The sequence below is a fragment of the Coffea arabica genome, chromosome 4c (assembly GCF_036785885.1).
Source record: "Coffea arabica cultivar ET-39 chromosome 4c, Coffea Arabica ET-39 HiFi, whole genome shotgun sequence".
Taxonomy (NCBI): domain Eukaryota; kingdom Viridiplantae; phylum Streptophyta; class Magnoliopsida; order Gentianales; family Rubiaceae; genus Coffea; species Coffea arabica.
Genome location: NC_092316.1, coordinates 46,125,475 through 46,197,563, shown reverse-complemented (window position 1 = coordinate 46,197,563; position 72,089 = coordinate 46,125,475). Strand labels below are relative to the sequence as shown.

Genomic DNA, 72,089 nt, shown 5'->3' with positions numbered 1-72,089 from the left:
GAAAAATATCCAATAAATCAGAAATTGGACCAACTTATCTCAAACCCATGAAATACTCCACAAAATAATACACATGGCCACTACAAACCACTAATTAACCAATATTAGAACCAAAGGAAACTTGTTTATTCAACTCACCTCAAATTCAAGAGAGCTATCAACCTAGAGCTTCCCTTCAAAAACCCATCCATCACAAGCTTTAATCCACCATAGCAAAAAATCGAAGCCGAAGATGAATAGTGCATGACCCGTCGGAATCCGGCCGGATTCCTGGCCGGATACCAGGCAGAGAGTTGCCAATTTTTTTTTTATTTTCGTGATTTTGACTTGTTTACGCGCAATGGAATGTTCCGGAACGTAATAGATCGACGTAAACTGAACCGTTAGTCCTGGCGAGAGCTGGGCAGGCAGTCCGCTAACCTCTTTGGTTCGCCTTAGGGGAAGGTTGTGGCGACCCCACTTCCCCCTGAGGCGAACCAAAGGGTTGGCGGGCCGTCTGCCCAACTCTCGCCAGGACTCACGCAAGCATTCTATCCCAAATCCTTTCAAAGGATAACTTAATTTATTACAAAAACAAGTTTTCTCGAATGGAATCATCCTTAAAGCCAAATTATCTTCAAAGATAGCGATGATAAAATCGCCAGTCGAGGCCCTTAAACGTCCTACGTGCTACTTATCAAAGTACAAAGTCATCGCAAACCGTATAGATAAAATTCATAAATCCATAATACAACTTACAAGCCAAGTAATCGAATTAAGGTTACACATTTTCCAACTTCAAGTGGCAATCCAAAGGAAAAGTGCATTATCTCAAATAACACATTACAACCCATATATTAAGTTATAATATTCAAATACAATCTAAAAAGGAAAACATAAGTAAGCTTCCAGCTTTCAGTTTCCAGAACCTGTTAAGGAAAACAATAAACGTGGGGTGAGCTAAAGCTCAGTGGTGCCCCAAAACATGCAGTCACATAAATCAAACAGCGGTTAATAATTTAAATCAAATTGAAACGGTTAGGAAAGCGTGTAACAGCACAAGGTAGGATACAAGGGCTCTCAGGAGCCATTTTCCACGCTTGATCAGATACCATCGTAGTTGACCCTCCGTCAACTTTCCCTACTTAATTTCCATGTAGATACACTTATTTTAATCCTAACCCGTCACCATTCATACCTCTGCTTTGGGCCCAAACTTCATCTACCGACGCAGTATACTCGAGATATACCCGTAATAAATTTGTCGAGGGATTCACCCAACGACGTAATTGTAGTTTGATTCATGCGTCGAGGGATTCACCCAACAACGTAACTACATTTAGATTGCAGTCAGATTCACGCGTCGAGGGATTCACCCATCAACGTAACTGCGTTTATGTTTAAGAATTTAGTTGTAGTAGTCAGATTCACGCATCGAGGGATTCACCCAACGATGTAACTACTTTTAGATTGCAGTCAGATTCACGCGTCGAGGGATTCACCCATCAACGTAACTGCGTTTATGTTTAAGAATTTAGTTGTAGTAGTCAGATTCACGCATCGAGGGATTCACCCAACGATGTAACTACTTTTAGATTCATAGTAGTCAGATTCATGCGTCGAGGGATTCACCCAACAACGTAACTACATTTAGATTCATAGAAAATATTTCACACACATCACCACTCGAACGGCTAGTGCGATAAAGTACACACTGCTCACTTCGATGGATCAAAATCATTTATTGCATGTTGACAATTATCACATAGCGGATTGATAAAGCGCTTAACCACGTAACATAGAACAAGCAGGGACACTCACCCAGAGTGAAGTCCAAATATCGGATTGGAAACCAAATTCTGCGTCCTCGTAAAATCCTAACATATCAGAATTGAAGCCATAAGTTTTCTATTGGAACTTTTGGCTTGCACATGTAGAGTTTATCTAGCGTGTAGCTAGTTTACTTTTTCTCAAAATATTCTACTTGGAATCGAGCTTGTGAGATCAGTACCATATCTCTCATCGTTCTCCTGAAATACTTTTCCTTAAAGAAAAATACTACTATTATTTTCTTAAAATAAGTCGGCAAGCTATTTAATATCGAGGCTAAGAGTATACCTTGAGAAAAAGTTCCTTTGAGTGGCGGTGCTTGCAAAATTTATTGCTAAGGCTTCAGGATAAGGTTTCTTATACAATTGTTGCTAAAGCTGCTTGTTAAAAGGAAATAAGGTCTTTCTTGCCGAGCGAGTTTTCTATGCATATAGCGAAGGTGATCAAGACTCACCTTTTAAACTTTTCCTTAGTTACAACTAGCCTTAGACGATTTATAAAGAAGGAAGGAATTTGAAACAAAACTAAGGTTTTGAGTCTGGGGGAATCATATTCCCAAATTAATAAGGCTAGTCTAGCTTAAGGGGTAAAAGTCATGTTGCCCAAGTTTCTAAGGCAAACATAGTAGATACTATGTTTAGTAGTACGATGCTAGATCTGTACCGTTCAAAACTTGAAGCAAAATATTTTTCATTTACTTAGTCAAGCGTTTACTTGGAGTCACAAGGTCGGTACAACTTCTCACATTTTCGATTCCAATCCAAAATCACATTTTCTCAATATTGCACAATTAGAATTTAAACAGTAATAACACTAGAGCTCGTCAATTCTTAGCCCTGTGTTCCAACAACTTTATATCTAAGCATAAGCAGGAAAATTTACCAAGGCTTCGTCAATACTTAGCACTTGGTAATCAGTACTTATATCAACTCACAGTTTCACAAAATAGTAGCACAGATTTCTAAGAATTTCAGCAATTCAGTTATCCATGCAGGGTGGGAATTCATAGAGCCCACCACCAACCAATTTCCAATAAATCAACCATCAATTCAAAAGTGGGAATTCGTAGAGCCCACCGTCAACAATTTCAACACATGATATACTAATGAAAGTAAATTTCAACCATTAGCTTTTCAGGCATTGAAATACGAGTAGAAATTGTTTCACTAGCCAGGCTTAAGCATACGTTTAGCAAGTACCTTCTTACCCTCTAATTCTTTGAAAATTTCAGGAACACCCTAGGGTCAAACCACAATCATTAACATCAACATTTTCCATGTGTTTCCAATCATTAAGGTTCAAGGAATAACTTCACAATCGAGCTGGAAATTCTTACTCAAACTTTGGCAACCACAAGGAAAATTTCCAGCATTCTTACACCCACGTTTTTGGTTAAATCATTCGCGATATCAAATGTTTCATTGCTAAACAACAAGTATATCTTAAAATACACCCTTTTCCTGTGTTTCGAAACCATTTTATGCCAAGGAAAATATTCACACATCAACTAGTGAAATCCGGAGGCAATTCGATATATTTTCAGCTCAAACACTTGGTTAACTAAATTTTCCAGCAGCCATTGATCTTGTATCAAACTTTTCTTTGGCTAAATTATTGCGTTAGGTGCTCAAATTCAGCATGTAAACACTTAGCTAGCTATTAAAAGTTTCCACTTCAAAACCAGATTCATTCAGCAACTAAAATCATCCAGAAATCTGTCCATCAGCCACGGATGAACATGCATGAAGAAACTTTCTGTTTTCACTTTATTTTCTCGGTTGAAACAGGCTATTAAACTCTCAACTTCCTCATGCAATTTCTTAGCTAAACAATGCACATTTAAAATTCAGGAGTTGAAGTTAAACCATGATTACAAACCCCAAAATTTCCAGGTTTAAACCTCACAGCTTTTTCTCAAAATTTCTAGCAATTGTATGTTCTTAACTCCAGCTTTTCCTTGGCCAAAACAGGGTATTAGTTACTCAATTTCAACATGCCAACACTTAGCTAGGTAATTAACATCTCTCGTTCAAAATCAGATTCAATTAACAACTACAAACATCCCAAAAATCCAGGAATTCATTCGGCTCTTCTTGGATACTCTTGCATACAGCAGATTTTCTTGTTTATTTTTGTTTCTAGCTTAGCCGGACCAAAACACCTCATGCAGGGCTTAATCATTTAATTTTAATTAGTCAAACACCTAACCAAGTGGAAATCAAACACGTTCCAGCAAAATTCATGCTAAAAATACCCAAGCAATTTCCAAAACAACTTCAACGGCTAATCTGGAAAAATTAGTTCAGCAGTCCAGAAATTTTCTAATAAGTTTTCCAGCCATGCAACCGAAATTCCTAGCCATAAAGTTCTCATGCAATACTAAGTAAGGAGCTTATCTATCAGGTTGATTCAAGATTAAGCTCAAATCATCACACCCAGCAAATTAAAACCAAAATTTCCAGCTCAAGCTCTCGGCAGAAACAAATTCCTACGCATATCAGATTTTTCTTTCCTAACCCACTCATCCGGCTGTCCAAACTCAACATGCACGGCTATATCTAGCTTAAACCTCTTGTTTTTGGTTGGTTAATCACATAGCTAAGCCCAGATTGTCACGGGGAAACAAAATTAAATCTGCATCTCCATTTCTGTTTCTCGGCAACATCATCTTCTCCCAAAATCAGATTTCTCATGTTTTAAATTTTATCATTCGAATGCACAAATCCCACATGCAAGCTCTTAAACACTACCATCTACCTCTAATAAGCTACTCTAAAATCAGAATCTACCTCTGCTGAAAGCTTGAACGCGTGACCGAACAGAAATTCTATCTCTCTTCCTCTCGGCTTGCTTGCGGCTGAATGGTTGGTCCTGGTGATGTTGCAGTTGCGATGGTGTGGCGGTTAGAGAATGGTTTGCAGCTGGTTGAGGGTGCAGTCAGGAATGAAGCTCACGTAGTGTCCCTCTCCTTTCTCCCCTTTAGCTCACGGACAGAAACAGAATGGTTGCAGCTAGCGATTCCTTCCTTGTTCCAACTTCTGATCAGGAAGGGAATGGAGCTCTCTCTTTCTCACTTCCGTCGATGTTTACGAGGTGAAGGGTTGTGGTGATGTGAAGAGAAGGGAATGAAGCTATGAAGAGGGTGGAGTGGTGCGAGGTTAAAGAAGTTGGAGTGTAGGAATGGTGAAAGTTTTTCATTGGCCGAGTGGAGAGGTGGAGCATAAGGTTGTCCGTCAATTTGGTTTTGGGGATTGCACGGTTGTTTTGAGATTGTATGGAGGGTGTTTTAGTCTTTTCACGTCTCTTCCTAATCTCCACTCAAAACCTTAGTTCTAACTTGATTCCAAAAATTATCCCCAAGTGTGATTTAAACGTCGAGTTATACACTAATCTTGCAAGACTTTAATTATCGAAATTTTACGTCTTAAGTAGGTTTAGTATACTTGTATCATGTTTATCTAACATTTATTGGCTTTGTCTTAAAGTGAACATTCTTATTAGTATTTAACGTTATTCACTGATTAGAATTAACTATCGGAATTCAACATAAATTTTATATACTTAATCTACTCAGGTAGCATTAATTTTCAACATAAAGAAAACTAAGTATTTTAGCATTTTATTTTAAGACGATAAATTATTCTAACTCCAGATGTATTAATTTAATATAGCAAAATCGGATAGTTCAATATTGGCACAATTATATTATTTATTACTTAAAAATTATCTCTACATTTTTATTTCAAAACAATTAATTACCATTCTAGAATTCGAAGAAATTAATGGTTAGATCAATGAAATAGTTTACCATCGAAATATGAAGTTAATGTAACAAAACCAAGAAGTTTAGTAGTTTAGCACAATTCTTTTATTTTGCACTTAACGTTTAATTCTACATACTTATTTAAAAACAATTGGACTTAGTGCTAAAATTTATTAAGGAATTAAAAATGCAAATAAAATATGCACTGATATTTATATGTCTATTTTCAGGGTTCTCACAAAGGTGGGACTGTTACAGTCATGATAGGTAGTCTAAAAGCACATTATTATTTTTATATCAGATAAAATAAAAAAATTATAGTGTATATTATTGAGTTGATATAATAAGTGTCATAATAGGCTTACTATAATGACACAAACCAGCAAGTGTCCTTATAGGCATATCAGGAAAGGCCATTTTTGTTGTAGTGCTTGACATGCCCCAACTCCTCAACTATTTCATTCAATTCATGAATTGACATCTGTTCATAGTCACATTGTGACGCCTCCACCTCTCTCTAGAACGGACCCTAGGGTATCAACGAGCCGCCTGCCCAACTCTCGTCAGGACTCACGCACTCATTCTGGCATAATAGAGATCCCTAAGTCAACCATATATTTAGTATCAAAGGAATACTTCGAATATACAAACCAAAATTCTTCTAAGGCTACCATTTACAATTACAATCCATAAACCTCAAATATAACAAAATTTACACTTCAAATGCCTCAAATATCATACAAAAAATTTATTAGTTTCAACCAAAAATCGCCAATCTAGAGTCCCTAACTTCCACTTCTAAAACCTGTTAAGAAAAATAACTTAGGGTGAGCTAACGCTTAGTGAGGCCAAGAAAATCAAACAAGCAAGCAAATAGCATGAATTAAATCAAATAGCATACTTAAAAGTGACTTAACATGAATTTCATACACGTGAGCAAGTAGAAAATAAAACACAGGTAGAAAGGATACAGGAACTCTCAAGAGTTATTCCCAAGTCTCGACTGGTTCAAGCACCTTTGGTTGACCCTCCTTCAACTCAAATAACAACATGTCTGTAGAGCTCCACTTACTTCATCCATCCACCATAACACCTGCTCTGATCCAGAACCAAACAAGCACGTGACAATATTTATTCGAGTATGCCAAGCAAGATCTCAAAAGATCAAACTATATAATTTTTCCATGGTTCACTACGCTTCTCGACCAAGCCCTTACCGACTCGAATTATGAGGTTAGCCAATGAGTTGGGCGTCCCCAGAAGTACAACTGGTCGATGAGACAACGCTCCAATTGACTTAGAATCGATCATAGCGCTGAATTGGGATGAGAGGCACCTCTAGTTCGAATAGAGTATGGTACATACTGCTGCTTAATACTCATGAGTTAAAAGCATGTTCAAGTACAAGTGCAAGTCTCGGAAATTCATATACAAGTAGCGAGTATTCAAGAGGGAAAGGACGAGAGCGATAAAGTACACCCTCATCTCGGCAAGTTCACAAATCACAAAAATCACATAGCACTTGTACAAATATTATTTCAATCATAGCATTGGAAGCATGCACTTGACACTCACCAAAAGTCAAGAGCAAAGTGAGAGCAAAAACAAGAGGTCAAATGAGCTCCTCGGTATCCACATGATCACCAGAGACATGCACAATTACGGTTACCTAAGTATTCGATCAAGGCTAATAAAAAAAATATTCTCTTGTTACCCACATTCAAAAGTCACAAGTTCAAATCAAATTAAAAGAGACTTTTTCGCTTAACCACTGAAATAATACTCAAGAAGGATTCAAAACTATTTTCGAATCGAGTCATGGCAAGAAATTTCGATTTTAAAAGGAGAGTAACACGCTTAATTTTTGGCACAAAAATAGAGGAAACTAAAAATGATTTTCATATTTTAAAACTTCTAATCATATGTCCAAGTTTTAGAATATAAATGAGCGTTCACGTTTTCTAAACTTATGAAGTCAAAATCCATCAAAACGCTACTTAATTCATAGTAAATATTGGAGTTAAAAACTCCAAGTTTCAAGTATGAAGCTAGTGAAATTCCTCAAGAATTACTCTAGCTAAACGCTCCAATTTATGGTTCACTTTCATGGAAACCAAGGGTATAAGACTAGAAGGTGAAATCCATTTTTCAAGTATAAAATGAGGTGCAAATAATCAAGAAAGTTAGGTTTGAAACCTAGAAAATGTTTCCAAACCACTTTGGAGTTTTCGTCACTTTATAAGGAAAATTTTAGTTTTGGAAACGTTCTTTGAAAAATCATAACTTGAGTTCCATAGATCTAAAAATTACAAATCTTATACTGTTGGAAAATAGACTCAATGAACTAAAATGTCCAGAAGACATTTCTGCCATATTCAAATCAGAAACCCGTCAAATTTTAGTTCCAAATCACTGCTTAAGTAAAAACAGGGCAAAACAGTCTTGAATTTCAGTGAATTTTGAAAATTTTTCAAATTTCATGGGAATCGAAGTAGTCCCTAAAATTTATATCATTGAAAGAAATCCAAATCTAGTTTCAAACGCAATAAACAGAACTTAATTTGGATTTTTCTACACCAAGGTACAACAATTTTTTGAAAACTGGTTTTTGAAACCTGAAACACGAAATTCCAACTTTGGAACACCCGACGCAGTTTCTAAATCAGATCATAACTAAGGCTACACAAGTCCAAAATTATCGTGGTTTATGGTGTTGAAAACTAGATTCAAAATAATAAAATTCACTAGAAGAAACTATCTTCAAATTCATTTTGCAAGGGGGGTGAAATCAAGATGCAAACTGCAGCTATTCTTGCCTCGCAGCTGAAACATTAGGGAAAAGCAGCCAACTTTGTTGGTTCACTGCAACTCATAGAAAATGAACTAGCAAGTGTATTTTATATCGTTAGAAAGCTCTTGGAGTCTACTTTCACAGCCAAACAACACTTGATTTCGACTCCTGTACGAAAAATTATGTGTTGTTTACTACACACTGGTTGGCTGCCCTGATCAGAAATTTCCAAATTTGTTTCCCTCCTTTAAACTTAACTTTAACTCATTCAAATGAAGTGATTTTTGGACGATAATTTACACACACATAACCCAACATGTAGCAACCATTTTTATATCAATTTAACCACAAATTTCGAAATTAAACAAGGGAATCACTCCCTAAAAAATTCGGACAGCAGCCCTAGTTTCTTTCTCTCCAAATTTTCTCTCAAACTCTCATACCAAAACCAAACTAGAATTCACCAAAACAACAACCAACAAGTAAGAAATCCTTAAGGCCACTACCTAATAATCTTCTTCAAGGCTCGCTTTCAAGCCTCAACCTTCTTGAAAAACACCCCACTTGACCTCGTTACAAAAGCCTAAAGTCCTGGCTTTCGTCACTTGTTGTATTTCTATTAGAAAATTCGCTAATCAACTAGCAAGTGATGCCCATAATGCCTTCGCCTAAGTTTATAAAAGAAGCGCATTTTACTGATGCCAGCAATCTTCAACTCACATTCCTGAGTCGATCATGGTTGAGATTTTCTGTTGTTCTTTAGGTGAAAACCCGAAAGAGCACCTCAAAAAAAAAGAAAAAAAAGAAAAAAAGAGAAAAAAAAAGAAAAAAAGAAAAGAAAGGAAACAAAACAAAACAAAAAGAAAAAGAAAAGAAAAGAAAAACAAAACAAAATGGGTGGGAGCAACCTTGGTGAAAACTCGAAAGGGCGCCAAGATAGGTTTTTGCAATAAGCAAGCACGAGGAGGAACAGTTGGTGACTTGATTCATTTGGATTTCTTTTCATTTTGTAATACTTCTGCCAATGTTAAATTCCGGAGCAAAAATATCCAGAGATTCGAATATGACATCTATTGGCCAAAAGCTGTGTCACTTTGTGACAGTCCCACCTCCCCCTAAGGCGAACCAAAGGGTTAAGCGGACCGCCTGCCCAGCTCTCGCCAGGACTACGGAGTCGAACCTCACAAATCCTATAGTACACGTGAGAACCCAAAGAAAACGAACCACTGGAGACCACCAAAAGTTAAAACAGAGCTTACCAAACCATACGGAAGTACGAGACGTCGATTAAACACTTATACACATATTTACATCGGAGTCTTGAACAAATGAACCAAAATACAAGCCAAAGTATTCACGCTACACAAAATACAATTAGGGTTTCAGTTACAGAAGAGCATAAGCAAGAGAAGTCCTACAACTAGCTCAATGAGGTACCAGACATATAGCAATAAAATCATAACATCTCACGTTTAACAAATCAGGTACACATGCCAGATATAAAGTAAAATAGTTAGACACAATGATTCCAATAGAAAGGATACAGGTGGCTCTCAGGAGCCAGATTCCCATTTGCAGTACTTGATCCGAACCCGTTGACTCTCCATCAACGTATTTAGAACCGACATGTCCGTAGACCTCACTTTACACAAAATTCCGTCCACTAAACATACCCCTATTGGGCCCAAACACCTCAACAGAAACAGAAGTGGTAATACTCGAGTATACCGGAACCAAGAATCTCGATACCCAAAGATTCCAAGAACAGACTACTGTGGTTCGTTATCTAATTGACCTGACCCTTGCCGGCTCGACTCAAGTAACTAGCCACAGGTATTGAGCTCGGAGGTCACAGACTTATACAGAGAACAGATACAGATGACAGATACAGAGCAAATACAGACTTATACAGTATGCAGGAAACAAAGTAAATAGATGAGAGAAACGAGAGCGATAAAGTACACCCTCGTTTCATACAGAGTATATAGAAGTCACAGATAGGCAGATAGTAACAAATTAGGGAAGTGGTACACTCACCGGTTAAAGTAAGGATACTTCAAAAATTTTACCCAAAGTGGCTTTAATCGCCAAGAAACCCTAAAATAATCAAGATAAAACAATTATAGTTCGCACCTCCAAAAACCAAGTAAATGAAATGCATAAATGAGGCCTGACTTCATGTCGTACGCCTTTCCAGGTTAAGTACTGGTACCGAAGAATAAATATGACTTTTGAGTAAAAGATAACAGTTGGTCCTAGGGATACAAACAACCTTCAAAATCCTTCATTTTTACTAAGAGCAACTCAACTTGAAGGAATCACATAGCCCTAAACTTTTGGGCAGCATGCCCTCTGTATTTACCTATTTTCCAACTATTTATGGCTTCATTATTTTCCTCAAGTTAGTCCAATTCAACACATAAGAAATCTCAATACAATAGCCCTTCAACTAGGCTCAAATTCATCCAAATATAAAGCAAGTCTAGGAATGCAACTAGAAATCAAATTTTAAGGACAAAGCTAAAAAGCAGGTTTGACGTCTCTTAGCAGAACAGACACAACCAAATCTAAGCTTATCGGATTGGGGTGAAATTTATATCAATTCGAAGCTAAGACAGAGGGCTACAATTTTGATGAAGACCACTTAGTCCAGTTCTCACCCTAACTAGATCAAATTTACCAAAACAACTCCAAAATTTCTAGTTCAAAGCTCACTGTGGAATTCAACTAGCAGTCCTGATTCATTCACTCATATCTCAACACACACAACTCCAATTCAGGTAAATTCCAAAGCCATTTGAAAGCTAAGATACAAGGCTATAATTCTTAAAAAGACATCAACAACCAATTCGGTAATATTCCTGGTCAAACTAACCAATTACAGAAGCTAATTATCAGTTTCGGACAGAAACAGGGCAGCAAGGGTATTTCAATCTTTTCACAGACTACGTTGCTCCAATTGGGTGAAATTTTGCAGGAAACTATAAAACATCATTTTCTACAACTTTCATATTTTAACCTAAGGCTAATTCGGATTCTAACTAGGTCCAACAGTACCGGACAGAACAGGGAAAAATTGAAACCCTAATCTGAAATTTCCGCACAAAGTGGCAATTTTCTGCAATTCGCTACAATTTACGCACTATAGCTTCATTCTAAACTATCCCAAGCCATCATCCATTGCCACACACTATCAAACATATAAAAATAGAAAAAATCAAGAATAAATATAAAATTCACCAAACTCAACTAAAAGTCATGAAATACCACCTAAAACCACCATCTCTTTAACTCATACAAGCCACAAATTTAACATTATCAAGAACAAAAGAGAGGTTCCTTAGCTACTCACCTTGACTCAAGAGAAGAAGCAACTAAGCATCACTTTCTTCCAAATCACTTCCAACAACAACCTCACAAACTCTAAACTGAAGGTTTTTATGGATAAATTGGAAGTTTAAACGGTTGATTTGCTAGATTGAGCAAGATTGGAGCAAGAAATTTGAGAGCTTTTCCTTTCTTTTCTTCCTTATGAGGGCCGGCCATTTTAAGCTTGAAATGAAGATGATTTTGGGTCAATTTTTGGTTATGTAATAAAGGTGATACAATGGTCAAAGTCCAAGGGTGAATTGAATGGTGACACTTGTCACCTTTTGGCTTAAAACTTATCCTTTTGTCTCTCCAACTCTCATCCATTTGGGTAATCTCTAATTATCGCTTAACACTTAGTAAATTAATCCCTGAATACTAAACTTAACCTAATCGGCCGAATTTTATCGAACTTACCGCACTAGTGGGTCCCACATCCGGTATACACTCTTAAAATCTTATAAACTAACTTATACTAGAAAAATGAATTAAAAATCATATTTACTCATAAAAATTATTTTTAAAATTTTTCGTATCAATAAAATGTGGAAAAGCGTGCAATTAAAAGAAAATAAAACCTAACAATTAAGAAAATTATGGGTTCTCACACACTTTGTAAAAAATATTCTTTTGCAAATACATTCTTATGAAGCTCATTTTTTCCTCAATTACTTGTATTCATGATATTTTGTAGGTTTGAGCACAGTTGGTTGTGTTTGCATTCTTTTGCATATTCATTCTTGCATGATCATGTGAAATTACCTTGCACACATCATTTTTAATTATTGAATTTTGGTGAATAACAATCCCTATGGTTTATTCGAAACATACTTGGATTCAATCATTTTTTTTGGAAATGGTTGAGATTTAGCAAAACTGGCTACGCAGGTTTCGTAATACGACAAATGCATACCTGGTTAGTTTAGGAAAAATGCCTCAACAAAAGTTGACGAAGGCATCGAAAGACTCATGTTTACACGATTCTCAAAGGAAAACGGATCAAATGATAGTGGCAATTTCTTTGTTCTTTCTCTTTTGCAGTAAAATTTCATGCATGGATGAAAACAATCATACCTCGCACTGGGAGTCGGTATCAGAAAGAGTTCTCCAATGAACAAAGGCGGATTGAAAAATGTTGCAAGCAAGTTTGAGCAAAAGATGCAACAACATGGCAATGCAGAATCAACTATGGGCTCAGATGCAAAACTTAACCTCTACTGGGGCAAAATTTTGGATTATTTTCAGGTAAGTATACTGGAATTTCCCGTTTTAAATTTCTCGTTCGGGTCAGTCCCGTTTTAAATTTCCTGTTCGGGTCAGTCCCATTTTAAATTCTCTATTCGGGTCAGTTCCGTTTTCAGTTTCTTGTTCGGGTCAGTCCCGTTTCAAATTTCCTGTTCGGGTCAGTCCCGTTTTTAAAATATTTTGTTCGGGTCAGTTCCATTTAAATTTCTCGTTCGGGTCAGTCCTGTTTTTATTTTCTCGCTCGGGTCAGTCCCGTTTTAAAATTTTCATTTGGGATATTTTCTCGTTCGGATCAGTGCCGTTTTAAATTTCTCGTTCGGGTCAATCCTGTTTTAAATTTCCTGTTCGGGTCAGTCTCATTTTAAATTTTTCGTTCGAGTCAGTCCCGTTTAAATTTCTCATTCGGGTCAGTCCTGTTTAAATTTCTCGTTCGGGTCAGTCCCGTTTAAATTTTCTGTTCGGGTCAGTCCCGTTTAAATTCCCTGTTCGGGTCAGTCCCTTTTAAATTTCCTGTTCAGTCCCGTTTTAAATTTCTCGTTCGAGTCAGTCCCGTTTAAATTTCTCGTTCAAGTCAGTCCCATTTAAATTTCTCATTCGGGTCAGTCCCATTTTAAATTTCTTATTCAGGTCAGTCCCGTTTAAATTTCTCATTCGAGTCAGTCCCGTTTTAAATTCCTTATTCAGGTCAGTCCCGTTTAAATTTCTCGTTCGGGTCGGTCCCGTTTTAAATTCCTTATTCGGGTCAGTCCCGTTTAAATTTCTCGTTCTGGTCGGTTCCGTTTTAAATTCCTTGTTCGGGTCAGTCTCGTTTTAAATTTTTTGTTCGGGCCAGTCCCGTTTTAAATTTCTTGTTCGAGTCAATTCCGTTTTTAAGTTTCTTGTTTGGGTCAGTCCCGTTTTAAATTTTTTGTTCGGGTCAGTTCCGTTTTTAAATTTCTCGTGTGGGTCAGTCCCATTTTAAAATTTTTTGTTAAAGAGATCAGTCCTCATTTCAAAAACGGCAGTCGTTCGAGTAATTGTAACCAGATGACACAGGTAAGTATTTGGTGTCTACGTTTTTGTCTCAAGTTTCTTCGAAAGTCAGACAAAGAGGGGCAAGTTGTAGACACCAAATTTTTTATTTTAAAGTTTATTTATTTAATTAATTTAATTTTAGATTTATTTGTTTCAATTTTAGGTTTTATTTTATTTTATTTTATTTAAGGTTAAAAGCATTTTTTTTATCTACTAAATTTCAGAAAAAGAAAAAAAGAACAGAGAAAAAGAAAAAAAAAAGAAAAAGGAAAAAAAAGTAAAAATGACAAGTGGGGGACATGCAATGGGGACAAGTGTCCTTTTGTGTATTGGGCAACAAAGCACGTAAATGGTTAGGTGTTAGAGACACTTGGCGGCCCAAGATTTGGAGGAAAAAAATCAATCAAAAGAAAAATCAAAAGTGGGATTGGATGGCCAGATGGGGAGGGGAAAGAAAAGGAGAATAGAAGAGAAAAGGAAAAAGGGGGTGAGAAAGAGTAGGGAGAGGCAGAAGCAAGAGGTAAGAATTTGTGGCGGCTGAGGAAGAAAGAAACCAGAGAGAGCAAGCGACGGTTGAAAGAGAAAAGTGAGAGGGTATGACAGCGGAGAAAAAGAAAGCTGGAGAGACAAGAGCCGGGGAGAGGAAAGAAAGTAAGAAACCAGAGAGAGGAGGAAAAGGGTGGCGGCTAGGTTTTGAGGGAAAGGAAGAAAAGAGAGAAAAATAGAGAGCTGAGAAACGAGAGGATGACAGTGGAAGAGATAGAAATGGAACCGAGAGAGTTGAGGGAGTAGGAAAACCAGACAAAGAAGAGAAGAAACCCAGAGGCCAGAATCTCAAGCCCGCGCTTTCTTCACCGAAGTTTGCAAAAATTCATCTCTTTCGATCTCTGGTGGGGGCATATTCAATCTCTTACGGGTGCCTACTGCAAATTCAAGTCTGAGGGCAGTGAAGAGGTAATCTTTGATCTTTTCCCCTGTTCGATTCAAGATTTGGTTGGGACTGAATGTTTATGGTTACCTTTTTTTTCCTGTTGCTTCCTTCACTTTTCCTTCCATTCAGTCTTTGGCCAAGGATCTATTCCTTTTTTCTGTCGAAGTTGATAGCTTAGTCAAGTCTCTTAGTTCAGGTTTTGGTTGCTTTGTTTTCTGGAAATCTGAGTCGAAGTTAGCATGTTTTTCTAGATCATTTTGCTGCATTTTTGAGTTCGAAAGCTTGTTAGATCTTTTCCTCTCCCTTTGTTTCAAATCTTTACATTTCAGCCTTGAATGAGTGGGGATGTACTTGAATCATTTGCGTAAATATGTTTCGGTTGATTGAAATGGTACGAGCATATGTTTCGTCTGAGTTTCTTTGCTACAAATTTTGTATTATTCTTGCTTTCTTGGACCTGGATCATTTCGGTTGGGGTACTTTGGGGGGAGGCAGGCATGCTTGATCAGTGATAGATGGATGTTTGAAGATGTGTGTGAGTTTGGTGGATAAATGGTGAGTCTAATACAATGTTTTCGGCATTTAATCCACGCGGGCTTGAAGCTGCAAAAAATTCGCAGTAAAGTAAAAAGCTATTGCATTTTTCTGTGCTGTTTTCTTCTCCATGGTTGCTCATTGAGTTTTTACACTTAAGTTGCATGCTTAATTTTGTGTTGAAGGGAAGAAATGGAAGGTTTGGTGTTGAGTTTGCGTGTTTGGGTCTAAAAAAAAAACTTGAAACATGTCCAAATATTTGCTGGAAAATGTACATCAGCTTGCCGAACCCAATATTTCACAGTCTTATTCTTTCGTTTGTTCTTTCTTTTCGGTTCTAAGCTCTGGTATTTTGTGTAGATAACAATTCAATCATGTTTCTTCTTGGTTTGCTTGCATGAATGTGTCTAAATAGCACAAGAAATTGCATGAGAATGGGTGCGGAAGAAAAGAAAAATTTCTGAATTAGTTGTAGAGGTTTATTTCTCAGTTAACTTGCATTGAAAAACTTCTAAGAATTACCTTGCCATGAGGTGTTTAGTCATGTTTTGATTAGAGTTTGTTCAAAGTTTTGCTTGCCGAAGGTTTGTGAATGAAGCTTGCGAGTGAAATCATAGATGAAGCATGCTGGAGTGGTTTTGGTTGTTGCAGAAGCTGGGTCGTAGCAATTTGCATGCATTTGCATGGAAAATGTTCTAAAAATCCTTCTTTTTCTTTAATTATCTAGGATAGAGTCAAGCTTACCCGAATGGGAACACTAGACACGAGGGGAGGGATTACACCCTTCTTTCTTTAATTGCCTTTTATTTTTCATATTATTTTTGTTTGCTCCAATGTGTTATGTGTCATATATCAATTGAACTAACATTTCTTTGTTCTATTGCATTCATCAAACCTTAGGAATAAGAGTTTTGGCATGATACTCTTTTAGAACCTACCGTTTTAGATAGGTTATTGCACGTTTAAATTCCAATGTATTGCATTTATAGGTTAATAGTTGCACATCATTCTAGGCCGACCCTGGCATACAAAGGGTCCCTTAGGTCATGTTTTCATTTCAAATTGCATATTTAATTGTTTTGATAAATTAGCATCATGCATAAATTTTAGAGGGAATCCCATGTTAAGATAAACCAACCCTATATTCCCATAGGTATTTAACCCTGTTTTGCGATTTTCACATTTAAATTCTAGTTTAACCGAAAAAGTGACACCTGTAGGTAAGGTACTTGACACCAATTTTTTGTCTCTAGATGGAACGCCCTCGATGAGTCTTGTGGCGACCCCACTTCCCCCTGAGGCGAACCAAAGGGTTGGCGGGCCGTCTGCCCAACTCTCGCCAGGACTCACGCACGCACACTAACCCAAATCCTATCGAAGAATAGCCTAACTATTACAATGTCGCTTCCTTTCAAAATAAGTCAACATCTATCACATTAACTTCAGAGACAACAAGGAACTTAAAATCGCCAATCTATGGCCCTTAGACATCACACGCTCTAGAACCAAGGAATAAGGTCGTTCGTATCTAGATACATCAATCCATAATTCACAAACACAAATATATTATCCAACCTCCGAAATAGGGTTTACACATTTTCCAGCTTCAAGCGGCAATCCAAAAACAAAAGTACAGAATTCAAGTTAAAACACAATACAAGCCTACACAATAGCCATAATATTCGTTACATCCCATACGAGAAGAAAAGAAACATGAATAAGTCTCAGCGCTTTCAGTCTCCAGAACCTGTTAAGGAAAACAAATACGTGGGGTGAGCTAAAGCTCAGTGGTGCCCCAAAACATGCAATCACATAAATCAAACAGCGGTTAATAATTTAAATCAAATCGAAACAGTCAGGAAAGCGTGTAACAACACAAGGTAGGATACAAGGGCTCTCAGGAGCCATTTTCCACGCTTGATCAGATACCATCGTAGTTGACCCTCCGTCAACTTTCCCTACTTAATTTCCATGTAGATACACTTATTTTAATCCTAACCCGTCACCGTTCATACCTCTGCTTTGGGCCCAAACTTCATCTACCGACGCAGTATACTCGAGATATACCCGTAATAAATTTGTCGAGGGATTCACCCAACGACGTTTTGGTAGTTGGATTCAGATGTCGAGGGATTCACCCAACGACGCAACTACAGATTCAGATGTTATGGTAGTTGGATTCAGATGTCGAGGGATTCACCCAGCGACGCAACTACATTTAGATTCACAGATTCAGATGTTATGGTAGTTGGGTTCAGATGTCGAGGGATTCACCCAGCGACGCAACTACATTTAGATTCACAGATTCAGATGTTATGGTAGTTGGATTCAGATGTCGAGGGATTCACCCAGCGACGCAACTACATTTAGATTCATTAGAAAATGTTTCACACATGTCACCACTCGAACGGCTAGTGCGATAAAGTACACACTGCTCACTTCGATGGATCAAAATCATTTATTGCATTTTGGCAATTATCACATAGCGAATTGATAAAGCGCTTAACCACATAACATAGAACAAGCAGGGACACTCACCAAGAGTGAAGTTCAGATATTGGATTGAGGATCGAGTTCCGCGTCCTCGTAAAATCCTAGAATATCATAATTTAAGCCATAAGTCTTCTATTGGAACTTTTGGCTTGCACATGTAGAGTTTTCTAGCATGTTGCTAGTTTACTTTTTCTCAAAATATTTTACTTGGAATCAAGCTTGTGAGAACCGTACAATATTTCTTATAATATTCCTGGAATACTTTTCCTCGAAGAAAATACTATTATTATTTTCTTAAAATAAGTCGGCAAGATATTTAATATCAAGGCTAGAAGTATACCTTGAGAAAAAGTTCCTTTGAGTGGCGGTGCTTGCAAAATCTTTGCTAAGGCTTTAGGGTAAGGTCTATTGAAAAATGTTGCTAGAATAAGGTTTTTCTTTTCTTCTTGCCAAGCAGGTTGCTACGTTTAAAACCAAAGTGATCGAGTTTCACCTTTCAAATTTTCCTTAGTTCCGACTAGCCTTAAACGATTTATAAAGAAGGAGGGAATTCGGAACAAAACTAAGGTTTTGAGTCTGGAAGGATTTTTTTCCCAAATTGATAAGACTAGTCTAACTTAAGGAATAAAAGTCATGTTGCCCAAGTTTCTAAGGCAAAAATAGTAGACACTATGTTTAGCAATACGATGCTAAATCTGTACCGTTCGAGACTTAAAGCAAAATATTTTTCATTTACTTAGTCAAGCGTTTACTTGGAGTCACAAGGTCGGTACAACTTCTCACATTTTCGATTCCAATCCAAAATCACATTTTCTCAATATTGCACCATTAAAATTTAAACGGTAATAACACTAGAGCTCTTCAATTCTTAGCCCTGTGTTCCAACAAATTTATATCTAAGCATAAACAGGAAAATTTACCAAGGCTGCGTCAATACTTAGCACTTGGTAATCAGTACTTATATCAACTCACAGTTTCACAAAATAGTAGCACAGATTTCTAAACAATTTCAGAAATTCAGTTATCCATTCAGGGTGGGAGTTCATAGAGCCCACCATCAGCCAATTTCCAATAACTCAACCATTAACTCAAAAGTGGGAATTCGTAGAGCCCACTGTCAACAATTTCGACACATTATGCTCCAATGAAAAATAATGTCGACCATTAGCTTTGCGAACATTGGAATACGAGTAGAAATTGTTTCACTAGCCAGGCTTAAACATACATTTAGCAAGTACCTTCTTACATCTAACTCTTTGAGAATTTCATGAACGCAATAGAGTCAAACCACAATCATTAACATCAACATTTTCCATGTGTTTCCAATCATTAAGGCCCAAGGAATAACTTCACAATCGAGCTGGAAATTCTTACTCAAACTTTAGCAACCACAAGGAAAATTTCCAGCGTTTGTACACCCACATTTTTGGTTTCAGCTTTACATGTACTAATTGGTTCATTGCTGAACAAATTGTATATCTTAAAATTTGTATCTCTTATGAAATTCTGAGCCACCATAATCCAAGGAAATAAAATAAATTTCCAGAAACAAATTGAATTTTTCCAACGATATTGAAATTCTGGTTCATACCCCTTCGGCTATCACCCAAAATTTCCAGCAACCAATCTACTTTAGTTCGAATTTTCCCTTGGTTTAATCATGGTGTTAGTTACTCAAATTCAGTATTTAAACACATAGCAAGATAATGAACATTTCCAGTTTAAGAGTTGAATTTAAACCATGGTTACAAACCCCAAAATTTCCAGGTTTAAACCTCACGGCTTCTCTCAAGATTTCCAAACAATTTCAACCATTATAAATCCCAGAAAAATTCCAAAATCAAAGTTGAGATTTCAACTCAACATTTGGCAACCACAAGAAAATTTCCCTAATAGTCACGGTTGAATCATGCGTGAAGAGCTTTCTATTTTCATTTCATTTTCTGGTTTGGACATGCTTATAAACTCTTACATTCCTTATGCACGTATCAAGCTAGCATATGAATATTTCCAGCTCAGAAATCAAGTTCAAATAATATCCATAACCATCAAAATTTCCAGAAATTTTTTTCCTATTTGGTCCGGATGATCTTGCCTTAAGGCAGATTGCACTTTTGAATTTTTATTCCTCTGTTTTAACAACTAATTAGCTACATGCAGGGCCTAAGTACTCATTATTAGCTATATAATTATGATTATAAGCCCAAATTACAAAAATCAAAACCAATTTAAGCTGCACTACCCCAAGCAAGCTCACGGCCAAATTTTCCAGCCAAGACAGAATTTTCCACAGCTTTGTTTTCACCATTTGATTGCGAAATTTAACACATGCAAGACTCTAATCCGGATAATCATCCAAAATCCAGTTAGATAAACATCATTCATGCTCAGATAGTCCAAATTCAGACCCATTCAGTAGCCAAAATAAAACAAGTGCATCAAGCTCCACGGCAGGAGCTTTATAGCTAACAAAATTTTTTTGTAGGCCTTCACTATGCCATCCGAAGGTACAATCAGCATGCAAAATAGAAATCATCACATTTTCATTTGACTAAATCCACTTAAGTGCTCAAATCATCACAGGAAATCAGAATTGGAGTGCGTTATCATCTCAGCTTTCGGATGGTATCTCATCATTCAAAACAGAATTTTCTAATGATTCCATTCAACTTCCGAATGCTCTATCATCACATACATATTACTAGATAACTCCAACTACCTCAGATTAATCCTAAAATGATCCAGAATTTACCTCACAACTAGTCAAGCTTTCACACGAAAATCTGGAAAATGTTTTCCTCCTCTCGGCTCACAAGCACGCGACAGGGTAGTGGTCCTGGTTCAGTGAGTTGCGGCTGGAGTTGGCGAGGTGCAGAGTGGTTAAGATTGCAGTTGTGATGTTGGTCTGAAGTTATCGAAGGTGGTGATGGTTCTCTGGTTTCTCCCTCAGCTTACGGACAAGACAAAAGGGAAATGCAACTCGCGGCTTCCTCCTTCAGCTCCTCTTTGTCGATAATAACTAAGCAGAAGAGTTGCAGTTGTGGTTTGGAATGTGAAGTGGAAGTGGATGAAAGAGTGCCGTGGTTTTGGAGCTGATTGAGTGTAAGAGTTGGTTTACTTGTGGAGTTGGTGATGGATTTGGATTGGTGGTATGGGCGGTGCTAGGCTGCTGTCCGAAGTCTTGTTTGGGCAGAGGACTTGGAATTGTATCTTGATATGTGAAAGAAAGAGGGATGTGTATGGTGCCGGTTTTAGAAGATGTTTGAGGCCAGAATTGGTGGAGTGTGGAGATGGTTTTACGTATGGAATTGGAGAGTTTCTGATTGGTTAAGTGGGCGGCAATGGAAGGCTGAACAAGGGAATGTTTGGCCGAGCATTGTGAGGTTGTGGTATAGTGGAGGTTTTGTGAAATTGTGGAGGGCATTCTGGTCCATTCACTTTGCCCCCTAACCTCTTCTCAATCCTCAATTCTATCTTAAATCCAATACTTATCACCAATTGAAATTTGAAGGCCTAATTCTACACTAATATACCGAAACCGTTTTATCGAATATAATCGGTTACGAATTAATATTAAGGTTCCTAACATTTGTACTTTATTAACTTATTAAAATCAAGTTTGACCTTGTTATAAAAATCTAACATTTAACGTTAGTACTAATTGGAATTTATTTTAAGGAAATTAAGGTTATCGATTGATTGTCCTTTAAATTGTTTGAGTCAAGGAAATTAAGATCCTAATTTTAATATGTTAGTACGAAGAATTAATTCTTAACTCTAAGATATTAATTTAGTATAGTAAAACTAAGAAATTCATAGTCTAGGGAAATTATATCATTCTTCATTTATAACGTGTGTTTAACTACTTATTTGAAAACAAGAAAACATAATATAACTCAAGAATTATTAATTTAGTGTAGCAAAGCTAAGTGCTTTAATAGTTAGCACCGTTATGTTATTTTGCACACAAAAATTATTTTTATATACTTGTTTACAACAAATGAACTAACGTGGTAGATTAGAACAAGAATTACGAAGGGATTATGCACTAGTATCTAAAAGCGAGTGAAAGTAATACTAGAAAAGATTTAAAGAATACGAAGGCTAAATAAAAGTGAAGTCGAAGTAAGCATTGGTATTTCTGCAAAATTCAAGGTTCTCACATCCTCCCCTCCTTACAAGAATTTTGCCCTCAAAATTCATTCTTTCTAAGGAAATAAATTGGGGTGCTTCCTTCGCATTTCCTCTTCTAATTCCCAGGTTGCTTCCTCAAGTCCATGATTTCTCCATAACATTTTTACCAGAGGAATTTTCTTGTTCCTTAGCTCCTTCACTTCTCTTTCCAAAATCTTGACTGGTCCTTCTTCATAGCTTAACGTCTCATCCACCTCAATTCCTTCTAGTTGCAGCACATGGCTTGGGTCAGGGTAATATTTCCTAAGCATGGATACATGAAATACATCGTGAATCCTAGCCATGCTTGCAGGCAATTTCAGCTGGTATGCTACATTCCCAACTTTCCTCAAAATTTCAAAAGGTCCGATATACCTTGGCTTCAGTTTCTTACCTTTCTTAGATACTACTCCGCTCTTCAAGGGTTTAACTCTTAGGAAAACCTTGTCCCCTATTTCAAATTCCAAATCTTTCCTCCTTGTGTCGGCGTAGCTCTTTTGTCTACTTTGGGCAATTTGAAGCCTTTCTCTAATTAGTTTCACCTTCTCCTGGGCTTCTTCTATCCAAGGTATGGCTGTAGGGTCTATAATCTTCTTTTCTCCAACTTCATCCCAATGAATCGGAGATCGACACCTTCTCCCGTACAAAGCTTCATAAGGTGCCATTTGAATCGAAGCCTGATAGCTATTATTATATGCAAATTCTACCAAGGTCACATATTTACTCCATTTACCTCCAAAATCCAATATACACGATCTCAGCAGGTCCTCCAAAGTTTGGATTGTCCTTTCCGATTGCCCGTCGGTTTGGGGATGGTACGCAGTACTAAATTTCAACTTGGTCCCCAAAGACTCTTGAAATTTCTGCCAAAAACGCGAGACAAACCTTGGATCTCGGTCGGACACGATACTCACTGGAATACCATGTAGCCTTAGGATCTCTTCTGTGTACAACTTGACCAATTTCTCCAATGAAAAACTCATGCTCACAGGTAGGAAATGTGCAGACTTAGTGAGTCGATCGACTATTACCCAAATTGCATCAAATCCTTTTTGACTTTTAGGCAGTCCCGTTACAAAATCCATGGTGATGTGTTCCCATTTCCATTCAGGAATTTCTAACGGTTGCAACAAACCAGAGGGCTTCTGATGCTCTGCTTTTACTTGTTGACAAGTTAAACATTTCTGTACATACTCTGCCACATCCTTTTTCAAACCTTCCCACCAATATAAACTCTTCACATCATGATACATCTTGGTCACTCCCGGATGTATGGTATACTTTGATCGATGTGATTCTTCCAAAATTTCTTTTCTGATCTCTTCATCTGCCGGAATCACAATACGATCTCGGAACCTCAATACACCTTCAGATCCCAATTTAAAATCTAGAATTTCCCCTTTTTGCACTTTCTCCAAATTCTTCTGAATCACCGGGTCCGATTCCTGAGCCTCCTTAATACGCTCTAGTAATGGTGATTTCAGAGATAGATTCCCAAATAATATCTTCAATTTCTCCAAGCGAGGGTTCCAATTACTTATTTCTTCTAGCATGTCCCATTCTTTAACCATCAACCCCGCTATTTGGGCCTTTCTACTTAAAGCGTCAGCTACCACATTTGCTTTTCCTGGATGGTAGTTGATCGAACAATCATAATCTTCCAAAAATTCTACCCATCGCCTTTGTCTCAAATTCAGTTCCTTTTGGGAGAACAAATACTTGAGGCTCTTATGATCTGTAAAAACCTCAAAAGTCACGCCATACAAGTAGTGTCTCCATTTCTTTAAGGCGAAAATCACTGCTGCTAACTCTAGGTCATGAGTTGGGTAGTTCTGTTCATGAGGCTTCAATCTCCTGGAAGCATAAGCAATTACTTTACCCTTTTGCATTAAAACACATCCGAGACCTTCTCCAGAGGCATCGGAGTACACGGCATAACCTTCGTCTCCGTCAGGTAACACCAAAACAGGAGCGGATGTTAAACGCCTCTTTAACTCCTGAAAACTTGACTCGCATTTTGGAGTCCAGATAAACTTATTTCCTTTCTTGGTTAACTCGGTCATAGGTCCTGCAATCTTCGAAAAATCCTGGATAAATCGCCTATAATAACCTGCTAAACCCAAGAAACTTCTGATTTCAGTTGGAGTTTCTGGCCGCTTCCAATTCATAACAGCTTCAACTTTTGCCGGATCCACGGCAATTCCATCTTTGGAAACCTTATGCCCTAAAAAAGAAATCTCTTCTAACCAAAACTCGCACTTGCTGAATTTTGCATACAACTTATGCTCTCTTAGTATCTGCAATACTATCTCCAAGTGTTTAACGTGTTCCTCCTGAGTCTTGGAGTATATCAAAATATCATCTATGAAAACTACTACAAATTGGTCCAGGTATTTCTTAAAAATTCTCTGCATCAAATCCATAAATGCAGCTGGTGCATTAGTTAAACCAAAAGGCATGACTGCGAACTCAAAATGTCCATATCTTGTACTAAAAGCAGTCTTGGGTATGTCTTCCTTCTTAATCTTCAGCTGGTAATACCCTTGCCTTAAATCCAACTTAGAGAAGACCACTGATCCTTGCAGTTGGTCGAACAAACTATCAATCAACGGTAGAGGGTATTTATTCTTAATAGTAACCTCATTTAACCCTCGGTAATCGATACATAGCCTCAAACTCCCGTCCTTTTTCTTAACAAATAGAACGGGTGCTCCCCATGGTGAGTCACTTTCCTTCACAAAACCTTTTTCCAACAGGTCTTGTAATTGGACCTTCAACTCCTTAAGCTCAGCAGGAGCCATTCGATATGGGGTCCTAGAGATCGGAGCCGTTCCAGGCACCATGTCGATCTTAAACTCCACTTCTCTCTCTGGCGGTAAAGCCTTTAATTTTTCAGGAAAAACATCCGGAAATTCCCGCACTACTGGCACATCCTCTAACTTTACCTGATCACTGGGAGTATTAATCAAAAAGGCTAGAAAACCTTGAGCTCCTTTAGATAACATTTTCCTTGCCCGTATTCCCGAGATCATGGCAGAAGATGCTAACCTACCTTTAACATCTAACCTCAAAGTTGCTTCTCCAGGTATACAAAATTCTACCACTTTCGCTCGGCAATCAAGCTTAGCATGATGATGGCCTAGGAAATCCATTCCTATGATAACATCGTAACCTTTTATATCCAGACCGATCAGATCCACTAGCATTTTCTGTTCTCCGATATAGAATTCACAATTCTTATAGGCCAAGCTAGTGATTACCTTTCTATTACCCATGGGTGTCTTAATTTCAAGATCAAAGGGTAATCTAACGGGTTGCACATCTATTCCAGACATAAAAGATGGATTTACAAATGAATGCGTTGCACCAGGGTCAATTAACACTTTAGCTAATCTATGAAAAATTGGAAGTGTACCTTCCACAACTTCCGAGGAATCAGGTACGGGTTGATCATCTATAGCATACACTCTGGCAGGAACTGTTGGCCGGCTCCCTCCAGAAGTGTTTGGTCTAGCTTTCTGAGGAGTTCCTTCCTGCACCTTTGGACATCCTGAGATTTGGTGCTCACTACTTCCACATCTCAAGCACCTTCCTTGCTTCTTCCAGCAACTATCCATAGAATGACCAGGTTTCTTGCAATAAGCACATGTCACTTGAGGAACTATTGATCTACCCCCTTGCGGCCGATTCCTAGGTTGTCCTCTTCCAATTGGTCCCCCTCTAGCTCCAATATTTCGTCCTCCTGCATTCCTGGCCCCTTGTCCTCTTGCTTGGGCGCCTCGGGGTGCTCCAGAACTATTCACTCCACTAGTTCCTCGACCCACTTTGGCCGGTGGAGCATTTCCAAAAGTCGGCTCCCGACTACTGCTAGGAGCAAATCTTTTCTTGGACTGAAAAGACTTCACTTGAGCTCTGGCTACTTCAACTCGCTGCGCTCTTTCAACAGCCTCAGCGAAGGTATCTATCCTTACAACAGCTAAACTTTCCTGTAGTTCCACATTCAAACCCTGTACAAACCTCCGAACACGCCTTTGCTCGGTGGCTATCAACTCAGGTGCAAAGCGTGACAGCTTTGTGAACTGGACTTCATACTCGGCGACACTCATCGCCCCTTGTTTGCATCTAATAAAACCATCCTCTCTCTTCTCCTGAACGAGAGGTGGAAGGAATTTGGCATTGAACTCCCTTGTGAAGTTCGCCCAAGTCCTTGGCGTATGGTTAGTCTCCCATGTAACCCTTACTAGATTCCACCAGGAGCGAGCAGCTCCCTCAAACTGAAAGGTAGCAAAAGTCACTTTTCGCTCCTCGGTATAGTTCAAGGTGGCGAAAATCTCAGTGATTCTCTCCCACCAGCCTTCGGCCACTTCCGGCTCGGATCCTCCATAAAATTTGGGAGGTCCAAATTTCAGAAACCTTTCCAGTGCCCGATCATCGGAGTCAACTGGGCCTCCTGGTTGATGCACTGGTTCAGTGGTTTGGCGATCAGTCAATCGCTCGAGAACTTCAGTAATACGGTCAATTGCGGTGGCCACCCGGTCTCCGGCCACACCTTCCTGCCCTTGGTCTTGATCGACCTCGGGTTCCCTATCACCACCCGCTTCCGGGTGTTGTCTAGTGGGTCTTCCCCGGCTCCTTCCTATCACTTGGCGATCCATATTCTAAATATGCCTATTACGGAAGGATAGGTCAATTAGGCAAAAGTATTATTTATTTATGATTATTACCATTCTTTTTGGTAAATAAAATCAATATGGAAATAGAGAAAAGATAACTAAAACACTTAACATATAATTCCACAGAGAAGTCATACAAATAACAAGTTGGAACGTTTCCAAAAGTAAGGCACACCGACTAACACAAATACATACAGGTAATCCCTTATACAAAATTAGGGATATGGTGCCTCAAAGGTAAGTCATCCACCTAGACAAAACTTGATGACTTAACTAATGTCCCTTGCCTAACTTTCTATGTCTAGTGTAACCAGGTAAGTCCTAATCTAACCCTGAGCAGGGCTATCTGGAGCAACGTCCTCCTCCGGATCCTCTTCCGGGTCCTCCTCTGGATCCTCCTCCGGATCCTCCTCTATCCCTGCCTACTCACCACCCTGAATAAAGCTAGTGGCCTCATCCACCATCATCGCAGCATCAGCCCTGATGCCTGCGCTCCTATCACGCATCCTCTCTGCTAATCGAGTCGCCCTAGCCTTTTGCCGTTCTATCTCCAGGCGGGCAGCCTCCAGTAGATGATGCTCAGCAGTGAGCCTTACCTCTAAATCAGCTATGCGGTCAAACTGAGTATCCACCATTATACCCAGCTCCTCCACGTCCTGGATCAGGATGGAGTTAGCGTCCCTCAAGTGGTGGCGCTCATCGTCTAAGGATAACACTAGCTCATTGGGATACGCGTACATGGCTCGGCACTGGCACCTAGGGTGCCTGTCAGCAGGTGAGTAACGTATATGAGCTCCTCCACCTCGTGGCCTGTAGGAGATGGATCTAAGCGGCTCCGCATGTCCATTAGCCGCACTACCCCCGTTAGCATGTCCGTTTCCATTTTCCATACCTACAAAATGATCAAAACTTAAAGGTTAGAACTTAAATAGCTAATTGGATCGGATATCACTTAACGTATAACTAAGGTCTCCATTCTTATTTCTAGAGAGGATTAGGGTTTCTAACACATCTATTAAGTCTCTTGAATAGCTTTTCTAACCTAGGCTCTGATACCACCTGTGGCGACCCCACTTCCCCCTGAGGCGAACCAAAGGGTTGGCGGGCCGTCTGCCCAGCTCTCGCCAGGACTCACGCACGCACACTAACCCAAATCCTATCGAAGAATAGCCTAACTATTACAATGTCTCTTCCTTTCAAAATAAGTCAACATCTATCACATTAACTTCAGAGACAACAAGGAACTTAAAATCGCCAATCTATGGCCCTTAGACATCACACGCTCTAGAACCAAGGAATAAGGTCGTTCGTATCTAGATACATCAATCCATAATTCACAAACACAAATATATTATCCAACCTCCGAAATAGGGTTTACACATTTTCCAGCTTCAAGCGGCAATCCAAAAACAAAAGTACAGAATTCAAGTTAAAACACAATACAAGCCTACACAATAGCCATAATATTCGTTACATCCCATACGAGAAGAAAAGAAACATGAATAAGTCTCAGCGCTTTCAGTCTCCAGAACCTGTTAAGGAAAACAAATACGTGGGGTGAGCTAAAGCTCAGTGGTGCCCCAAAACATGCAATCACATAAATCAAACAGCGGTTAATAATTTAAATCAAATCGAAACAGTCAGGAAAGCGTGTAACAACACAAGGTAGGATACAAGGGCTCTCAGGAGCCATTTTCCACGCTTGATCAGATACCATCGTAGTTGACCCTCCGTCAACTTTCCCTACTTAATTTCCATGTAGATACACTTATTTTAATCCTAACCCGTCACCGTTCATACCTCTGCTTTGGGCCCAAACTTCATCTACCGACGCAGTATACTCGAGATATACCCATAATAAATTTGTCGAGGGATTCACCCAACGACGTTTTGGTAGTTGGATTCAGATGTCGAGGGATTCACCCAACGACGCAACTACAGATTCAGATGTTATGGTAGTTGGATTCAGATGTCGAGGGATTCACCCAGCGACGCAACTACATTTAGATTCACAGATTCAGATGTTATGGTAGTTGGGTTCAGATGTCGAGGGATTCACCCAGCGACGCAACTACATTTAGATTCATTAGAAAATGTTTCACACATGTCACCACTCGAACGACTAGTGCGATAAAGTACACACTGCTCACTTCGATGGATCAAAATCATTTATTGCATTTTGGCAATTATCACATAGCGAATTGATAAAGCGCTTAACCACATAACATAGAACAAGCAGGGACACTCACCAAGAGTGAAGTTCAGATATTGGATTGAGGATCGAGTTCCGCGTCCTCGTAAAATCCTAGAATATCAGAATTTAAGCCATAAGTCTTCTATTGGAACTTTTGGCTTGCACATGTAGAGTTTTCTAGCATGTTGCTAGTTTACTTTTTCTCAAAATATTTTACTTGGAATCAAGCTTGTGAGAACCGTACAATATTTCTTATAATATTCCTGAAATACTTTTTCTCGAAGAAAATACTATTATTATTTTCTTAAAATAAGTCGGCAAGATATTTAATATCAAGGCTAGAAGTATACCTTGAGAAAAAGTTCCTTTGAGTGGCGGTGCTTGCAAAATCTTTGCTAAGGCTTTAGGGTAAGGTCTATTGAAAAATGTTGCTAGAATAAGGTTTTTCTTTTCTTCTTGCCAAGCAGGTTGCTACGTTTAAAACCAAAGTGATCGAGTTTCACCTTTCAAATTTTCCTTAGTTCCGACTAGCCTTAAACGATTTATAAAGAAGGAGGGAATTCGGAACAAAACTAAGGTTTTGAGTCTGGAAGGATTTTTTTCCCAAATTGATAAGGCTAGTCTAACTTAAGGAATAAAAGTCATGTTGCCCAAGTTTCTAAGGCAAAAATAGTAGACACTATGTTTAGCAATACGATGCTAAATCTGTACCATTCGAGACTTAAAGCAAAATATTTTTCATTTACTTAGTCAAGCGTTTACTTGGAGTCACAAGGTCGGTACAACTTCTCACATTTTCGATTCCAATCCAAAATCACATTTTCTCAATATTGCACCATTAAAATTTAAACGGTAATAACACTAGAGCTCTTCAATTCTTAGCCCTGTGTTCCAACAAATTTATATCTAAGCATAAACAGGAAAATTTACCAAGGCTGCGTCAATACTTAGCACTTGGTAATCAGTACTTATATCAACTCACAGTTTCACAAAATAGTAGCACAGATTTCTAAACAATTTCAGAAATTCAGTTATCCATTCAGGGTGGGAGTTCATAGAGCCCACCATCAGCCAATTTCCAATAACTCAACCATTAACTCAAAATTGGGAATTCATAGAGCCCACTGTCAACAATTTCGACACATTATGCTCCAATGAAAAATAATGTCGACCATTAGCTTTGCGAACATTGGAATACGAGTAGAAATTGTTTCACTAGCCAGGCTTAAACATACATTTAGCAAGTACCTTCTTACATCTAACTCTTTGAGAATTTCATGAACGCAATAGAGTCAAACCACAATCATTAACATCAACATTTTCCATGTGTTTCCAATCATTAAGACCCAAGGAATAACTTCACAATCGAGCTGGAAATTCTTACTCAAACTTTAGCAACCACAAGGAAAATTTCCAGCGTTTGTACACCCACATTTTTGGTTTCAGCTTTACATGTACTAATTGGTTCATTGCTGAACAAATTGTATATCTTAAAATTTGTATCTCTTATGAAATTCTGAGCCACCATAATCCAAGGAAATAAAATAAATTTCCAGAAACAAATTGAATTTTTCCAACGATATTGAAATTCTGGTTCATACCCCTTCGGCTATCACCCAAAATTTCCAGCAACCAATCTACTTTAGTTCGAATTTTCCCTTGGTTTAATCATGGTGTTAGTTACTCAAATTCAGTATTTAAACACATAGCAAGATAATGAACATTTCCAGTTTAAGAGTTGAATTTAAACCATGGTTACAAACCCCAAAATTTCCAGGTTTAAACCTCACGGCTTCTCTCAAGATTTCCAAACAATTTCAACCATTATAAATCCCAGAAAAATTCCAAAATCAAAGTTGAGATTTCAACTCAACATTTGGCAACCACAAGAAAATTTCCCTAATAGTCACGGTTGAATCATGCGTGAAGAGCTTTCTATTTTCATTTCATTTTCTGGTTTGGACATGCTTATAAACTCTTACATTCCTTATGCACGTATCAAGCTAGCATATGAATATTTCCAGCTCAGAAATCAAGTTCAAATAATATCCATAACCATCAAAATTTCCAGAAATTTTTTTCCTATTTGGTCCGGATGATCTTGCCTTAAGGCAGATTGCACTTTTGAATTTTTATTCCTCTGTTTTAACAACTAATTAGCTACATGTAGGGCCTAAGTACTCATTATTAGCTATATAATTATGATTATAAGCCCAAATTACAAAAATCAAAACCAATTTAAGCTGCACTACCCCAAGCAAGCTCACGGCCAAATTTTCCAGCCAAGACAGAATTTTCCACAGCTTTGTTTTCACCATTTGATTGCGAAATTTAACACATGCAAGACTCTAATCCGGATAATCATCCAAAATCCAGTTAGATAAACATCATTCATGCTCAGATAGTCCAAATTCAGACCCATTCAGCAGCCAAAATAAAACAAGTGCATCAAGCTCCACGGCAGGAGCTTTATAGCTAACAAAATTTTTTTGTAGGCCCTCACTATGCCATCCGAAGGTACAATCAGCATGCAAAATAGAAATCATCACATTTTCATTTGACTAAATCCACTTAAGTGCTCAAATCATCACAGGAAATCAGAATTGGAGTGCGTTATCATCTCAGCTTTCGGATGGTATCTCATCATTCAAAACAGAATTTTCTAATGATTCCATTCAACTTCCGAATGCTCTATCATCACATACATATTACTAGATAACTCCAACTACCTCAGATTAATCCTAAAATGATCCAGAATTTACCTCACAACTAGTCAAGCTTTCACACGAAAATCTGGAAAATGTTTTCCTCCTCTCGGCTCACAAGCACGCGATAGGGTAGTGGTCCTGGTTCAGTGAGTTGCGGCTGGAGTTGGCGAGGTGCAGAGTGGTTAAGATTGCAGTTGTGATGTTGGTATGAAGTTATCGAAGGTGGTGATGGTTCTCTGGTTTCTCCCTCAGCTTACGGACAAGACAAAAGGGAAATGCAACTCGCGGCTTCCTCCTTCAGCTCCTCTTTGTCGATAATAACTAAGCAGAAGAGTTGCAGTTGTGGTTTGGAATGTGAAGTGGAAGTGGATGAAAGAGTGCCGTGGTTTTGGAGCTGATTGAGTGTAAGAGTTGGTTTACTTGTGGAGTTGGTGATGGATTTGGATTGGTGGTATGGGCGGTGCTAGGCTGCTGTCCGAAGTCTTGTTTGGGCAGAGGACTTGGAATTGTATCTTGATATGTGAAAGAAAGAGGGATGTGTATGGTGCCGGTTTTAGAAGATGTTTGAGGCCAGAATTGGTGGAGTGTGGAGATGGTTTTACGTATGGAATTGGAGAGTTTCTGATTGGTTAAGTGGGCGGCAATGGAAGGCTGAACAAGGGAATGTTTGGCCGAGCATTGTGAGGTTGTGGTATAGTGGAGGTTTTGTGAAATTGTGGAGGGCATTCTGGTCCATTCACTTTGCCCCCTAACCTCTTCTCAATCCTCAATTCTATCTTAAATCCAATACTTATCACCAATTGAAATTTGAAGGCCTAATTCTACACTAATATACCGAAACCGTTTTATCGAATATAATCGGTTACGAATTAATATTAAGGTTCCTAACATTTGTACTTTATTAACTTATTAAAATCAAGTTTGACCTTGTTATAAAAATCTAACATTTAACGTTAGTACTAATTGGAATTTATTTTAAGGAAATTAAGGTTATCGATTGATTGTCCTTTAAATTGTTTGAGTCAAGGAAATTAAGATCCTAATTTTAATATGTTAGTACGAAGAATTAATTCTTAACTCTAAGATATTAATTTAGTATAGTAAAACTAAGAAATTCATAGTCTAGGGAAATTATATCATTCTTCATTTATAATGTGTGTTTAACTACTTATTTGAAAACAAGAAAACATAATATAACTCAAGAATTATTAATTTAGTGTAGCAAAGCTAAGTGCTTTAATAGTTAGCACCGTTATGTTATTTTGCACACAAAAATTATTTTTATATACTTGTTTACAACAAATGAACTAACGTGGTAGATTAGAACAAGAATTACGAAGGGATTATGCACTAGTATCTAAAAGCGAGTGAAAGTAATACTAGAAAAGATTTAAAGAATACGAAGGCTAAATAAAAGTGAAGTCGAAGTAAGCATTGGTATTTCTGCAAAATTCAAGGTTCTCACAAGTCTAGCACATATAAGTAGCACCGATTGAGGTACAAAGGTGGCCTGCATTGCTTTCACCTAGTGAAATTAACCAAATAGCCTCTCATTTAGGACCAATCAGGGATTTTAAAGATATCAAATTAGACGGCTACTTAGTAGAGGCTTTGGTACATATGTGGGACCCCAATTTGTTTCGTATTTAGACTAGGTAAGAAGGAGATGACCATGACAATTGAAGAGGTATCTCGCCTTCTTAATTTACCGACTCACGGTACTGCTGTAATATTTTCGTTTGTATCTAGTAAGGCCGAGTTTTGCCATTTCATTGGGTTAAGGGAATCCATAATACAAGGGTTTGACCAAAGCATAGATATGAAGTTCTTATTCGATCGATTTGCATTGAGGGATGGGTTCGAGAGACACTTAGAAGATTTTTCATTTACATCCGAGGCAATGTGGGGACGTAAAAGAGTGTGGGTGTATGGATTGGTTATGGCCAAAATTTACCTTTTTCCGAGGAAAGACAAGAAGATAGTTTTTAAACTCACCAAAGTCACGTTTGATCTGTTTCTAGGGATAAAAGATAAGCAATGCTCTATTGTTCCGACTATCTTAGCCGACATCTTTGTAGCTTGCACTACTTGCCAAAGGAGTGAAAATTCTTTCATGGATCAAATTTAGTTTTGCACATATGGGTTATGGAGCACTTTATGAGACGATCACCTATTCTTGATAGTCTACCAATGTCTGAGTATAATTGGATAGTCACGCATCACAAGAGGGTTAATGGAAATGATTTGTCGAGTAATGCATCTGAGTTTGTGGATTTCTTAAAAGACTTGCCTGATCAGAATGTTAGATGGATTTTAGATTGGACTAATTGTGTTAAACCCGTATTTCATACTAAAGCATTAGAGTTCATTCTATTATTAGACACCCAAGGTATCATGGCATATACTCTGAAGAGGTTTCTCCGACAGTTTGGCCGCATTGAAGAATTGCCGTGTACATTTGATTTAACCAAATTCACCATTGTTTTTGACAAAAGGATGTGTCCAAGTGAAATTTCGATGAAAATTCCTATAATTGAGGCCTGGGGGACAGTGTCTGACGACGAGTTTGTCAAGTATATTCCGGAACTCAAGTAAAAGGGTTTAGTAACTCCATAATATGAGGATTGGCTTAAGGATTTTAGTACGCAAGAATCGAGAGACAAACCATCCAAGGAGGTCAAGAGATTGATGACAATTATTGAAGCCAAAGATAGAGAAAATTTGTAACTAAAAGAGTCCGTCAAAACTAGCAAAGAGATGGCAGAGAAACATAAGGAGGCATGTGAAAAGATATGAGAAAAATATCAAGAATTGAAAAGAAAATGTGGGGAATTGTACGATCAAGTGGAACACATGAGGAATCCCTATGCCAGAGAATCCAAAGATGCTGTGATAGATAGGTTAAAAAGGTTTAATGACTTTGTACGAGACTATCTCCGAGAAATGACATAAATAATGTTTATAAAAATGAAAATTTGAAATAATTTTTCTTTTGTACAAAATGGTGGTCAAAAGTAGGTTTGATAAACGGATCCCACTTTGAAGGTGTTACATCATGTTAGGCCTATTCTTGGCACAAAAAGGGCTCCCCAATAGGACATGCATCCGAATTACTTTAAATTTCACTAATTCGCACTTTTCCTTTTTCTTTCCTTTTGTTAGTAGTTAATCAAGAAGGAAATCTAAATAGGATTTTTCCTAAATTTTCAGGTAATTGCAAACATAGCTACACGAAGAAGACACGATCACGTAACCGAGTTTTGAGAAATAATGTAAACATGAGTGCACATCTTGAATCATCCGATAGGTCTGCAACGACGTCATCACCCGACCTTGCAAATCTAGGAGATCAACTGAGTGAAGTGTTAAACAAATTCAATGAGTTAAGTATGGAGATGACCGCACAACGGCGCGTGATTGATCAGTTAGTTGCTGGTAGTGGTAGCAGTGTTTAGCATGATCCCCTACCTAGTAATCAAACTGAACCACAACCACTAGCCCTACCCTATATTCAAACCTCTTTTACTCCATATGTCATAAATCTACCTGAGAAAGTTTTCACTTATCCCACTCATGGCCTACCACATACCTATGCATCCAATATCCAAATCAATCCTTCTCACATGAAAGTTCTTCAAAATTATTCACTTGTTAGTCTGAACAAGCCACTTGAACCTCAAAAACCATATTATTATTTCACGGCGGAACCATTCACGCTAGACAGCACTGCACAAGAAAAGTTGAAGTAGGAGAATCCTCCACGCCAATTGACAAGAGTCTGTTAAAGAGGTTGGATCGGTTTGACGAATTCATGAGGAAGAGCCAAGGTTTGAGCAAACAAGGAGGTTTGGACTATAACAAATTGTGCCAGTTTCCTGATATGCAACTGCCTGTGAGTTTTAAAACACCCAAATTTAGCAAGTATGATGGAACGAACAATCCTAAGACACATCTCTGAATGTTTGCAAACAAATTAGGAAAGCCAATAGATGACGAGAATTTGTCAGTTCGATTGTTTCCCGAAAGTTTAGAAGGCGATGCACTGGATTGGTATTCCAGTTTGAAACCTGATGAGATGAGGACATGGATGGATTTATCAACTGCTTTTGTAAGACAATATGAGTATAATTATGAATTTGCTCCGATGAAGACCACACTTGAGGGGAATGAAAGGAAGCCATCTGAGGATCACAAGTTGTATGCCAAACGTTGGAGGAAACTAGCTGCCAAAGTGGAACCCCCTATGACCGAGGACGAAATTGTTCAAACATTTATCAAAACTCATGACCTGCATTATTTTGTTTTGAATAACTGGATGCTCGTTTGCAGCTATTGTAAACAAGTTAGAGGAATATGATGAATTCGTCAAAGCAGGAAAGATAGTCAACGTGTCGACTTTGAAAATGCAACTAGAAGCTTTACAAGGTCAGAGTAGTAGTGGCAAGAAGGCTCAGTTCAAGAAAAAAGGAAGAAGAAAATGCTTTTGTTTGGGATCAAGGCCCTCGACTAGACCCAGATTTCATAACCGACCCACCTACTCATCCCTCTACCCTTATTAGCCAAACTCCGGTTCTGTTTATTACACTACTGTCAACCATTCTCGCCCCTGACCCAACTACACAAACATACCTATACCACCATTCCATATTTCTCAATCAAGTTTGTAAACTCGACCTCAACTTCTTTTTAATCCAAGACCTGTTCTGCCAAACAACCAAACTTATAGTCAGCCTCAAACCAATGAAATTCAAAATCAAATCCAATACCATTCCTTTATCAATTTGGGCCGACCTCTCGACCAATTATACGAGCAACTTAAGGCTACTGGTAAAATTGGCGTGGTGCTTCCTAAAACCTACCCTAGGGGCATTCCCGCTGGTTACGATTCTGAAGCCATTTGTGCATATCACTCTGAAAGTTCTAGTCACTCTACAGACAAGTGTTGGGCACTAAAGCATAAGATCCAAGACATGATTGACGCCGGGGACTAGTTTTAAGGAAAAGAGGTGAGTTAGAGTTGAATGTCAGCAAGAACCCTCTTCCTGAGCATAAAGATACTATATTCGCCATTACCACTGACAAGGAGTTTGAGGAGCCTGCCAAATACATTGTGGAAGAGAATTAAGTAATTGGAATAGTCAAGAAACCTGTTGTCCTACAAGGAGCCATTCAAAACTGGATTGCAAATTACCTTCCCTCTTGAAGGAAATTTCGGCAAATTAAGGGGATTGCTCTTGGCCAAAATCCATCACAAAAACTGTGTTGTTTTTAGTTATTTGAATCCTTTCAAGTGTCATGTTAATACACGTTTTGTTCCGCTCCCACTGTACAGTTTCTGTGGGAATGTGTTTGTTTTGACTAATATTTTATGTTGTAAAGTACTTGTATTTTGTCAAATATCTATCTGCTCTTTAATTCAATGAAAAATTTTTGTTCTTCTGGCCAAAATAAAACTATTTGACCCTTCGGATATTATTATTTTGGAATTCAGTGATTGCAAACTCGATATCTCTTACGCATTTGAAGTCATGGAATTTGAAACTCAGGATAAGAATAACAAAGAGAAGGAACCTGAATATATTTTTAAGATGTTTGAACAATATGAAGAGAAAACCAAACCAAATTTAGAGAAGACAGAAATCGGAGTAGAGGTTAAAGAGATCAAATTTAGTATGCATTTGAATAAAAAACATGAAAAAGGGATGATTGAGTTCTTAACCATGCTTCAAGGGGTGATTGCTTGATCGTATAATGATATGCCCAGAGGAGCAATCATTCTCGTGCAAATAGATGGACAAGTTTTCTTTCAACCGATCAATTTTGATATGTGTAAAAAAAAATTCATTTGATAAATGAAAGTTTCCTTTCAGGATTAATGCGAGGAATGAAATAAAAGTCAGGTCTTTTTCCTTTCCAATTAAACATTCTATCCCCAATTATCCCTTTTGAACTTTTAGAATAAATTATTTCATTTGACAACTCCTGAGGATCGCCAACCCCACACTAGGGCAAGTTTCAATTGAAAGAAAAGGAAAGAAAAGTCTTGAGAGGCGAAAAGTGATAAAGGAACAAAAAGAAAAGAAAATTAAAGAAAAGAATATCGGTTGAGAATAAATTAGAGCAATTTTAGTCTAATCCTAAAGTAGGGTTAATATGAAGGTGCGATCGTAGGTGATTTAAATATTTTTAAAATCTGTCTTCAAGACTCAACTTTTCTTAGCACATCACTTGATCACATTACGAAAAACTAAAAGTCCTGAAAAAAGTTTTTTGCATCATCTCTTTCAGAAAATTTTCTAATTACATAGTAAATAATGTCAATACACCCTCACCAATTTACAAGGGAAGGATTGTCGAACTGATGACATCATTTTTTAAAATACATTTTTGAGTTGATGAAGGCTATCGGTAGGATTTGTTCATCAGGTGAAAACTCGAAAGGGCACTTTTGAAAAAAGAAAAATAAAAAAAAGAGAAGAAAAGAAAAAGGAAAGAAGGAAAAATCGAAAAGAAAAGAAAAGAGAAAAAAAAAAGAAGAAAAATGATGGAAAAGAAAACAAAAAAAAAGTGTAGGGGTGGCATTAGTGAAAACTCGAAAGGGCACTAAGATAGATTTTTATGAGTAAAAGTGAGCTTGGAATTGAATGGCTGGTAACTCAATTCATTTTAATTTCTCTTTATGTTATGGTTTTGTTGCTAACAGTGAACTCCGGAAGGACAGTATCCAAAGGGTCAAATGTGGTATTTTGTTTGAGATCAAAGTGTTTTGGTTCATCAAACATAAATTTTTGAATGTACAGGTTCATTTCTCAAAAGTCAATTTTCTTTCAATAAAGGACAATCCTTCCGATTTATTGAAAATGTCTGGATGCCAAATGTCATATTTCATCAGTGTTGGAAGTTATGAAAATTTAATACAGTTTGCAGAGCAAAGTTGAGTTTTCGCTACATCGGGGAGGAACGTTCAAATACTCATGTTTATACATTTCTCAAAAGTGAGATTGATCGGATGGTGGTGGCATTATCTTGTCTTTATCATTATTTCTCTTTTGCAGGTCCAAAGGTCCAATAACATCACACTGGGGCAAATCTTTTTAGAAGAAGTCATCTATCTCTATTAAAATTTTCAAAATTCTACAAACGGTATTCTGTAATAATTTTCCAATTCTTCGGTAGGCTCAGGTTTTATCCCACTAACCAATTTTCGACAGGCTCGGATTTTATCCTACTGACCAATTTTATGGCAGGCTCGAATTTTATCCCACTAACCAATTTTTGATTTTATCTCACTAACCAATTTTCGGCAGGTTCGGTTTTATCCCATTGACCAATTTTCATGGTAGGTTCAGCTTTTATCCCACTGACTTAGTTTTTGCAGCTCGAAATTTATCTCACTGATCAATTTTCGGCAGGCTCGAGTTTTAACCCACTTACCCATTTTCGGTAGGTTCAAATTTTATCCCACTGACCAATTTCATGACAGGCTTGGGTTTTATCCTACTGACCAATTATTATGGCGGATTTGGGTTTCATTCCCACTGAAGACCTTTACATGTTTGCCTGTTTCAGTTCACGACAAAATAACTACAGATAAGTATTTGGTGTCTACGTTTTTGTATCGAATTTCTTCAAAACTTAGAGAAAGAAGGACAAGCTGTAGACACCAAAATTTCAATTTTATTTAATTTCGTTTTAATTTGAATTTAATTTTATTTGATTTTATTTTTAGTTAATCAATGTTCGTAAAATGATAGTTAACTATTTATTGAATTAGGTTCATCTTTCATCTTCTTTTATAAAATAATCAACAAAATAAACATTTTTTGCATTAAATTTTTGAAAAAAGAAAATTCTCACAAAAATTTGTTTTAATGTTTTCAAATTCAATTTCTTCAAAATAAAATGAAAATTTCGAAGGCAAACCTCAAAAAGGAATTTAACATTTTGTTTACTATAAATTTTTGCCTTGAAAAACAAAAAAAATAAAAATAAGAACAAAAAAAAGGTGGAATGCATGCAAAATAGCTAAGTGGATTAAAATAACATTAACCATGTGTTTTTGTCCTTTTGCACATCACAACACTTGCAAGATTAGATGGCAAAGACAGATGTTAAATTGGGGAAAAATCTGGGAGAAGGAAGCTTCGGGTGAGAAAGGAAAAAAAGAAAAAGAAAGAAAGAACCGAGAGAAAAGGAAGAAGGAAAAGGAAAAAAAGGCTTTGGGCAGGAGAAAAAGAAAGAGGAAATGAAGAAGAAACAAGAGAGGAGGACCAAGAGAGAATCTGGGAGAGCAAGAGAGGGAGAGAGAGAGACTACGGGGAGATAGAAAGGAAAAATCAGAGAAACTGAGAAGAAAAGAAAAAAAAGAAAGAGGAAGAGGGTTTCGGGAAGAAGCAAGAGAGGAGAGGGGAAAAAAAGGAAAAGGGAAGATAAGGAAGGGAAGGGGGAAATCTGGGGGAGAACAGAGAGCTTGGGACAAGAAAAAGAAAGAAAAAAGAGAGGGGAGATCGAGTAAGAGGAAAACAAGAAAGTTGCAGCAAAATCTTTTTCGTCGCCAGGCTGATGAATCAGCCCTCTTTCTTGATCATTTCTGGTCTCGATAGTGCTTATTTTGAGGAGATTTTTCTTTCTGCACCTTCTCTAGATATCTAGAAACAACTTTCGTTCAGCAATCGTCGAGTTGAAACACCTCCAAAGCAACTAAATTGGGGCTCAAAGTAGCGACTTCATCATGGCTGATATTTTCTGCAACTCTTCGTTCTTGGAATCAGCACACATTTCCAGGCATATCTCACATTCAATTGACCACGTGAGCATTCTCAGGTAACTCTAGTTTATCTTCCTATCATTTTAACACAATATTGCAAAGATCTGAGTTCATCGCATCAGTTTCTTGTTTCTTCCTTGTACATGCGTCTGTTATTTCCTTTCTTTGTGGTCCTTGATGTTTCGGAGAAATTTGTTTGGCTGACTCAAATGCGTTCAAAAGGCTTTGGAGTAATTTGATGTTTAATGATTACATGGTTTGGCTAGAAAAACATTGACTTTCGTTAGCCCCAACTTCAGTTTACCGCAAGTTTCTTTCTTTCTGTCTTTGCTGCATTTTCATGGCCTGTAACATTGTCGGATCTCTGGGAATGGGCAATATTGTTTGGGTGATGTGATTAAAGATGGGTTGAAATCATTGCACTTGGGTTTGTTTAATGAATCAGTGGGTTTTGTCTGGGTTATTCGCATGAGCATATTTAGGCTGAATAAAATTGTTACAAAAGATTTTTGCGTGTGGATGTTGAATTTCTGTGATTTTGTTACTTAAGATCAAAGTTTGATGCTTGGTTGAGATTTTAGTTATGTTTAGCGAAGAGAAACTTGCACTGTAAACCCAGGAAATTGGAAGAAAGCTGCATTCGTTCTTATGTTTTACTGTTTTTTCTTCCCGCGACAGCCCACGAGGTGGGTTTCGTCGCTTGATTTGCTATTTTATCTTGTGCTTGAAAGAAGAAACTGGATGATTGTGTTGAGGTTGTGTTTTTTGTCCAAAAATACATAAATCAGGCTCGAATGTTTGCTGGTAGATGAACTTCCGTAGCTTCAGAGAGCTTCTCGATGGCTTGCATGAGCATTTCAACAAATTGCACTTTAACCCCTAGCTTTCTAAATAATTCTGATATAGCCCAAAAATATGGAAAAATCAATCAATTTTACCCTTTTGAAATTCAATTATTTTTTTTAATGTTTTAACCATGTTTTAGACAAAGTTATTTTCTGGTTTTAGGAGATAATTAGAGTTTAATTAGTTTTTGAGAGCTTTATTTTGCTTTGATTGCGACCTCTAATATTTGTAATAATAAAAATTTGACCCCTAAAACTTTTCTTGAATATAGGTTGTTTACTTTCATTTAAATATTTTAATTGGTGAATTTCATGTTTATTTCCATTTCTTCACATTATTATTTCTTCTATTTGTTGATTAAATTGATACCTTGACTATTTTTGTTCATTTTGGAGTTAAATAGGGCAAATCCAATCCCCCATTAGCCACTACTCCAAAGAGGGTATTTTCTTGTGTTATTTTAAATCTTTTTATGTGCTTTTATGTATTTTTATGTATGTAATTGTATGTTTTTTTGAGTGATTTTCCTATCAGTTATTCGTTTTATTTGTTTTAAGTTTATCTATTAAATTTAATTTTTGATTACTTGAGAGGCATTTCAATGCCAAATTGTAATAGTTAGGGGGTTCAAGACATGTATTTAGATAGATTATGTAATAGATAAGTTTTAATTTTGCAAAAAATGTATTTAGTTAGATAAATGTAATAGTTAGGTCATTGTTATTTTAATTTCCCCCTAGATTGTAATTAGGGCCCCAAATATAATAGTTAGGTTTCTATTTGGTTTTATTTGCTTGTGTTTACGTGTTTACTGGCTTTTCTTAGGGTTTGTGCATCTAAATATCATGCTTATGTGCTATGTACTCTATGTGTTTATTTGCTTTAATTATACTTTATATAATTTATTTAAGTTATAATAAATGCATGATGTCACCACACTAGTCCAACGCTAGTTGTGGTCTATTTTCACGATTTCTCGCTAGTCCAACGCTAGTGAGAACTTATAGACATGGTGTGAGAACCCTTACTTTAAAATATAATTTCCCAAAACTACATGCATTGTCCTAAGATTTAAACCACTCATTATATGCCCTAGCAATGTATTTTACATGTGTTACAACAATTCCCTTGTATTGACCCTCACTTTAAAACACAATTTTTTCATATTTACATGCCTTAATCTAAGACTTAGACCACTTATAATATGCCCTTGCATCATATTCCCTATGTGTTATAACATTTCCCATGCATTACATTTCATTTTCTTTTATTTGAATTAAAACAATTTCTTGAGTTGGTTTTAAATATTTCACCACTTGCAGTTTGCCAAGTGGCTTTTATTTGAGGTAGGGACTTTATATGAGAGATTAGAGGTGTTAAATAGGTATTGGTACATTTGGAAGTGTTAAAATATCATTAGTCAAAGAATTAAGAGAAGTTGTGGACAAGAAAGGGCTATGTGGCAAAACCCTGGCCAAGTATTTTGTTTGACCAAAAGTTAGAAGACAATTTAAACTAAGCTTAGCCTTTTCTTTCTTCATAGTGGCCGAACTCCTTGAGGCTTGTCAAGGAAGAGAGAGAACACCATATTCTTGCATTCTAACCCTAGTTGATCAAGAGCAAAAACCAAAAGAAAAAGATCTTGACTTAGTGAGGAACTTTCCTCCAACCCTAAGTGCTTGATTCAAGCTTGAAGCTTTTATTTTGGTGGATTGATTTGGTGGTTCAAGCTTCCTACAAGAAAGGTAAATATTCTTTAAATGATAGTTTTATGGTGTTTTATCATGTACTTTAAGTTTTAATGGCAAACTACAAGTTGTTTGGTTGAGATTTGGGGTTAATCTCTTGGATTAAACAAGTAATAGTTGAGTCAGTTAGTATGCCTACCAAGTGTTTGATGAAATGTTTGAACATTGTTCATGGTTGTTTATGAAGTATTTACATGTTTTTAACCTCTTTTGAGTTAGATTTAACACTTGATATGTTGTTTAAGTGAAAATCATTAAAGGATGAAAGTTGGATGAATAGAGGAAATTGTGGACTGTTTTCATCTCCTTGGTTGACCGGTTTGAAAAAGAAGGGTTTTTTCTTGATTTTCGTGGTTTATTTACACCTTAATCATGCCTAAGAAACTAGCCTAGAGATTGGTTAAGCTCATGTGTGAATTGGAATGAAATTTGAGCAAGTAAAGTAGTGGTTTGTTCTATGTAGTGGACTGGTTTGGTTTTCTTGATGGCTAGGCTGCTATGGTCATTCTTATTCATGTTAATGTATTATAGTTTGAACTCCAATGGTCCTAGGTGATGTGACCCCCTGTATATGAACATTTGAGGACTGATTTGGGTGAATTTGGACCAAAACAAATGAAGATAGCACCAAGAATTAATGTAGTTTTGCTTGAGGGTAGGGCTGATCCAGGGTTGGAAAAACAGCTGACTTGTCCAAGCTACTGGTACTGATTGGAGACGATCTAGAGTGTGTATTTGTACCATTGGAAAGCGTTCGAGTCTAGTTTCCAACTCCACCAACAGCACCTAATTCCGACCTTCCTACAGTGAGTTATAGCCGTTTTACCGAGACTGCGCGGGCGTGACTCTTTTACCCGCAAATAACATTCTAAACTTGAATGAGACTTCTCTTTTGCCCAATTTTCATGCACTTATTAAACTTGTTTTCCCATGAACTTTTACTGCATTTTGGACCTCATTTGCATGATGAATTGAATGGCTTTAACCACTCACTTGGTCTCTTAATGACCCTACAATTGAGTGGGAAATGAACCTAATCTGTTAATGGTTTCCCTCGTTGCCCTAGAATTGGAAAACGAAGGTGGTCGTAACTAAGATACTTGACGTTTGACTACTACATTGCTTGACAGGTTAGTGTTCCACTACCCGCTACCTATTATGTGAAATATCTGAATACTTGAAATACTTGATTTGCGACTGTTTGAACCAAACACTGTTTTGATAAAAATGGAGACGAGTGTGTACTTTATCGCACTCAACCTCCCTTGTTTCCACTGAGGCTCTATATACTGTTATTATGAGATGTGATATCTCTATATATGGTTGTGTTTGAGTTGCTTGGGTGATATCCCATCAACTACTGCTACTGTTTGGGTACCCAACCTCATAGGTGAGTCGGTTCTATCGAGCCAGCATGGGTTTGGTCGAAAAGGCAGATAAACCTTGGGGACTGTTTACTGAACACTGGAAACCGGTATACTCGAGTATTACCGAACTACTGTTTATGGTGTGCGGGCCCGGTAGGGGGTTGACTGATGGACGGAGAACGGTGAAAGTGGTGTTCTATGGATTTTATATTCTATGAAGACAAATGTTAACGAAGAGTCAACGGATGCGGTTATGATCAAGCTCAAGTGGTTTCTGGTTTTTTAAAGCCACCCGTATTCTTGAATTGAACTGTGATTAAATTGTTATCATACTGTATGGTCTCTACTTGATTATATTATGATCTCTACTAGATCATATTGTGCCCTTATTTGACTATGTGCTTACTTGTTTACTTGGAACCTCACTGGGGTTTAGCTCACCCTATTCCCTTTGTTTTCCTTAATAGATCGGGAATGGGTTTGATCAAGAGCTTTCTTAGTTGTTTTTTTCTTTGAACTTGTATTTGGAGATTTGTAACTTTTGTTTGAGAAAACTTGTAAGTTTGAATTCGTAAGTTCGACTGATGCTATGTAAATTAAGTGTGAAGTGATAAGTTGACATTTAGCTATATATACTAAGGTTTGGATAGTTGGCGTAGTGATTATGTTTCAATTAGGGTTACACTCCCTTTCTTGGGAGGTAATTCGTCAATTGCATTTGAGTTGATAGTTTTTTGATCGATCGAGCCCCGGCAAAAGTTGGGCAGGCAGTCCGCTGATACCTTAGGATTTGCCCTAAGGAGAGGTGGGGCTGTCACAGTTAGTATCAGAGTTTAGGTTTCAGATCTTTGTAGTGTATCCTAAACTTAAAAATTTAGGATGCCAGCCTGCGGGATTTGGTTTGAAAATTAAGTGACCACTGGTAGGGATAAAAATTAGAGCCTAGGTTTGAATTGGCCTGAGTGAATTAGAAATTTTCGACTTGAGCATTATATTAGACTATTTCCCCTTAAGAGTACTTAAGTTTCCTCTACACTTTTTGTAGGATGGATGAGATGGATCTAGTGGCCCTAACAATAGACCGGTTGGCAAGCCGTCTCGTGGGGACTTACCGATGATTACGTATCAAATCAAACCCGGAAGGAGCTAGAGCCTATTAGTGTGGCGACCCCACTTCCCCCTAAGGCGAACCAGAGGATTGGCGGGTCGTCTGCCCAGCTCTCGCCAGGACTCACGCAAGCACACTAACCTAGATCCTTTAGAAGAATGACCTCATCCATTCCATAACGATTCTCCCGAAATAGACAGTTACTAAATCCACATTTACTTCAGAGATAACAGTAATTTAAAATAGCCAATCGACGGCTCTTAAACGTCCCACGTGCTACCTACCAAGGTATAAAGTCGTACAACTCCGGATAGATAATTACATACATCACTAATACAAACTTGCAAGCCAAACGCTCGAATTAGGGTTTACACATTTTCCAGCTTCAAGTGGCAATTCCAAAATAAAAGGTACATCATTCAAGTCTGGAACATAATACAACCCACAAAAGAAGTTATAGTATTCACTTATATCCAAAAATAAACACGGACACGTTCTAAGGCTTTCAATCGCCAGAACCTGTCAAGGAAAACAAATAAACGTGAGGTGAGCTAAAACTCAGTGGTGCTCCAAAACATGCAATTAAATAAAACAACTAACATATTGATTTCAACTGAAGTAAATAACTAGGAAAGCGTATAACAGCACAAGGTAGGATACAGGGGCTCTCTGGAGCCATTTGCCTCGCTTGATCAGAAGTTATCGTAGTTGACGCTCCGTCAACTCTCACTACTTACGGTCCATGTAGATTCTCTTATTTTTCTTACTCCGGCCACCAGACATACCCCAGCTCCGGGCCCACATGACAAGATAAAGGAAGCAGTATACTCAAGATATACCCTTAGAAAATTGGGAGCAGTATACTTGAGTATACCCTCAGGAAATTAGTCGAGGGATTCACCCAACGACGTTACTGCAGTTGGATTCACGAGTCGAGGGATTCACCCAACGATGCAACTACATTTAGATTCACGAAAAAAAATGTTTTACGCAAGTCACCACTCGAAAGGCTAGTGCGATAAAGTACACACTGCTCACTTCGATGGATCAGAAACCATTTTTGCTATTATCACATATCAAGTCAAGAAAGCACTTAAATCAGGTAGGAATAGAACAGGCAGGGACACTCACCAAGAGTGAAGTTACTGATCAAGTTGGGAATCAAAATCTGCGTCCTCGCTAAACCCTAAAATACCAAATTTTAACTATAAGTGGGCTATACTAGTTCTAGGATTACGTACGAAAAATTATTCTTAGTATAGCTAGTTTATTTTCTTGGAATAATTCAACAAATCATGTAGTATTAAAACTAGTAAAATACTTTGTAAAGTTTCTTTGATATTACTTTTCTTGTAAAAGTGTTACTAAAATAAATTTTACGTGAAATAATGTTTCTTGCCGAACAAGTTTTCTACACGTTTAGTTAAAATCGCTAAAATCTCGTATTTTGGAAATTTCCTCTAGAAAACTAGCAAGGGACAGGTCTTAAAGAAAGGAAAGGAAATGAAACAAGACTTAAGGTTTTAAAAGCTAGAAAAATTATTTTCTATAACTATCAAGGCTAGTTTAAGCTAAAGGAAAATTGCCGGTTGGCAAGATTTAGGGCAAAATACTAATTACTGAATTTTATCGTTTAATACTAGCGTAAAAATATTTTTGATTAGCTTGATCAAAATTGGTCGAGTTCACAGGGTCGAAACGACTTTCACAATTTCGATCCCATTTCGAAAGCACATTATGGTTCAAATTTGCCAGCAAATCAAAATCACATTTTAATAGAAAATCCCTAGGGCTTCGTCAATCATTAGCCCTGGGTTTTCAATAGATTCACTTCTGATCGAAATGGAATAAATGACCAAGGCTTCGTCAATCATTAGCTCTTGGTTTTGGCAAGTTCATATCACATCACAGTTGAAGCAAAATAAATATAAAGCCTCCAAGCAATTCTAGCAGTTAATTTCATCACACTTTAACACTTGTATAAAATCATTCAAATGGCCAAGGGTTTCATCAATCATTAGCCCTTAGCATCCAACAATTATTTCTTATAACAATATAGCCAACATTTCAACCAAACTTTTATTGTTCAGAACCAAGGATAACTTAAACATTTTCCTGCAATTGTTATTCCAAACTATCAAGAATTCCATCACAACATTTTAACCATGGTATAATCAAATTGTTATCCCAAGGTGTACATGCATAACCCTTTTAATATTTCTTAAAGTGAAATCAATGGGCATAAAATATTTTACAGCTTGAAACAGCAGTTTTGGAATTGAAATTCGCCAAAAGAAATCTGGAAAATTCCTTTACTATCTCTATCAACACGCTTGAAAATTTTCCAGATCTACACTTCAACCTTTTTAATTAAAACCTCCAAAATATCAAATGTTTCATAGCTAAACAACTTACACAGCTTAAAATATACATTTTTCATGCATTTCAAAGCCATTATATACCAAAGAAAAATTCCAGAAACCAATTGAAGAATTTCTGCTCAACCTCTCGGTCATTAAAAATTCCAGCACTTTAGTGTTCATAAATCCAACATTTCCTCGGCTAAAAATGCTATTAAACTCTCAAGTTCAGCATGCAATTACTTGGCTAGACAGTTAACATTTCCAGCTCAAAATCAGATTTAGTTACCAACTGCAAACATCACTAAAATCCAGAAATTATATCCACTAGTCCCGGATGATCATGCATGAAACAATTTTCTGTTTTCATTTTATTTTCTTGGTTAGCGGAACTACTTAGCCTTATGCAAGCCTCAAACATCATGTGTTAGCTAGATAAACATAGGTATCAACTCAGATCATCACAATGTAGAAGATTAGGAACTACATTTCCAATTTAAGCTCACGGTAGTTCCATTTCATCAAAACAGAATTTTCCCAAGTTCCTAATTCCATCGTCCAATCGCATAACTCAACATGCATGTCCTTAAACATTTTATCTTCACTTGGATAATTAGGATTATAACCTCAGATTGTCGAAATTAAACAAATTAAGCATAGCATTTCTTAATCAGTCTCGGCAGTCCAAATGTGCGCACATCAGAAATTTTTTTCTTCTTCCCTAAATTCATCATCCGATGGTCTAAGGTCAACATGCAAAGCTTTAAACAATTTAATTAGTTAGTGATTAGTTACTTAATCAACAATGCAAACTCAGATTATCCAGAGTTACACAGATTAGCTCGGCATTAATCCAAAACAGTCTCGGCAAACCCACATTCAGTGCACATCAGGTTTCTTTTCTTTTCTAGATCATAATCCAATGCATAAATTCAACATGCATGCTCCTAATCAGCTCAATCAACCTCTAATCAGGTGTTCTAGATCCGAAATTTACCTCAACAGTAGACTTAGCTTACGCACAAGGGAACTGAAATTATTTTTCTATCCTTCCTCTCGGCTTCACGCACAGGTTTGGTTCGTGGGTTGGTAGCTGTGAAGTTGCGGCTGGAACTGATGAAATGCAGCTTGGTTGAAATGGAAGTGCAGAATGGGTGGGACTTACACACAGCTTTTCCTTTCCTTCCTCAGACTTACGGACAGCAGCAGAGTCGCTGCAGCTCCCGGATTGCAGCTCTCGGATGAAGCTGCTGCTCACTCTCCCGCTCACTCTCTCTCTCTCTCTCTCTCTCTCTCTCTCTCTCTGTTGATACTTACAGGTGAAGGTGGAGTGCGGTGGTGGTTTGTGATACAGAAATGAAGAGGAAGAAGGATGGATGCCGCGGTTTTGAGAGGGGGAGGTTGAGTGTTTGTGAGGATTGAGTGTTGAGATGGTGAAGTTGTGCATTGGCCGAAAGAGTGGTGAGGAATGATGTTGTCTGGAAATTGGTTCTTGTGTTGCATGGTAATTTGGAATATAGTGAGGGGTAATTTAGACTTTTCACTTTTCCTTCTAATGATCACTTAAAACCTTAATTCTAACTTAATTCCAAAAATTATCCCCAAGAGTGATTTAAACGCTAGATTATCTACCAATCTTGCAGGACTTCAATTTATCGTAATGGAAACTAAAAACTTTAACAATTTATGCTAAGGCGATAAATTATTCTAACTCCAGATGTATTACTTTAGTCAAGCAAAACCAAGAAATTTCATAACTTAGAAAAATTATATTATTTTTCACATAAAATTGTTTTTACGTACTTATCTGCAAATAAGAGAAAGTAATGCTAAAATTTATTAAAGAATTAAAAGAAATGCAAATGAAATATGCACTAGGGCTTGTATAAATTTTCGGGGTTCTCACAATTAGAGCCCATCTAACCGCTACAGGCGGTGCGAATGCCTGCATATTTATACCTATCATAAGGAAATAGTGTTGGCCGTTGTGAAGGAACGGAAGGTGCTTGCAAGGGACAATGCTAGGCTTGAAACTGAAGTGAATCAACTGAAGGAAACTATTAAAGCGCAAACTGATCGGATTAAGGAGCTTGAGTATGATGTAGTTGAGGGTCGAGAAAGGGTTGATGACCTTTGTGCACAGCTTGGAGAAGCTCAGGAGCGCATGGTTAAGAGGAACATGAAAGTGAGGAATAGAGCTGAATCGATTCTGAATATTTGTAATGGCTTACTTTGAGATGTGAGCAATGAGGCTTCCTGTGAGAACCCGTAAAACCCTAATTATTTTCCTAGGGTTTATTTCCCCTTAATTGCATGTTTTCTGCATTTTCTGGCTTAGAAATATTTTCTTAGTGGATTTTATGAGCAATTATAGTTTTAAGATGATTTTTCTAGCATTGGAGAAATTTTAGAAAATTAAGAGTAAATAGTGGACGTGGGACCCACTAGTGCGAAAAGTTCGGAAAAATTCGGCCGATAAGATTAAGTTTTGGATACTGTTTAAAATTTATCGGGTGTTAAGAGATAAGTAGTGTGTGTGAAGTGATTGATGTGAGAGAGAAAAGAAAGATAAGAATGCATTTATGAAGGTGACAAGTGTCACCTTCTTATTGGATGCCTTTTAAGAATTACTATTCACAATTTTGACTTTTTTGACCAAAGGTTAAATATCCAAAAATTGCACAAAATTCACCATTTTTCTCCTCCTTATGGCCGGCCCTCTCTAAGCAAGAAGAAAGACAAAACTCTTCAACATTCTAGCAAACTTCTAGCTCAAATCAACTAAACCACTTGCTTAACTTAGTTTTCACTCCATAAAATTCTTCCTTCTAGTGCTAGTAAGTTGTTTGGTGAACTTTGTTTGAAGGACTAAGGTGCACAACATCTTCCTCTCTCTTGGTTTTTGGTAAGTGAAGCTTGAAACATCCTACTACACCTAATGATGCTTATGTTGTGCTTATTAGTGATAAGAGTGCTGAAATTTCTGGTTTTTATCTTGGTTTGAATTGATTTGGTGAAGTTTTCCATTTTATGATGATTTTTCTGGTTTAATTGGATTATGATGGTGTGGTTGTTTGTGATGATTGGCAATGGACTATAATGGCTCTAGTGGATGTGAAATGTGGATAAATGCAACCAATTTTGGATTTGGTGTGAAAATTGAAAAGCTAGGGTTCTTAAATCCCCAATTCTGTCCGGTTTTGGATCATAGGGTTAGAGGCCGAATTTGACTTTGCTCAAAACATGAACGTTGTCGGTATTGATGTGATTGAGATGCCTGCAAAATTTCAGGTCATTTGGATTAATGTAGAATGAGTTATGACGAAATTACTGTAGCTGTTCTGCTTTGGACAGAATGCGAAAACTGCGATAGTAATTGGCCATTTTGACTGGTTTTGGTTTGGATTTTGAAGTTGGTGTCTTCTGATGAAATGTAGCAGGATGTCTTAGCTAACATATGCCTTTGGAATTTCGGCATTTGGACTTGTATAGACTAAGTTATAGTAATTACAGTTTTGTGTGATTTGCAAACCTGTTTTGGTAATTCTGGTATAGTATTTGGCATTTTCGACCTAGTTAAGCTAGGAACTGGATTGAGTGATCTTCTACATTGTTGTATCCCTGTTTCATAGCTTCGAAACGGTGGGTCTTACACCCCTATCCGATAACCGTAGTGAAATTGACGCCATTACCGCATAATAAGTGTAAAACAGTTTTCTATTTGGGGGCCAAGACTAAGGCCATTTTCTAATTTCTGGTTTGCTATTATGCACATTTATGCATATGAAACCCTATTGGGGTTGTGTTTAGCATTGCTATATGACTCGTTATCGAGTCTCATTGCATTTGTTGCGTGATTCTAGGGCGTGACGGTAGCTCACGACGTCTTGGTGACCACGGTGTATGAAGCACCACTTTCTCACTTGGTGAGTATACCACTCACTAAATTGTTACTATGTGGCTTTGTTAAATGTTATGTGATGCCTTGATGGCTTACTTGGATATTGAAATTGATTAAGGTGAGGGTGTACTTGACCGCCCTCACCTCTTTTGATATTATCACTGATTGGTTACCGTTTTATTGCATTACTGAACTTGATATATTGGTTGGTGAATTCCATTTCATGGAAACTGAATTGGTGTCGTTTGGACGATGTCCAACGGCCTTACTGTATTACTGAGCTCAACCCCGTTTGGTAGTCAATTGGATCGAGCCGGCGAGGGCTTGGTCGTGAAGATTGAATTGCCACGGGGACTGTACTGGGGAACCTTGTGGTAATGAGACCCTTGGTTCCGGTAAACTCGAGTATTACCAAAAACTACTGAAATGAAGTGCGGGCCCGGTTGGGGTATGTTAGGTGGAAGGATTGGAAGTAAAGGGTGGTCTACGGTTTGGTACTTTTAACATTGACGGAGAGTCAATGAGGTTGGATCAAGATTGCAAGCGTGGAAATGGGCTCTTGAGAGCCGACCGTATCCTTTTACCGTTTTGCTTCATTGCTCATTTGTGCACTTTAAATGAAAGTTCATTCTTATATGACTTTGATTGCTTATTGGGTGGTATACCACTGGGCTTTAGCTCATTCCGTGTTATTTGTTTTCCTTACAGGGTTATAATTACTTTTGAGAATGGATTGGATAGTCAATTGCCGAATTGAGCATGTAAATGTCTTTTGTATTGCTCTTGAAGTGAAACCCTAATATATAACGGGTTCATTTCCTTTTGATCGGCAAATCGAATGTGTACTTCCTTAGTGAATGGTTTTGGCTTGCCGTTGTGGCTTGTAAATGGTTAATTTTATGTTGTATATGTATTTCGATGCTTGGTTGGGTTTCGGACTGGTCGGTTACTATTCATGGCCGACTCTGGAGTTCGTTTCTTTTATTTTGGGATATTTTGCCCTTTTGCCTTGTTGCGCGCGTTATAAGTTTCAAAACGTGATAGATCGCTTTATACTGCACCGTTAGTCCTGGCGAGAGCTGGGCAGGCAGTCCGCTAACCTCTTTGGTTCGCCTTAGCGGAAGGTGGGGCTGTCACACTTACTACATTGGAGGTGAGGCAGGAGCTGAACCTGCCCAGGCTGAGGGGTCAGTTAGTCCCGCGGCAGACTAAGCCTTTATTTCTAGGCTACTATTTTGGGTGATTTTGACTACTGTACATAGAGAGGATAGAGGATGTGGTGACTCGGTAGTTGTACTGCTTTCTTTTGGCCACTTACACAAGGTTTTTACTTGATATGATTGTATGGCTGCATCTGTATTTTTTAGGCTTGTATACGATACTTTTGGTCTTGTTATTTTGTAAACAACTGCTACGAGACTTTGAATGTATAATACTTTGACTGTGACTATGACTGCGACTTTGATGGTGACTGTGACTTTGATTTTGACTTTGACCTTGGCATTGACTTTGACTTTGATTTTATTTCAGCATTGGCATTTAACTACTTTGCAATTTCACTCACTCATCGTGACTCTGATTTCATTTTTATTTGACTTTCGAAAATGAATAAGTATCTGACATGTACCAACACTTACTTACCCGTTAGTTATAATACTTGGCCCCTAGACCAGTGAGTAATAATGGAGACTAAGCGACAACGTGGTTGGGGCTATGGGCATAGATCTAGGAAGGTCCAGGACTAAGAGAAGGAATAAGGGTCTGTAGCCAATCAAAATCAGGGACCCAGAGTTAAAGGAGGGGACTAGGTAGCTACGGCTATCAATCGCATAACTGATTTACTGGCCCATTTGCTTGACCAGTAAGGTCAAGTACCTAGTAACCAGCTAAGGGACCATGAAGATAGGGCCCTGAAACGGTTCCAAAAGTTCGTTCCTCCTAAATTTCTTAGAGGACCAGATCCCGAAACTGCCGAGAATTGGTTTGAATGAATGGAAGATATTTTTGCTATTTCGCGTGGTCTCTGCGTGGAGTGAACTTGGAATCAAGTGGTGTTTTTGGCCGTAAGCTATGAATCAAGACTGTTATAAGCATAAACCCTTTATCAGGGTACTTGGGAGAAATGGATATGTACGTCGGGTAGGAATCTCTAATATGGGTGATTTACTCTTGGGACCGGCCGGTTCGAGTTGTGAATTACCTTATTGTGGATTCTTGTACTTGAGTACCAAAAAGTGGAGAGCACTAGAATAAGGGTCTGTATCTTGATTGCATTTGAGATAAGTTTTAAGGGCAAAAGTCAAGGCGCGGAAAATTCCGACACTTGACCTAGTTATTGGACGGATTGAGGGAATGGATTTCGGAAGTTATCATGGACTAGTCTAGAAATAGTCTGTTAGGGTTTCTATAGACGGTGGCTAGATTGTAGTGTACGTCGAGAAATTTGCACTGAAGACCTATTTCCTTCTCCTATGATTGTAAAGATTTGGTAAGTGTTTATTTCGAATGTGAGGCGGTATGATTGCAACTATATGGATATTTCTACCCCTCTTGTGATATTCTTTCCTATACTTCCTTGACAACTATCCACTAATGTCTAAGTATGGACTTGACTCGATTATTATCATGGCAAGATCGTAAGTTTTGGAATTTTACATGGGGATTTGAGAAAAGAATTGGGTTCTATACCTGTATGCAAGAGCTTAAGATAGGATGTGGAACTTTCGACATACAAAGTACGTTTTAGGGATTCGTTATGTATGTAAATGGCAATGGTACTCTTTGTGTTAAGACTCCAGAATAGGAATAAGTAACATAGTATTTTGAAGTCTTGTCCCACTTGTGTTCTACTTTCTCGTCTATCTCATTTGAGAATAGCTAAATTTAATTCCTCGTGGTTGGATTGGAAATGAATGAACTTAAAAGTTATATGACTAGAGCTTCCATGAAGCCAATCGTAATTAGAGTTGCCTAGCAAGCTATCATTAAGTTAAGTAAGTCAGCAAGGTGACAAATGTGACTAATCTGTGTAAAAAAAATAGAGATTATTCGAAAGGAAGTAGAGTTCTAAAAGAGATTAACTGAGCACTGGAAAGGACGAAGGGAACAAGAATACTTGGAGAAAATTGAACTACTGCATCAGAACATAGAATTGGAAAAGAAATATGAAGGGATTCCAGAAGGGGTACGCAATAAGTTTGAATTAGTGCACTTGCCTAGTCGAATAGCATCTCAAGGCATCCCTTGTCAAGTTAGCCATTAGTGAGATCTTGCCTAAAATAGTTGTGATTATTGGACTATGCGTAGTGAAATTTTATATAGTAAGCCGTATTCCCGTTAGGAACAGTGGACTTGGTACCTGCTATTTTAATAAGTGCTATTAAATATTGGTGGTTGGATAGTATTGGATCCTTGTCCATGAGTCTATCCCGATATTTTAGTCTTTAAGTTAAGGGAAAATTTTTCGTTTGTCATTCGAAAGGAAGAAATTATTCAATGGACAGTGTATGGTTCAAGAGCTAGCAAGAATAGTAACCAAGTTTTAATTCTTCTTTTTATCGAGATTAAAGTTTGTGTCATTTCTTACCTTTGATATCTTCACTGATTTTATTTAGCATGATGTATTAGCCATTGCACTATTATGATTTTTTCTCTAAATAGATTTTGGTAGTGGCATGAGTGGAGAGATTTTGGAGGAAAAGCATTAAACTTTCATTTTTCTTGAAGGTACAAGGTAACTTTGGCAATAAACTTTCCTCTACTTTCAATATATGCAAACTAGTGGTTTAGTGTTTCAATTTCGGTAGTTTCATGAGAAAATTTCATGGTTTGAAGTTGTGTTGTGAAATTTTCAGTTTTCTGGTAATTTTCTACCCACACATGATGCTTAAGTGTTGGCCATGGTTTGGTAGCTTTGCTATGTGAAATATCTAGCTTTTATATGCTAGTTTGACTTGCCTAAAGAAACGTCCAGCTTGTAATTAGGAATTTCAGCTTAGGGTTTCATTTTCTAACTTGAGTAGGTGACAGTTATATGCTTGATTTAGTGAGCTGTTGGCTTGATATGTATATGCTTGAGTTGAAACTATTTCATGGGAAGAATGAAACCTTGAATTGGCTGAAAAAAAAAATTTAGTAAACACAAAGGAAGTGCCGCTGAAAATTTTTTCGCAGGGAACCTTGGGAAGTTTTAGGAAATCTATTATATCTTGATGTAGAAAAAAGTCAAAATTAAGTTTCGTTTATTATGTTTGAAATTAGATTCAGAGTACTATCAACCGCAAAATATCAACATTGTTTTCAATTCCCATGAATATCTGTGATTTTTCAAAATTGACTGAAATTGTATACTTGTTCTATCTTTTACTGGATGAAGCAACAAATTTAGGTTGGAATTTGACTTACTTGTGGATAGGATCTTACAATGGTACGTTCTAGAAAGTTGTAATAATTTGAATCTATTTTCCAACGGTATAAAGTTTATAAATTTTAGACTTCAGAATCTAGAGATATGATTTTCAAATAAGATCACGCAAAACTGGAAAATTTCTATTTTCCTAGGGTTGTTCCTACTTACATTTCCAACTTTAGGATTGGAGTTGGTAAACTATTTTGAGGTTGGTTTATGAGTGGAATTGAGACTTAAATGAAAGGAAAATGAGTTCTTCAAATCATTTTAGGTCAGACAATTTATACCTCTATATTTTGAACGTCTTCTCTACTTTCTCCAAACGTTTGACTATAGGTGATAATCTTCTACTCTAAATGACTTTTGCAACATTGATTGGTAAGTACATGAGGATTACTCCTCGATTGGAACAAGCAAGTATTATATTTTGATAGGTTATACGAGTATAAAACTTGTAAATCGATGCATGCTCTAAATAAAGTTTTGGAACCTCAATTCCTACATAAGATGGCCTTGTATTGCTAGTCTTTTACTAAATCAAGTGATCACAGGACTCGAGAGAGTTAAAAAGGACATTCACACAAAATATCCTGAACTATTCAGTAATCAAGGTGAAAAGTTCGAGAACGAAATTCTTTAAAGGGGAGAGAGTGTGAGAACCCTCACTTTAAAATATAACTTTCCTAAACTACATGCCTTGTCCTAAGATTTAAACCACTCATTATGCCCTAGCAATGTATTTTACATGTTTGACAACAATTTCCTTGTATTGACCCTCACTTTAAAACACAATTTTTTCGTATTTACATGCCTTAATCTAAGACTTAGACCAATTATAATATGCCCTTGCATCATATTCCCTATGTGTTATAATATTTTCCATGCATTACATTTCATTTCCTTTTATTTGAATTAAAACAATTTCTTGAGTTGGTTTTAAATATTTCACCACTTACATTTTGCCAAGTGGCTTTTATTTGTGGTAGGGACTTTATATGAGAGATTAGAGGTATTAAATAGGTTTTGGTACATTTGAAAGGGTTAAAACATCATTAGTCAAAAAATTAAGAGAAGTTGTGGACAAGAAAGGGCTATGTGGCAAAACCCTAGCCAAGTATTTTGTTTGACCAAAGGTTAGAAGACAATTTAAACTAAGTTTAGCCTTTTCTTTCCTCATGGTGGCCGAACTCCTTGAGGCTTGTCAAGGAAGAGAGAGAACTTCATATTCTTGCATTCTAACCCTAGTTGATCAAGAGCAAAAACCAAAAGAGAAAGATCTTGAGTTAGTGAGGAACTTTCCTCCAACCCTAAGTGCTTGATTCAAGCTTGAATCTTTCATTTTGGTGGATTAATTTGGTGGTTCAAGCTTCCTACAAGAAAGGTAAATATTCTTTAAATGATAGTTTTATGGTGTTTTATCATGTACTTTAAGTTTTAATGGCAAACTACAAGTTGTTTGGTTGAGATTTGGGGTTAATCTCTTGGATTAAACAAGTAATAGTTGAGTTAGTTAGTATGCCTACCAAGTGTTTGATGAAATGTTTGAACATTGTTCATGGTTGTTTATAAAGTATTTACATGTTTTAAACCTCTTTTGAGTTAGATTTAACACTTGATATGTTGTTTAAGTGAAAATCATTAAAGGATGAAAGTTGGATGAATAGAGGAAATTGTGGACTGTTTTCATCTCCTTGGCTGGCCGGTTTGAAAAGGAAGGGTTTTTTCTTGATTTTTGTGGTTTATTTACAGCTTAATCATGCCTAAGAAACTGGGCTAGAGATTGGTTAAACTCATGTGTGAATTGGAATGAAATTTGAGCAAGTAAAGTAGTGGTTGGGTCTATGTAGTGGACTGGTTTGGTTTTCTTGATGGCTAGGCTGCTATGGTCATTCTTATTCATGTTGATGTATTATATTTTGAACTCCAATGGTCCTAGGTGATGTGACCCCCTGTATATAAACATTTGAGGACTGATTTGGATGAATTTGGACCAAAACAAATGAAGATAGCACCAAGAACTAATGTAGTTTTGCTTGAGGTTAGGGCAGATCTAGGGTTGGAAAAATAGCCTACTTGTCCAAGCTACTGGTACTGATAGGAGACGATCTAGAGTGTGTATTTGTACCGTTAAAAAATCCTTCGAGTCTAGTTTCCAATTCCACTGACGGCACCTGATTCCGACTTTCCTACAGTGAGTTATAGCCGTTTTACCGAGACTGCACGGGCGCGACTATTTTACTCGCGAAGAACATTCTAAGCTTGAATGAGACTTCTCTTTTGCCCAACTTTCATGTACTTATTAAACTTGTTTTTCCATGAACTTTTACTGCATTTTGGACCTCATTTGCATGATGAATTAAATGGCTTTAACCACTCACTTGGTCTCTTAATGACCCTACAATTGAGTAGGAAATGAACCTAATTTATTAATGGTTTCCCTCATTGCCCTAGGATTGGGAAACGAAGGTGGTCGTAACTGAGATACTTGACGTTTGACTACTACATTGCTTGACAGGTGAGTGTTCCACTACCTGCTACCTGTTATGTGAAATATCTGAATACTTGAAATACTTGATTTGCGACTATTTGAACCAAACACTGTTTTGATAAAAATGGAGGCGAGCGTGTACTCTATCGCACTCGACCTCCCTTGTTTCCACTAAGGCTCTATATACTATTATTCTGAGATGTGATATCTCTATATATATGACTGTGTTTGAGTTGCTTGGGTGATATCCCATCAACTACTGCTACTGTTTCGGTACCCAACCTCATAGGTGAGTCGATTCTATCGAGCCAGCATGAGCTTGGTCGAGAAGGCCGATAAACCTTGGGGACTGTTTACTGAACACTGGAAACCGGTATACTCGAGTATTACCAAACTACTGTTTATGGTGTGCGGGCCCGGTAGGGGGTTGACTGGTGGACGGAGAATGGTGAAAGTGGTGTTTTACGGATTTTATATTTTATGAAGACAAATGTTGACGGAGAGTCAACGGATGCGGTTATGATCAAGCTCAAGTGGTTTCTAGCTTTTGAAAGCCACCCGTATCCTTGAATTGAACTGTGATTAAATTGTTATCATACTGTATGGTCTCTACTTGATTATATTATGATCTCTACTAGATCATATTGTGCCCTTATTTGACTATGTGCTTACTTGTTTACTTGGAACCTCACCGGGCTTTAGCTCACCTCATTCCCTTTGTTTTCCTTAACAGATCGGGAATGGATTTGATCAAGAGCTTTCTTAGTTTTGTTTGCTTTGAACATGTATTTGGAGATTTGTAACTTTTGTTTGAGAAGACTTGTAAGTTTGAATTCATAAGTTCGACTTATGCTATGTAAATTAAGTGTGAAGTGGTAAGTTGACATTTAACTATATATACTAAGCTTTGGATAGTTGGCGTAATGATTATGTTTCAATTAGGGTTACACTCCCTTGTTTGGGAGGTACCGGGCCCCGGCAAGAGTTGGGCAGGCAGTCCGCTGATACCTTTGGGTTAGCCCTAAGGAGAGGTAGCGCTGTCACACATGGAGTAATCCAATGCTAGGCCCTTAGAGACCATCCACGCGCTAGACCATGTTTATATGACAAATCACTACATTTCATGCATATTTTCTACTTTTTAGGATCCTTACCATTTTGCATGATATTTCCTCTATATATATATCTCTTATCCCTATGTGTGAAACATGACATTTTAACTTGCATTCTATTTAAGAAATTAAACATAGGTTAGTTCATTTGTTTGACTGGGATAGGAGAATTACCCTTCAAATATGGGATATGGACGTGTATGGCCTCTTAGTCTTAGCACACTTGTATCTCCTCTGTAAAAAGGCAAATCTAGTCACGAATCTTAGTCCCCCGCACCCTTTATGTTGCATTCCTCTTTTTAAGTCACGTATACTTATATATTATAATTTTTCTTTTCTTTGAGTCTCATATTTTGCATATTCGAGACCTCTTCAAAGAGTCACTCTTGGACATCACAATTAATGTGATTCGCATCAATCAAACTTTGAAGAAATATTTTGACCCTCCCAATATCAATTAGGTCTAGGTTTGCATCTATGTAGTAACATCCAAATGTGATAGGTTTTATAGGTTAAACTAAGAAAATTTTTTGACTAAATCACTCAACTACCCTTGGCTAGGTTGAAAGGGTGCTTTAGATTTTATCATTGCCTTCCCTTTCTTCAACCGTGACTCCCGAGCCCTTTTCTCTTGATTTTCGAAAATTTGGAGTCGTTTAAAAAGAGTTTTCTCTATTTTTTATTTAACAATTCATTTTTAGGTGACTTGGTACACCTTAACTCAATACCAAGTGACGATTTCCTTTTTTTTTTCTTAAAACCTTTTTTAAACTATTATTTTGGGTCCAAATCGTCGCACTTCTAAGTCCCATTTTAGACTCTTTTCTTTTTCTTTATTCTCTAAAAATAAAAAAAAAACTCATTTTCACTCAAAAATTCATTTTATACCTCGTAATTTTATTTTTTCAAAAATGAGGCGCAACAGGTAAATCACTCGAAGAAGCTCAAAGTTTGATAGAAGAAATGGTGGCCAACAACTACCAATGGACTAATGAAAGAGGTAATCCAAGGTGACAAGCAGGTACGATTGAAACTGATGCCATCAATATGCTTAGTATTCAAATGAATAATATGATGCAATTTTTACGTCGTCAGACCAGATGTGGTCCAAGTTCTTCTACTAATGCACATGTTGCTTGTTGTTCCATATGCGGAGGAGAACATAACCCTAATGAATGTATTAATGTTGAGCAGGCTCAATTTGTTAATAATTACAATAGGAATATCCAAAACAACCCATACTCTAATACATAGAATCCGGGGGTGGAAAAATCATCCAAATTTTGGATGGAAAAATCAATGCAACTCTCAAAGGCTGACCAACCCACTGGGATTCTAGCCAAGGCAACAATAGACAAATATTAAACCGGATTGGGAGATCGCAGTGGAGAAATTAGCCAAGGGTACTTTGTAAAGATTCGAGCGAATAGAGGGGAGATTGGATCAATTGACCGGGATGTATAGAAATTTGGAGGTTCAAATTGGTCAAATCGCAAATTCTATTAACAATAGAAATCCTGGCGAGTTGCCAAGTATAACCGAAGTGAATCTGGGAGAGCATGTCAATGCTATCAGTCTAAGAAGTGGTAAAACGGTCGAGAGACCCAACTTTGGCAATCCAAGTAGTGAAAAAGGATAAGGAGCAAGCAATTGAAGAAGTGAAAGAAAGCCAAAATGATCATGTTGTTATTGATATTGATGTACCTCCTCCTAATTTGAACTCTAATGTGCTTCTTTTTCCTCACAAGTTGAAGAAAAATAGGAAGGATCGGGAGTTTGAGAAGTTCCTTAAAATTTTTGAACAATTGCACATTAACATTCCTTTCATTGATGCTATTACACAGATTCCCTCTTATACACGTTTTTTGAAAGATATCATGTCAAAGAAGAGAAAAATTATGGATAATGAGATGACAGCATTAACGGATGAATGTAGTGCATTGATTAAGAACAAACTCCCTCCTAAATTGAAAGATTCGGGAAGCTTTTCAATTCCTTGTACTATTGGTCAGCTGCATTTTTCTAATAGTTTATGTGATTTAAGTGCAAGTGTGTCACTCTTGCCTCTATCGGTTGCCTGGAGGTTGGGGCTTCAAGAGTTTAAAGCTACCAATATCACATTACAATTGGCAGATCGTTCAATTACCCATCCAATTGGTATTTTGGAAAATGTGCTCATAAGGGTAAGCGAATCCATTATACCAGTGAATTTTGTTGTCTTAGATATTGAGAAAGATGTAAAAATGCCAATAATTCTAGGAAGACTATTTTTAGCCACTGTACAAACCATAATTGATGTGAAAAAAGGTAAACTCATATTACGAGTTGATGGTGAGAAATTGGAATTTAATTTGGTTAATAAAGAAGGGGGTATAGAGCCTATTGCTCTTGTTTCTAATATGCCATGTGATGAAAAAGGCAACCAGAAAATGAATGAAAAGGTCAAATCTATAAATCTCCTTGGTACTAACTTCAATGGTGTAGGAACAAGAGAGGCGAGGACAAGGATGAAAGTTGGCTTAATAAATCCGTCATTCCAAGAAGGAATAGGTGAAAAGTTAAGTCGACTCGAAAAAGGCAAGCAAATTCCACTCCAAGGTGAAGTCAAGCCTATATACGGCAAGTCTAATAATCCTCCTTGGCATTTTAGGAAGTTGGACTAAGGAGATCAATGCATGGCTTATCACGTGATGGATTGGCTCGGGAGTTTCGACCCGTGGGGAGAAAATCGCTCCCTAATGTTCTAAAATGAGCCAAACCTTTTGAATCCAACTAACGACTATAAACAAAAGCGCTAGTTGGGAGGCAACCAAATGTTTTTATTAAAGATGTTAATTTGGTATGATTTTATGTTTAACACATGTAATTAAGTTAGTTTGTTGTTTTTGTGTTATAGGTTTGGTAAATGGAAGCAAAGATGACCATTTGAGGTGGAAAAGGCGAAGTTTGATCAAGGAACTCAACCTTTCGATTTGCGTTAAATGTGTATTTGATCAGTTCAAAAGGGGTAAAATGTATGTTTCGATCATTTTACATATGCATGCAATGATAATTTTGGCAAAAGAATGATCCAGAATGGATTTTAAATTTTTTGGGTAAATTGTATAAATATAGAGAAATGGAAGTTTCTGCAAAAATTGTGGATGAAAATGTGGCTGCAAGCAAAATGCGCCTTCAAGTGGGGTATTGCCTTAGTCGCATTTTCAATTCCGCATATTCATCGCAGAAAACGTGACTACAAATATGCGACTTTAAGTCGCGTATTGCATGAAGTCGCGTATTCACAATAGAAAAACGCGCCTTCAAAAACGCGACAGGAAGTCGCTTATTGAAAAGCCGTGTATTCAGTTCCATGACTTCTTAATAGAAAACGCGACCTGGGAATACGCGACTCCAGGTCATGTATTCCAAGTCACATATTCTATCCTTGATGCAGAAATCAGAAAACGCGAGTTCACTTCAGATTTTCTTTTTCTTCATCTTCCATAATCGCGTTTTCTCCCTTCCCCACACACTAATTCGCAAATCTCCATTGTTACTCCATTTTTTGCTAAAAAAAAATCAACTCAACACCTTTTGATCAACCTAAAGCCTTCCCAACCGATTGAAATTCAAGAAAAACACCTAAAAATCGGTTTTCAAAAAGATTGGGGGCTAGGGCTCTTAGATTGCAAATTCTTCAATTGGAGGTCATTGGACTGAATTTCATAGGGCTTTTTGTACAATCATCATCTCCAAGCACCCTTCTATGTAATTGAGGTAAGTTTCTTCATCCAATTTTCATATTTTACAAGTTGGTATTTTTCAATTTTCTGAATTTTCTGACATCTTCTTATTTTGAATTTTTGATGCATATTATGGAAGTTTGTGGCCTCTACTATGCTTACTATGATTGTCTAAGCATGTTTAGCTGTTTAATTGTAGCAATTGACGGATTATTAATTGTTCAATTTTGTAAGTTGCTATATTTGAAAAAAATTGGACAATTTGCTTAGATGATTATTGAACCCTTGTTGATGATTAATTATTGTTTCAATTGGTTGACTGAAGATGTTTTGGCACGTACGTTGTGCTTAGTGAGTAATTTTGATAAATTTTGTGAGTTATTATGATAATTTGTGCTTAACCATGATTATGGCCAATTGTGAATAATTGTTGTTAATTCAAGTTTGTTATAATCATAAAAATTGCTAATTTCATTAAATGACACATTTTTGTTACCTATTTGGGTAAATTGGTGATGTTAGTAATTTTCGGGCAGTTGGTTTTTATCCTATCTCGAATGTCATGATTGTGCTTTTAATATATCTTTCTTCCATTTCTTATGACATAGAGCGATGAGTGTGTGGTTATTTGTGATACCTGTGATTATATATACGATTAATTGAGATTATTTGAGTTCTTAAGAGTAGTACAAGTGGATAATTGCATCATTTTTCTTAGGTACTATGGCAAGGGGAAAACAAGTTGTATATTCATCCTCTAGTAGTGATGATATAGAGGTTAGTGAGGATGTTGAAATAAGTGAGCAGGAGAGGTCACCTTCTCCTCAACCGGTTAGAAGACAACAAGGGGAGGGGACTTCACGTAGTGCCGAAGCAACTATCTTTGATAGTGCCAAATTCACTGACCATAGGAATCAAGAGTGGCACGAGGAGCATGCTAATTTGGAGTTCCTGTTCAAAATGCATGTGAGTCCGGCAATTGAAACTATTTACATCTTTCGGAGGTGTTTAATCAACTAGGTTGGGCGCCGATACTCGCATTGCTGACACACCAGTACCCTAACTTGGTGCGTGAGTTTTACGTCAATATTGAGTACAAGGCACGTCGCAGTGGCGAGATGGTAGAGTCATGGGTGCGTGAGAGATGTATTGTCTTGTCGAGGGAGCACCTAGCTGCTATTCTAGGGTATAGCAACCAAGGCCGAGCAGTTGACTTGAAGAAGGGTTTTCTTGCACCGAATAAGTGGTGGGATTCGTCTTTTCCCATGAATAGGTTTAGTCTTGAGTACCAACTTTTTCGGTCCTCAAGGAAGGAGACCATGTTGGCAAGCATTTTCAAACCTCACTACCGTCTCATTATCTATATGATGGCACATAATGTCATACCCAAGAAGACGAGGCATACGGAGGTCCGCAAAAGTGACATCTGCTTTCTTGACTACATGTTTCATAATCAGGACTTCTCATACGCTCGAATTCCTTTGCCGAACTTCATCATTAGTCATAGTAGGTCTTCGGCGCGAAGGCGGGTGACTTCGCTCAAATTGCCATTTTCTCGTCTGCTTTTCTTGGTGTTCGAGTATTTTGAGGTTAATTTGCAAGATATAAGACGGAAATTTGTTACACCAAGAATAGAATTACCGATTTTTACCCTTCGCCATCTCAGTATTGGCATGGAGAACATTCCTTGACCTGCTCGAGAAAGACGACAAAAGGTAAGACATGGTTGAGAGGAACCTGGACCTTCTACTGTGGCACCTCCTCCTCCACTGCCACAATCGAATTGGCAGCGACTCTTAACTCGCTTGGATGATATTGAGTATTGATTAGGCCGGATGGACACTCGCCTGGAGTGGATCGAGTAAAATTTGGGCATTCCTCCACCTCATGACGGTGATGAAGATGAAGATGACGACTAAAGTTGCATTTTTAGAATGGCTGTTTTCTTGCTTTCCGGATTTGCTTGTCATTTTGTTTTTAATCTGTTAGATGTAGGATGTTTAACTTGACTTCTCCTGTTTTCAAGTTTACCTTTTGGACACTATTAGTAGGTATTTGTGCTTTGGCAGCAGTTTGTGATTCATGGTTGATCTGGATCGCAGCCATTGCATTTGGGAGAACTTCTTTCTATCTTTTCTTGTTTTAACTCTCCTACACATTGAGGAAAATGTGTATTTTAAGTGTGACGGAGGAAATGTGTGGTATTTGTAGTATTTTTGTATTTAATGTTTGCACATGTTATTAGAAATATTTCTTATGCTTAAATGTTGTCTATTTTGGGTTTATTGGCAGGCAGTTTCGTCCAGCTCTAAGGGAAAACTCTGTCAAAATTTTTTTAAAATCTTGTCCAAAATTGCAAAATTGTCCCAAAAGGTTTCAAAGTTTTTCGATTTTATCCAAGGGGTAACAAGTTCCACACTACTAGTAGTTCAAATTCCTTCTACTTTTGAAATAAATATATGTGACTTGAAAACTTTTTTTCTCAATTAACTTGGAAATGACTATTATGTGATTATAATTTGAACATTTATAGGGAAGTATATCTTGTAAAGTGGAGAAAATTATGACTGCATTTTGCATATTTGATGAATTTTTTTCTTTTTTCTTCATTTTATAAGTTAAATGATAAATGCGGTCGTGAAATACTCTTCCCATGATTATGATTTTAAGGGACTTGCTTTGAAAAAAAAAGAAGATGAAAAATGAAGAAGAAAAAAAAAGAAAGAGAGAATAAGAGTTGTTATACTCCAATAGTTCTTTTACTTTTTTAATGTTTTAACCATGTTTTAGACAAAGTTATTTTCTGGTTTTAGAGATAATTAGAGTTTAATTAGTTTTTGAGAGCTTTTTTTTTTCACATCAATAGCTCTTTTTTTTTTTTATGGCAAACCCCGTACACGGGGAGGGGATGCCAGCCCCAAATCTTATTGCAAACAAAATAACAAAATTGAGGGAGGGAACAAACCCCCCAAAATTGAAGGTTACAACCAAATCACACCCTAAACCTCTTCAATTAACCAACGAACACCCGGCACTCCACGTGAGTCAAGAATAATCGAAGCCCGAACTATCGCCGGTAGTTGATGAAACTGATCATACACCCGGGTGCCTCCAGCCCCAATAGCTGCTAGCCTATCCGCAGATGAGTTTGCCTCCCGGAAAATATGTGAGATAGAGGCCGAAAATCCTTCCAGAAGGTCTCTAACTTTCCTCAAAAAATTACATAATGGCCACTTAGCAATTACCCCAGAGCCAACCAACTGCACCAAGGTATTGGAATCCACCTCTACCAATGAAGGACAAAACCCCCGTTGATCACACAACTGCATTTATAGGTTGTGAGAGCTTTATTTTGCTTTGATTGCGACCCCTAATATTTGTAATAACAATAATTTGACCCCTAAAACTTTTCTTGAATATAGGTTGTTTACTTTCATTTAAATACTTTAATTGTCAATTTCATATTTATTTCCATTTCTTCACATTATTATTTCTTCTATTTGTTGGTTAAATTGATACCTTGACTATTTTTGTTCATTTTGGAGCTAAATAGGGCAAATCCAATCCCCCATTAGCCACTACTCCAAAGGGGGTATTTTCTTGTGTTATTTTAAATTTTTTTATGTGCTTTTATGTATTTTTATGTATGTAATTGCATGTTTTATTGAGTGATTTTCCTTTCAGTTATTCGTTTGATTTGTTTTAAGTTTATATATTAAATTTAATTTTTGATTACTTGAGAGGCATTTAAATGCCGAATTGTAATAGTTAGGGGGTTCAAGACATGTATTTATATAGATTATGTAATAGATAAGTTTTAATTTTGCCAAAAATGTATTTAGTTAGGTTATTGTTATTTTAATTTCCCGTTATGTTGCATTCCTCTTTTTAAGTCACGTCTACTTATATATTATAATTTTTCTTTTCTTTGAGTTTCATATTTTGCATATTTCTGACCTTTTCAAAGAGTCACTCTTGGACATCACAATTAATGTGATTCGCACCAATTAAACTTTGAAGAGATATTTCGACCCTCCCAATATCTATTAGGTCTAGGTTTGCATCTATGTAGTAACATCCAAATGTGATAGATTTTATAGGTTAAACTAAGAAAATTTTTTGACTAAATCTCTCAACTACCCTTGGCTAGGTTGAAAGGGTGCCTTAGATTTTATTCTTGCCTTCCCTTTTCTCTTGATTTTTGAAGATTGGGAGTCGTTTAAAAAAAGTTTTCTCTATTTTTTATTTAACAATTCATTTTTAGATGATTTGGTACACCTTAATTTAATACCAAGTGACGACTTCTTTTTTTTTTTCTTAAAACCCTTTTTAAACTATTATTTTGGGTCCAAATCGTCGCACTTCTAAGTCCCATTTTAGGCCCTTTTCTTTTTCTTTATTCTCTAAAAATCAAAAAACTAATGTTCACTCAAAAATTAATCAAAAATTCATTTTATACCTCGTAATTTTATTTTTTCAAAAATGGGGCGCGACAGCTAGAGACTCCAGTGGGGATTTTAGAGTATCCAAACATTTAATTTAGTCAATCCTTTTCTTTCTCTAACCTGTTTATATATCACATTTGGAGGTTTTAGGTCGTATTTTTTCCTTTTAGGATTTTTTGCATTTAACACGCACAATCATCTTGATATCCGTGTATGTGATGAATAATGTGTTTATTTTCTTTCATGCACTTATATTTATATATCACGCTTGCATCTTGGAGTGGGGAATAGCCACCCTAGAACCTTCACCCATATTTGATGGTATTTAATCCCTCCCTTCAAAATGAGCACTTCATACGTGAATACATTTTACTTTATAACCCCTTATTTCTTTTCACTTTTAGTGGTTGTTACACCTCTCTACCCTATTAGGATTAGTGAACTCCCTTCAAATTGAGTCTAGATGCATTAGTGAACTCAATCTCATGTATCCGTATTAGAAATTATCTAGGATAGAGTCAAGCTTACTTGAATGGCAACACTAGACACGAGGAGAGGGATTACACCCTTCTTTCTTTAATTGCCTTTTATTTTTCATATTATTTTTGTTAGCTCCAATGTGTTATGTGCCATATATCAATTGAACTAACATTTCTTTGTTCTATTGCATTCATCAAACATTAGAAATAAGAGTTCTGCCATGATACTCTTTTAGAACCTACTATTTTAGATAGGTTATTGCACGTTTAAATTCCAATGTATTGCATTTGTAGATTAATAATTGCACATCATTCTAGGTCGACCCTGGCATACAAAGGGTCCTTTGGGTCATGTTTTCATTGCAAATTGCATAATTAATTATTTTGATAAATTAGCATCATGCATAAATTTTAGAGGGAATCCTATGTTAAGAATAAACCAACCCTATATTCCCATGGGTATTTAACCCTGTTTTGCGATATTCACATTTAAACCTAAAATGTTAGATAGATTTTAGATTGGACTAATTGTGTTAAACCCGTACTTCGTACCAAAGCATCAGAGTTCATTCCATTATTAGGCACCCAAGGTATCATGGCATATACTCCAAAGAGGTTTCTCCGATAGTTGGGCCGCATTCAAGAATTGCCGTGTACATTTGATTTAACCAAATTCACCATTGTTTTTGACAAAGGGATGTGTCCAAGTGAAATTTCGATGAAAATTCCTATAATTGAGGCCTGGGGGACAGTGTCCGACGACGAGTTTGTCAAGTATATTCCGGAACTCAAGTAAAAGGGTTTAGGAACTCCGTAATATGAGGGTTGGCTTAAGGATTTTGGTACGCAAGAATCACGAGACGAACCATCCGAGGAGGTCAAGAGATTGATGACAATTATTGAAACCAAAGACAGAGAAAATTTGTAACTAAAAGGGTCTGTCAAAACTAGCAAGGAGATGGCAGAGAAACATAAGGAGGCATGTGAAAAGATATGAAAGAAATATCAAGAATTGAAAAGAAAATGTGGGGAATTGTACGATCAAGTGGAACACATGAGGAATCCCTATGCCAGAGAATCCAAAGATATTGTGATAGATAGGTTGAAAAGGTTTAATGGCTTTGTACGAGACCATCTCCGAGAAATGATGTATATAATATTTATAAAAATGAAAATTTGAAATAATTTTTCTTTTGTACAAAATGGTGGTCATAAGTAGGTTTGATAAACGGATCCCACTTTGAAGGTGTTGCATCATGTTAGGCCTATTCTTGGCACAAAAAGGTCTTCCCAATAAGACATGCATCCGAATTACTTTAATTTTTACTAATTCGTATCTTTTCCTTTTTCTTTCCTTTTGTTAGCAGTTAATCAAAAAGGAAATCTAAATAGGATTTTTCCTAAATTTTCAGGTAATTGCAAACATAGCTACACGAAGAAGACATGATCACGTAACTGAGTTTTGAGAAATAGTGTAAACATTAGTGCCATCTTGAATCATCCGATAGGTCTGTAACGACGTCATCACCCGACCTTGCAAATCTGGGAGATCAACGGCGCGTGATTGATCAGTTGGTTGCTGGTAGCGGTAGCGGTGTTTAGCATGATCCCCTACCTAGTAATCAAACTGAACCACAACCACTACCCCTACCCTATATTCAAACCTCTTTTGCTCCACATGTCATAAATCCACCTGAGAAAGTTTTCACCTATCCCACTCATGGCCTACCACATACCTATGCATCCATTATCCAAATCAATCATTCTCACATGCAAGTTCTTCAAAATTATCCACTTGTTAGTCTGAACATGCCACTTGAACCTCAAGAACCATATTATAATTTCACGGCGGAAGGATTCATGCTAGACAGCACTGCACAAGGAAAGTTGAAGTAGGAGAATCCTCCGCGCCAATTGACAAGAGTCTGTTAAAGAGGTTGGATCGATTTGACGAATTCATGAGGAAGAGCCAAGGTTTGAGCAAACAAGAAGGTTTGGACTATAACAAATTGTGCCAGTTTCCTGATATGCAACTACCTGTGAGTTTTAAAACACCCAATTTTAGCAAGTATGATGGAATGGACAATTCTAAGACACATCTCTGAATGTTTGCAAACAAATTAGGAAAGCCAATAGATGACTAGAATTTGTCAGTTCGATTGTTTCCCGAAAGTTTAGAAGGCGGTGCACTAGATTGGTATTCCAATTTGAAACCTGATGAGATGAGGACATGGATGGATTTATCAACTGCTTTTGTAAGACAATATGAGTATAATTATGAATTTGCTCCGATGAGGACCACACTTAAGGGGAATGAAAGGAAGCCATCTGAGGATCACAAGTTGTATGCCAAACGTTGGAGGAAACTAGCTACCAAAGTGGAACCCCCTATGACCAAGGACGAAATTGTTTGAACATTTATCAAAACTCTTGACCTGCCTTATTTTGAGGAAATTTTTTGAATGACTGGATGCTCGTTTGCAGTTATTGTAAACAAGTTAGAGGAATATGATGTATTCGTCAAAGCAGGAAAGATAGTCAACGTGTCGACTTTGAAAATGCAACTGGAAGCTTTACAAGATCAAAGTACTAGTGGCAAGAAGGCTCAGTTCAAGAAAAAGGAAGAATGTGACGACCCCACATCCCCCTAAGGCGTACCAGAGGGTTCGACGAGTCGCCTGCCTAACTCTCGTCAGGACTCACTCACTCGAATCACGTGCACATATCCATGTACCATAAATAACATCGCAATTAAAACTTATAATTTATATTGATACCAAATCAAGGTACAAAGCCTCAATATACCCAAACGATTCAAAGTATATACAATCCCATAACAAAACGTTCTATTCGAGGAATAGCGCGAGTACAAGTCAAAAGTCAAAATAACTAGACTACGCTAGTCTTTGCACGTCTCACGCGTCACTCGTACCCTTGTAAGGAAAACAAAACTAATAGGGTGAGCCAACGCTCAGTGATGTTCCAGATATCAAATTATCCAGCAAACAAGATAATAACAAGGTAATAGTGAAATAGCGAGCAAACAAGTTCAAGTAAAGAGATAATACTTCAAGTGGTCAAGAAATGTGTGGATCATGTTCACAAGTAAGGATACAGTTGATCATGTCTCGGCTCCATCCCAGCTTGATCGAATAGTAGTTGACACTCCGTCAACTTTCAAGTAATAACTAGTCCAGAAAGAAAACTTCACTTCTCGCCAGTCTCCGTCCACCAATCAACCCCCTTGTCCGGGCCCGCACGCCACACGAAATACGGGTGGTAATACTCGAGTATATCGAATTGCCGAGGAGATAACACTCCACTCGACCTTACTAGTGACCCAGGGTTTGTTATCTAATCGACTAGGCCCTTGCCGGCTCAACTCGATTAACTAGCCACAGAGTTTCTGGAATTTCAGGCATAATATAATTCATGTGCATATAGAGTAAGTCAAGTAAAGTCGATAAACAAGAACAAATTTGGATAGGGCAAGTCCGATAAAGTACACCCTTGCTCTATCAAATCACATATATATCACGTATTCACGTTGATCAAAGATAAATGGCAAATATCGAGTTCAATCAGATATTTGGAAGCACTCACCAAAATAGTGCCTCTAATGCTCGTGTCTAGGTGAT

The 72,089-nt window shown here is 37.4% G+C and overlaps 1 protein-coding gene and 2 long non-coding RNA genes across 3 annotated transcripts; all 3 read right to left on the bottom strand.

Moving 5' to 3' along the window:
• Window positions 1–16,956: 16,956 nt before the first annotated feature.
• On the bottom strand, window positions 16,957–21,252 carry LOC140004993 (uncharacterized). Its single transcript, XR_011812813.1, has 3 exons — window positions 20,702–21,252; window positions 17,995–18,050; window positions 16,957–17,203 (listed from the first exon to the last, which is right to left on the bottom strand). It is a non-coding gene; the product is annotated as an uncharacterized lncRNA (long non-coding RNA).
• Window positions 21,253–22,947: 1,695 nt separating this feature from the next.
• On the bottom strand, window positions 22,948–26,777 carry LOC113689203 (uncharacterized). The gene is made up of 5 exons (XM_072044979.1): window positions 26,364–26,777; window positions 24,828–26,270; window positions 24,029–24,530; window positions 23,258–23,749; window positions 22,948–23,087 (listed from the first exon to the last, which is right to left on the bottom strand). Exons 1-5 carry the CDS (start codon window positions 26,775–26,777, stop codon window positions 22,948–22,950), a joined length of 2,991 nt encoding a protein of 996 aa, XP_071901080.1.
• Window positions 26,778–28,080: 1,303 nt separating this feature from the next.
• LOC140004992 (uncharacterized) lies at window positions 28,081–32,326 on the bottom strand. The gene is made up of 3 exons (XR_011812812.1): window positions 31,752–32,326; window positions 29,045–29,100; window positions 28,081–28,327 (listed from the first exon to the last, which is right to left on the bottom strand). It is a non-coding gene; the product is annotated as an uncharacterized lncRNA (long non-coding RNA).
• Window positions 32,327–72,089: the final 39,763 nt, after the last annotated feature.

Coding starts and splice junctions, on each gene's coding strand:
- LOC113689203 (XM_072044979.1), bottom strand. CDS start 26,777: ATGGATCGCCAAGTGATAGGAAGGAGCCGGGGAAGACCCACTAGACAA. Junction 24,531..24,827: donor ACTCACCATGGGGAGCACCC/GTTCTATTTGTT, acceptor GATTTGATGCAG/AGAATTTTTAAGAAATACCT. Junction 23,088..23,257: donor AGAGCATCAGAAGCCCTCTG/GTTTGTTGCAAC, acceptor TTTTCATTGGAG/AAATTGGTCAAGTTGTACAC.